The sequence below is a fragment of the Diplotaxodon limnothrissa genome, linkage group LG10, assembly GCF_057381915.1.
Source record: "Diplotaxodon limnothrissa isolate DT_005_m linkage group LG10, D_limnothrissa_male_GT1.1, whole genome shotgun sequence".
NCBI classification, from domain to species: Eukaryota; Metazoa; Chordata; class Actinopteri; order Cichliformes; family Cichlidae; genus Diplotaxodon; species Diplotaxodon limnothrissa.
In genome coordinates this window covers 21155731-21216776 of record NC_140605.1, presented here as the reverse complement: position 1 = coordinate 21216776, position 61046 = coordinate 21155731, and the positions used below count along the sequence as shown (strand labels likewise).

The following is a 61046-nucleotide window of genomic DNA, read 5'->3' as shown; positions in this document are numbered from 1 at the left end:
GAGAATGAATCAGCAGCAGGAGGATACATCCTGAGCACCAATGCTAGCTAAATGCTAAATGTTAAATGCTACCAGTGATTTTAGCTAAACACGAGTCGGTGTTACATGCGTTGTACCATTATTGTTTGATGGTTATCAGTGTTAAAGTGACGTCATCGCATTAGGAGAATTTAGCATGCATGGTCAGAGGTGGAACCAGTTGGAAACATTTGCAAAATGTAGCAGCTATCATGACAATCGCAGGCAAATTCACTCACTCGCCATAAGAACTGTGGAGACAGTGCACTAGATGAAAAGTTCCCTCATTAGTATTTGTTGCTGGTCATCATCACTGGGGTACTGAACAGGCTTCAGTTCACTAGGTAGCCCTCTATTTATTAGCCTGACATATTTCAGTCAAAGGTGTCCTTCACTTTCAGGAGCTTAAAGTGGAGAAAGTTTAACCCAACCACTTTGTGTCATGAGCAGTAATTTTGCCCGCATCTCTTGAATTAGGTTTCTAGCTGATTTTCTGTGGTCTCTGGTTGCCACGTTGCTGCAACTCACTTTGTGGAATTCCTTTAACAGAAAGCCTTAGGACCAGCGCTAGGTTGCGCTGTAACTTCAGCATATTATCTGAATTTGATCAATTGGGGTTAATAACATTTGGAAAGACTAGAAGGCATATATCTATTTTCTTTTATTCCATTTCTGTGTTTAGGAAACCCACAAGAAACGTGTGAGCTAGGCTGGCAGGAGTCCTGTGCACATGCTCTCCATCAGCTCAACTGATGATTTTAATGACATAAAAGCATAAAAGATGGGTGAATCTTCCAGGTCTAAAAATGTGAAGCCAACACGATAGTGTCTCAAACCTGCATTCTTTTAATGGCCGATAGAGGGCGACTTCTCTGGTTTCAAAAACACTTCTAGTTCAATTGAATTCTATGGGGAAAACAGCCGTCCACTTCTGAACTTTGCAACGCTTTCTTTTTGACTTTATGGGCTTAATCACTACTTTCACGTCACATTGAATGAAAAATGAAGTCCATTTTGTACTATGTGGTCTTAGAATGGCCAGTATAGTCATTCTAATCTAAGAGACAGGAAGTAGGATTATCCAGTTGTGTGGGAATTGGCCAATAACTCAGTCACAAATTATGCTAGTCAGTGAGTTTGGACCATAGGTGCAACTGAGCAACTTTCATTCTAGTCTGACTCCTCTTAATGTGTGCGGGGTCCATGGTCTTTCATAAGAGTAAAAACTAAAACCATTATGTTTAAAGGCACTCAGTGACAATGTAAATGTGCTGACGTTTAGCCAAAGTAATTTTCACCACCTTACTTTATCGTCTTAGCATGCACGCATCAAGTTTCATGCCAGCTGTTGTACTGCAGGCTTTGCGGAAGTGCGGGATCAACAGAATGACAGACTGACAAACTGACACTGGCATCTCTGGAAACAAGCCACTAGCAGTTAGGAAAAAAGTTTCTGAATGAAGTCAGTGAAGAGGACGTGCAGTACGAGTCCCCGGGCCACCCTCAGGAGTACTCGCAGTGTTAACTGTTCACTATGACTGCCACAGCGTCAAAATTGAAACTGAATTGCTTATTTGTTCCATCGCGTGCCACTCCCTCCACGAAAAGTGACTCTGTATTTATATGTTAACAAAGCCAGCCAGTGTTGAGTCTCCCGGCTCTTTTGCTGTGCCACTCTTTCCTATATCTCCACTTCTTCTTCTTTTTTTTGTCTTTCCTGACTCGTCTGTCCTCTCCACCCTCTCCCTTGGTCAGATCAGACTGTCCTGCATTCCTGACATTCCTGCTGCGTATGTTAGAAATTCCATCTGGCTGCTGTGGGCTCGCATAGTCTCCTCCACTCCTTTTTTTCCATCGCTCTGTTCCTTACCCATCGCCTGTCTCTCTACTCATCTACATCTGGACTGTCCAGGCTGAGGCTTCACTGTCAGGTTTGACCCTCCCCACCCCCTTCTCTTTATTTCTGGCTGCATCATCCAAGAAAGGGAGGCAGACAGAACCGGGGGGTTTTGTCGAAGGCCTTGAGACAGGCTTATATACAGATAACAAACAGCCTAATACAAAAAGGATTGAGTTTATCTGGGACCGTCGATGTGCATTCTCTGCCACAGCAAAATGGGATAAGAAAAAGGAAAAACACAGTGGAGTTGAATGGGCAGGACGTGAAATAGAAATGAGAAATAGAAATGATGGTTGTAAACAGGACGGTGTAAATGAACCATGTACAAACCGAGGAACTGCTGACATTTTAACTCTTTAGGAGGTTTTCTTATCAGACTTTAGCCCACAATTATGCTAAACAGAAAGAGAAGAGAAGAGAAGAGAAGAGAAGAGAAGAGAAGAGAAGAGAAGAGAAGAGAAGAGAAGTTACATGATATGTGGGTGGGACATTTTGCTGAAGGTGAGGAAGAGAAAACACAAAAACATACAGTCCAAAGTTGAGACTAGGTGAGACAGACAGAGACCTCTTACCATGCTTTGAGCCTACTTCTTTGACCTCTACGCTCAGGGTCGAGATAAGATTACTTCGATCATGACTGTGACTTTGCTGCAGTTATCTCCACGTTTGGAGAGACAGCGACGGGGGTTTGAATGCTGCTACACCTCAGTGACTGAAAACGGAGGATAATTAAACGTTATGCATCTGTTGCATATATCAATTCAGGTGCATTCCTTTGCTGTGGGTGTGGCCCTGCTTGAGAGTGTTTACTGTCCCAGATTGTAGTCTGTAATACAGAGTGAACATTTCAGACTGGGAATGGGGACAAAGACAGAGAAAGGGCGGTGGCTTTGGCAGCGCTCTTCATAGAGCAGAGGGCCCGTTCTTACACTCTGCTGATCTCCGTTTGCCGGACTTTAAAGGCTATCTGACTTTAACCCTGAGATCACCACGAATAAGGAGTGTAGGCTGTTTTATTTGCTAACAGGAGTGTCTGAATGCCACTCTGAATTCATGACACTGCCTGGAAATGGTAATGTGCAGCATGAGGCCTGTAAGCCTGTCCTCAGGCAGTCTGTGCCATTTTGTTTTAAAGCGCTGGATCTTTTCTTTCTTTTTTCTTTAGTGAACCTACATAACACATCCCTTCTTGCCCCATCCTCCCTTTACAAGGCACGCAGTAGGAATGAAGGGTGTAGCCCAAGTTGAGCAAGATGGCTTCACTTCTGCAAATGAAGGCAGCAACACAGCACAGGGGGAGGTTGCTTTTTTTCCTTTCTTTCTTTTCTTTTTTGCCTGGATGCAAAGGAAACAACACAGATGAGTTGCTTTTTAACGGACATCTTGTCATTGCCATGTGATTCTCACTGACAGGGCAGCTTATGTCACACTCTGGGTTGCAATGGCACAAATGCAGCTCGTGACAGTCTATTGCGCATTCCTACCGGCACACTGAACTCTGGCTGCACAATTATGTAAGACATGCTCCATCGATGTAACAGACACTACAGCAAGCTTTGCCCTCTAACCATTTATCCCATGCATATTTGCACTTTGCTTTTAAGATGTTTTATACAAATGAGGCAGGCTGAAGGGAAACCCTATACATATACATATATATATATATATATATGAGATGAGGAGACTGGAGGGCCTGGGCAGCAAGGCCTACATACGCTTTGTTGCGTCAGCAGCTTAAAGAATGTTATCCTGCTCCTTATAAACATCCAGAGTTACAAAGTCGTGTTTATAAACTCATCTTCCACTTGAAGAATCTTCCCATCTGTGCCAGATGACGGCGGGTGTCACTGCATTTCTGAGAAATGACTCGGCCTCAGTTATCCTGGTTTTCACCTATCCCCTACTTGAGCGCAGGCTTTTTCCTTGGCCTGCTATGAACTCAGCAGATTTTAAAAAGGCTTTGAGTGCTGACACTTTTTAATGTGAAGTTTTAACGCAGACATGTTGCTGTAGCCTCCAAATCCAGCTTTTGATTTGGATGGATGCGCTTTAGTTTTACACTCATGGCAGACGTGTTAAACATCAATATTAATTAAAAAAAAAAAAAAAAAACAGCTCTGAACATTTTCACTAAGGCTGTCTGTGTGCTTGTAGAGGCTTTTTTTGCTCTCTTCTGTATTAATGTAGGACTAAAGATGACTAATATAATATTTGCACATTTATGCAGTATTACAGCTGCTGGCTGTAAATAAATAAAATAAATGGAAAGCTCTTGCCCACCTATGGAAATTAAGTTCTTATGGTGGGATGGCCAAATGTCAGATTTCTAAGGTGCTCATAAATCCTATGAGCTCCCCTGTGTTAGAGGGCCTGCTCTCTCTCTCTCTCGCTCTCTCTCTCTCTCACACACACACACACACACACACACACACACACACACACACACACACACACACACACAGGCCTTCACAACCAGAACTCCTAAAACATCAAATCCATGCCCTCCTCAATCTGACGACGCCGATTCGCGGAAAACCCGCAGCAGGGGTGAATTACACTTGAATAAAGTATGAGAAGGACGCATCCCCATTTGCCATTTCCACGTAAACTGGGTCATCAAGCCGCCAAAGGCTAAACCAGGCTGACAAGAGCAAGCATTCAGCCAGCAGAAACACACACACTGAGTAATACGCCCCACCTTGACCACCAACAGCAGCCGGGTCGCTCCTGCCCGCTCCGGCACGTCTTGAACGGTCCGGCGGAGTTCAGGCTGCCTCGCCCACTGCTCGGCGGAGTCCGCCTGGGTGTGTCGCTGTCTGTGGAAAAAATTTGCGTCCGCGCTACGGAAACGTTTGACAGCGTTTAAGTGTGTGGAGCACACAGCAGCAGCAGCAGCGGAGAAGACAGCGCAGGACTTCAGCCCCTTTTACACAACTCCTGCCCCCCCCACCTTCTCTCTCTTTCTGTGTCTCTCTGCCTCTCTCTCTCTCTCTTTCACTCTCACACACACCCAGGCGAGACACACACCCGGCTTCCCACTCCGATCAGCTGGCAGCGTGATGACGTGGGCCTGCACGAGAAACGGACGTCAAAACCTGCACGGATCTGACGTGTACACGCAAGACAAGTGCATGCCGTGAGACAGCAGATTGACCTGTTTGTAGTAACTCACGTTAAAACGTCAGGTTTTATTTCCCTGCCTAAAGTAGAAAACACGCACATAAGTACTATATAGATGCTGTCACACATGCTGTATTACACGACACGCTTTCCATTAGATTATCATTACTTATGCATTTACTACTGTTTGTTGAGTGGGCGGATTCCATATGACAGTGCAGCTAATAGGTTATTGGAAATAGTGCAATGATGAATTAATTGTTTAATGTGTTTAATTACAAACAAAAAGACCCAATTAGGACAGTAAATGACGAAGTCCTCACATTTGATGCTCAAAATCATCACATTTCTTTTTGCACTCGACACGACAGTTATTGAAACTTCAGGCAGTTTTTTTCTGGTCTGTGACTAACGGTGTAATTCCCTTTTAGAAATAACAATATAATTACTAATTACCTATGAATACTTGGCAGCGGGTAATACGTCATAATGCAAAATTTACAGATGGAGAAACGTTGTTTGGGTTTTCCACCAAATTACCTAGAACTTGTGCACGACTTAAAATTACCTATAGTTTAACTATTTTTTTCTTTCCTGTAAAAACTTGAATTGCTACCCTTTTATTGTAATGTAAAATATACTGTTAAATATCATTGCTCTGTAATTTCAGAACAAAATACAGTGAAATTCCATTTAATTCCTAATGGGCTGTGTTATGAAATGCTATCACATTTTTATAAAAAGCATAATTTGATAAGCACTTACCATAAGTTTAAAGTTTTAAAGCTACAGTTTACCTAAAAACCTTTCTTCCCCCCTGACTGGCAGGACTGTTGATCCCAGATTTTGTTGGTTTGAGATTCCCAGTTTTTGTGTCTTCTCTTGGATATAGTGGAACCGGAGAGCACATGCCTTGTTCTGCTCAATGCAACAAAAATACATTTAAAAGCAGCGTCTCTTTCCAGAAGCCCGATTACCCCAATAAATCCACAAACCTTGTTGTGCAGGAACTATTCTCATATTGGAGAAAAAAAAGATTTAAAAGCTATGCTACACTTCTGCCTCAGTTTAACTCTCTGGAAGAACAGGAATCATGACCCGTCGAAATGTGAACAATTCAGTGTTAGTGCTGATTAAGCAGGATTCCACTTTTGACAGACAACTATTTGCACAAAAGTTGTGCTGTTGTTCTATTAATACGAGTCTGCAAGAGGCCTCCGGAGACATCAGCAGGTCGAGATGAATTAGTTACCCTCTCAGTGCTGACGCACACAGACGCTCACGCAGCAGTGACTGCTTCTCAGTCCTTGCTTCTTTCTGTCTCTCTCCCGTGAACCTGGGCTTGTCACTCTGCAGCTTTAAGGTTGGTGCAGTTTGAAAAGCTGCTTCCTCACTGTCACCTGACACACTGAGGACACGCAGCAAATCCTCACAAGGCCACTTTCAAATGTCTTCTTCCTTTTTCATGAATATTTTTAGAACAGCGTTTCCCACAGAATATGAGTAAGGTGTATTAAGATGATTTTGACCCCTGTAAATCCCCAAATTCTTCATGAGTTCCTACAAGACCATAGTGACCTACCACTCAGATATTTTTTGGGAAATGCTATCAGCATTGGAAACAAAGAAAAGCCAATCTACTGTGCCACTCCCAGTGTTGAGTATGCCATAAATAATTATTTTAGGTAGAAATCCAGCCCAGATATATATTTAACACAGAATAACCCTGTTCAGCATATAAAATGATCTAAGTGCTCTCTGAAAACTGCTATACATGTCTAGAGTGCCTGGGGGAATACCAGTAATGAACTCTCATCTGTAAAACACCTACTGTTACAGGATTGTGATTTATTTAATGCACCTTCAAAAAAAATCTAACTTGTCATGTTTGTAAAAGCACTTGAGCTGTTGTTGACAGTGGCCTCACAAGCAGATGCCAGTGCACTTACTGCATGTAAAAATCTGTTTGTGTAATTATGTCTGCACCAGATGGAGAAGCACGCGAGTCACATCTTCCTCCACCGCAGCCAGAGTGTAAGCACACCAGCGCAAGACGTGACAGAGGCATGGGTCATAACGCATGAAATGTAACACAGTCACATGACCTAGAAGTGGAAAATGTAATATTCTGGGTCAAAGGTGGTTCACGTGTTTCATGTGTTTAGCTGTGGAAACTTGATCTCTTTTGTTGTTTTGCCCATGATTTATCAGTTTTGCTTGCTCATTTATGCAATCCTGTTTTTTTAAAAGTGTTTTTATTTTTGACAGTTCCAACAGTGTCGTTTGGAAAAAGAGGACTTTAAAAACCTTTCTATCGCGTCTCACTCTGAACTTTGTCACCACTGCATGCATAAATGCTACGTGTCCTCTGTGACTCAGCAGATGGTTTGTCCCTTTTCCTCCTGTAGTTCTTGTTGGAAGATCACAGATATGTGGGGGAAATGCAGAACCAGGACAGACCCGCTTGAAATCCAGCACTGAGTCTATTTTTAGCACTGCTGCGTTTAGCGTTTAAGAGCAGACCAAGCATAGCGCCCGGGGGCCAAAATTAGCTACTTGGAAATTAATAGGAAGGTTAAAGTGCATGTAACACTTAATAATTACGGGAAAAGGCAGATGTGTGTGCAGTACAAGGAACCAGTGGTGATCACGACTCTGTGGAACAGGAAAAGGATGGAAACTCCCTAGAAAATACCACACAGCATGCAGTGGAAGTGCTTTGAAATCCCCATGCAGGAGTGTGAAGGACGAAAGTTTTACAGATGGCATTCAGTCCCTTAAACATGATTAAAACACTTTTTTTTTTTACTTTCCAGCTTTTTATAAACTTAAATAATCACAATGACAAAGTTTTTTTCTTTTGATTTTGAAAATAGAAACTATTTTTTAAAGATTATGTCACTGCCCAGAGGCTAGTAGCTCTTTCAGTGTTTTATTTTTTTTTAACCTGTTTGTTGCACAGTACAGACCTCGTGGCGCAACGGTAGCGCGTCTGACTCCAGATCAGAAGGTTGCGTGTTCAAATCACGTCGGGGTCAACTGCTTTAACCCTGGGCAACAATCACATTATTCATGATGTGTGTAACGTACCGATTTCAAATACAGAATACCTGTCTGTCACTGGTTTCCTATTCGCGCTTCATGCAAGTCACTGTATTCCCCAGAAGACAAAAATAAGACTTGTTTTCAATTTCAACTTTCTCATGATTTCCCGTGATTCCCATCAACTTTCTCGTGGTTCCCAAATCAACAGCAAACTTAATGCGTCAGATAAAAACAGCTAAACAAATAAAGTCTATGAGGTTCATCCTTCTGTTTCTAAAATGTCTTCATTGTCAAAGTGATTGATTCACTGGCAGCTGGCAGCACGGTCAGGATCACAGAGCAAAGACGAACAGTGCAGCTCGAATTCGGCTTACTTCGTTTGACGTGTCGACGAGACCCGAAGACATTCTTCTCTGGGAAGGTGTGTCCTGTTGCCATGGAGAGGCGTCACTTGGCAACTTGGCGGTGTAGCGTGATTGTGAGGCACAAAAGGTAGCTCTGCAGCTCGCAGTACTTAGCCCATCTCCCCCCGTTTGTAGAAAACGTATTTGTTTTAAATAAATAAGATTGAAGGGCAGCTGCTGACAGGCTACTTGTTTCCACCGAGGTTTCTTGCCTGCAGTGAGTAAGAAGAATAATCTAAGAAGAATTTTATCCTGTTCATCAGTTGGTTTGGCGTGAGCAGACCTACTCATCGGCACTGAGACACCAGTATGCAGACAAAGAAGAAAAGAAACAAAAGCATTGTTTCCAACTGTGAAAATGCAGGTATTTTATTCTCTTTTTTTTTATCAGTGGAACTCAAGTTCTGATTCATATATAATATTATGTGTTTTCCCTTAACTAGTAAAATCACTACACTGAAAGTTTATGAAAAGAATATGTGATGGATCTACCTGCCTATCTCTGAATCAAAGACAACCTCAAAATCTAGAAAAATGAAGTCCTCGTGCTGAAAAGCACTGAAAATTAGATTTGTGCCTCGAGGGCACGTTAGAGGAGAGGAAATTAAATTACAGTGCCACATTTTTTGTTATTGAAAGGATATTAGAAGCAGACCATGAAATGTATGTTTCTGATGGAGTCCATGCTACCAGCTAGTACAGAAACCATTCTGAAATGATAAACTGTGACCTAATAAAAAGCTCTTGAAACTCTCACAGCACAGCATTGATTTATTATTGGTCATGCTACAGAGAAAAAAAAAAAGAAAAGGCATGGAAAAACATCTGACCCTCATGTTTCATCCCTCAAATCACTTGAATAGGTCGTTAGAGAATCGACCCCGTGCCTCCTCATTAACCTATCATAGCTCTCTACTGTAACCCAAGCCAAAAGTCCTTAATCTCCATAGGAAGTCATTAGTAATAGGAAGCCTCAGTTTTGTTTGCTAGTTTCCCTACATGTTTATAATGCTTCCCTACAGAGAAACTTCTGGCTGTATCTTTGCCTCCTGACATCTTGCCGCTGGCCCTTGTGCCTCCTCAGAGTCGGGGTCAGTCCCAAGACCAGGTTCCCAAGATCAGAGCCTCCACTAAGAAGAAACGAGAACGAAAGAGGAAAAATCACCGCAAGGACTCTCCAGCCACGCTGACAGAGAACCATAAAAGCGATGGAAACGGAGATACTGCTCAGGGATACGTGACAGTGCTCAATGTCCCGCAGCACTCTCTCCCAGCTCAGACTCTCAGCCTGAGGTGGGAGGGAGTGCTGCAGGATCCCCAGGCTGAGGCAAAGAGACTGGAGCAGTACAGGGCCAACAGGCGGCAGCGGTACATTGCACACAGAGAGGCTCTGTTAAAAGAAACCCAGGACGCCTTAAGACAGACTTTTCCTAAAGAGAAAAAGGTTCCAGCTAAATGTGACCAGCAGGAGGCTGCGTCATTACTGCAGCTGAGCAGACACTGAATTAAAGAAGCAAAAGAGAGCCTTATGCTGTTAGTGGCCTCGGGATTTATTTGTTCACAGTTTAAAATAGATTTATGCAGTGTGAGACACAAAGTAAAGATCCTAGGGTGCTGTTAAGACACTGGACCAAAGAGAAACTGAGCAGCTGAACACCCTTTAAAACGCCCCAACAGAAATGCTTAGGTTCAAAGTACATAACCACAATGCCACAGCTTTCACGACAAGAACGCCTCCTGCTGAGCACACCTTAAGAAGTTGAGTTGATCTTTCAGGGCAAAAACCCGGTCGGGATCACATAACATGAACCCAACTCACATCTGTCAGTGAAGTGAAGGGGGGCTGATCCATTACAGCATGAGAACCACAAAGAAAGATGTCCAGCAGAGAGGGGGTGGCAATGTGACTGTAACAAAGCGCTGCTCTGCTGTCAGTCTAAGCACAATACAGTAAACACAGTAAAAAGCTTGTTGGTGACACGATGGAGCAACAATTTAATGTGCAAAGTCCTGAACTCATTATTTCTCTTTGTTGCTCCTCTAAACTGTTAACTGTGTAACACTAAATCCCTTACTGATAAATGGCAGTGGGTGTCTGTTTATCACATTTGAACTTTATAGCCACAATTATGCAGACAAGAAAATCACCACGCTACATGCAGCAGATAAAGATCATACAAATATACATACATATATGAGCTATGCGAATGCCAAACTACTGAAAAAAAATCAGAAAAGATGAGAAGGGAAAAAAATGTTAGTGGCTTCCACCTGTAAAATCATTCCTGTTTTGGGGCTTGTCTCATTGTTGTCCCACCTGCTGTTAATTTCGTCAAAGCAGCTAAAACATATTAACAACCCCTTCAATTACTTAATTGAACAGATCAATATTCTAGAAGTTTGACTTGATGCTGTAGTCTAAATATAAAGTGTTCATTAAATTTTTTCTTAACAGTATATGTGATTTTTGGAAAATGTTTGTATATGCATAATAGATGCTGGCACTCGCAGTTCCCTAAGCAATGTTTATGCAAAGTTTCATCAAGATGGCTCCACTCCCCCAGGAGGAAATAGGGAACATGCAAACATACATCCATACATATGCATAAACTAATTATAGTATGATGTCTCCCCGTCCACACAGGAAGCAGTTTGTCTGTAAAGCAGCACTTTGACACAGATGTTTGGCTACTAGTAGACGTTCCAGGTTGTGGTTGCCTAGGTAACCCTATAATGTATTTACCACCCTATCATATGTCAATCCTCTAATGAAAGGATGTCAAACTGATTTTGCATGTTGCATCACATACAAACCAATTTGGCCATAAGTGGGCCAGACACTCCCCTTTGTGTCAATGTGAAGACGTTTAGCATACAAAAAACATACATTTCTATAGTTCTATAGTTGTCTAGTGGGCCAAATTAGAGTCTTTGCTGGTCTAATCCTGGCCTGCGGGCCTTATGTTTGACACCCTTGATCTAATGTTCTTTACTACCCTGTCATATGTGTATCATAGGTACCCTGTGCTATCACCGTTGCTTGCATAGAAGTTTATCTCGGGACATGCCCACTTTGTGTCACTAGTGGGGGGGGGGGGGGGGGGGGGGGGGGGGGTTTCTTAAAACCTGCAATTGCTACCAAGTTTCATTGGCTTTCAAAGGTTTCTGGTCACCACATAACTCGAAATCACTTCATGTGTGGATGCAGCTTAAGGCTCTTTGTGCTATAGATCTTTTACTGTCTCTTTTTTTTTTTTTTTTTTTTTTTTTTTTCCCTTTTTTTTAAATGACATCAGAAACAGCAGTATGCGACATTACGTGATGGCAGAGCTTCAGTTCAGCCTTTGTCATTTTTTTTTTTTTTTTTTTTTTTTTTAATAAATAGGACAGGGGGAATGAATGAGAGAAAGAGGGGGAGAGAAAGAAAGAAAACCAAAGGGGAGAAGAGACGGTGAGAAGGGGGGGGAAGAGAGAGAGAGAAAAAAAAAAAAAAAGAACTCCTGGGTCACCTGTATGGAGAAAAAAAACAAACAAACAAAAAAAACAAACAGAGGAGACAGCAAACAACAAAGAGCAACATAATAATAGAGAAAACAAAGCACCATCACAATAAACTAGCTAGCCATAGATATCAATATTTACTAAATAATAAACGATATTGTGCAGCACGCAAGATAGACAGCGCACAGTGTGCTTTGAGGCAGCAGCCAAGAAAGCTTTAGTCCGCGTCTGTGAATACCCATGTGTGCATACCTGTGTGGATCAGCATGCTTGCATTCCAAAGGTTTCTCCATGTAATGATCTGCTAGGGAGTGTGGGGGGGCCACAGCCCCGTCCTCCAGGGTGTGAAGCGGGTATGGAGGAGATCAAAACTCCAGATATCCAGAGGCCCCCAGAACACAAGAGACCATGGAAGACCAACAGAGGGGCAGCCGCGCCACTATTCCAGTAAGAGCTGAGGAGAGTCCCAGATGAGGGCTCGCCCAGCAGCCGCGGAGCAGAAGTCAGGGGGAGTTTACTGTCTCTAAGATGTTTGATGAGCAAATGCAGTAACATACAACATCTTAAATGTCCTTCAAATCGCATAAAGAATTAAGTGTAATTATAGGTGTACATTTATGAAGTGGGACAGATTACTTCCTGTTTCTGTCCACTCTGTGTAGGAACACTACCACTGGTGGACAATAGATGTCAGAACAGTCCCTCTCTGAGTGAATCATATGTTCTCATGAGTCACTAAATACAACAGAGACCAAACTGATATGCCTGAGTTTTTTTTTAATTCAAAGTTGAAAACAAGACAAAAATGTTTAAATGACAAGTACTTCACTTTTATTCTTACTCTTGGCATCAAGAATCACTTTGAAATGATAACAACGCTGTTACTAACAAGAGGGCTGATGATGCTCATCAATGTGTCTTCTTCTTGTCACCTCAAGAAAACAAATCTAATAATGTTCTTATACCGAGGATATCATAGATTACTCGTTGTTACAGAGTGACTGGGTTCCTGTGAATTTACAGCATTATACTGTAAATGCATTGTACATACAGAAATGAGGTAACTTGAATATCACAGGAGTCAGTCATCTCCTGTGCAATGAAATACACCTGCTCTATCCATAATTCTCTGTAAAATTAGCCATTTTCCCCCTGCATCACCAGAGCTTGATTTTCATTGTATTTAGGTTTGCACAATTAGCCAATTTTTATTTCTCTTACATAAGATAAGAGCTTCAATTTTATTAAAATGGCAAGCAACAAGTTTCAATTCAAATGCTAATAAAAAAAACTGTTTAGCCTGCCCTTTGCAAAGAAAAAAAAAACTAAATCTTTGACAGGCAACATTAGTACAGAGAGAAAAAAAAGCCATTACCACCTACTACCACCTAAAATATCACTACTGGTACTACTAACTGGATCTGGCCCTGAAAGGTCCTGGGTGAACTGAGGCATCCTGCTGAGAGCGAACAGTAAAAGCTGAGGTGTGAATTAAAGATAGCAGCAGAGCGATTGAGGCGGGGGGAGAGAGAGAAACGCAGCATTTCTGTTGTGCAGTGCTTTTGTTCGTTGTTTGCTGCAGGCCTATTGTTTGCTGTTGGTGTATTTTGTTACCATTGCCTGTTTCAGCATCTCTGTTTCAAAGAGCTGAACACTGCTGCCTCTGTTTTCCTAATCCCCCCCCCCCCCCCCCCCCCCCCCCAACTCACTGACCAGACCACGAATGCGGATGTAGTGGGCATTAAGGTCACTTATGTTTTTCCAGCTGCCCCATCCAAGTAAAAGTGAGCTTTAAATACTAACAGCAGAGAACATACTGAGGCATCTTAAACAGCGATGTCTCTGGACTGTTACTGAAACACTCCTGGAGACATAAATCCATGAAATAAAATAAAAAATCTGTTAAATTAATGACAAAAAAATTAGATTTAAAAAAGAAGACCTATAAGCTGCATCTTTTTGAGGTATCTGTTGTTGACATTTGGACTCCCCCTCACATGAGCACTGAATGCATGGTATGCACTTCCACACAGCCCATATTAGATGCTGAGCTGTTACTGCAGCTTTCACTGTGTTTGGTGCTCCTTCCCTCCGCAAGTGAAGTTTGTCTCTTCCGACTGAAAAGTTTCAATCCACATTTCCAAACTCCCCCTGGTCCTTTTTGTGAGCCGTGCTGAAGAAGAGACATACGGAGGAACGAACATTGGACAGACGAGTGTAAGGAGCTGAATATCAGGACAGCTGCAGCCAGCTCAGGTCGTCTGATCTGTCAGAGAGAGAAAAAATATTTCAAAAAATGCTTTTATGTAGATTTCCACTTATCTTGTGTAATTCTGCCTCCATTCACCAGCACGGTGAATTTTAAATCAATCACCATGCGATGTGCTGACTTTCAGCTTTAATTCAAGATGTTTAACAAAAGTATTGCAATAGATACATCCATTTTTAAAACCTTTTTTATACAAAGCTCCCTTTTTTTCAGAAAGTTAATTGGACAGATGACTGTCAGGTGCTTATATGACCTTGAAGGTCTGTTCTCTTGCTATTCATTCAGAAATTAAGCAGAAACAACGTCTTCCTGGAAGTCCCAATATGAGGTCCAGAGAGATACCAAAGCAAGTGAGCGAGTGAGTCATCATTAGATTGAAAAACCAAAAAAAAATTAGGAGTGGCTGAATGACCATTCTAGCTCATTCTTAAAACTGTAAGTGCAGGATGATGGAGGCTATGTAAAGCAACTTCACAACATTCAGCATTTAAAAGTCAAGAATACTCTTCAGGAGGTATCATTGTTATGGTCAACAATCAAGAGATGCCTTCAAGAATGGAAACACAGCGCGTTTGCAACAAGCAGGTCAGATCAGACTTTACCAGAAAACATGCAAAGAGAAGATGCAGCTCTAATATAATGTTTGGACAGATGAAACCAAGATTAACTTGAAACATGGTGACAGCGTTAGGGCATGGGCATGTATGGCTGCCAGATCATCTGTTTATTGATGATGTAACTGCTGCTAGAAGTAGCAGGGTCTCAGGAAACATTTTTTCTGAGTGTTAAACAGGATATGCTGTATTTTGAAATTAAGATGCTCCTAGCTAACAAGTGTGTTCCATATTTCTTAGTCAGAAATGCACCTCATTCATCATGTTTGGTTTCAAAACAAGATGATATCATGGGCAAAAAAGACACTGACCTATGCAGGGACGTCTCTAATGATGCCATGAAAAACTGTTTTCAAATTTTAGTGATCTGAGATTTTTACAAAGCCTATGAAAAGTTTGATTGAGCCCATGTGAGAAGCATTCATGTTCTACCCAGATCCCAGGCATCACCAGAGACAAAAGTATTTGTTTAGTTAGAACTTGTCTGAATCTCTTTTGAATGCTACGTGTAATAAAGGCCAGCTTGAAACAAGGCAATGGCTTGATTATCCGAACAATGTCTGGACATCATGTCTCAAAACAGCTTTGAAGTCATGTTCCTGACCACCTGTGGTGTCTAACTTAAACAATGAAACTCTGTTAGATCTTTTTTTGGACTCCACCAACCTCTAGGTAAGAAACATGGCTCATTTTTCACAAAAATAAATCTCTCTACATTGTCTCTCTGGAGTCATATTGTTCAGATTCAGTTTGACTAAAATAATCAGAAGATGGGAATATAGAAACAAAGTGTAAAACAAACTGAACGATTTTACATACTGGGCCTCGTCTTTTGTGATGACTTTTCCTGTTGCGAGTCTCTCAGCTACTGCCGACACTGCTGGATCAAAGTTCAGGCCAGCTGCTGCTATGACCTCCTCATCCCTACAGGGAAAAAAACATTCCAAACATACACATCTGGGTATTTATTTAATGGTTACATTTTTTCTATCACAGTTGAATACAGTTTTAACAACAACTTACTTAATGTACAATGCGAGGAACTTCCTGTCCTCAAACTGTCCTTTTATCACGAGCTCAGTGTATCCCTCCCCATAGCCTGCACACAGCCAAAGCAAACATTCAACAATGGCATGCAGAAACATATGAAATCTATCACAGAGGGTTTATCTACAGTGTTTTCAGGCAGTAAAATAAACAGTTTGGATGGCAAAGACTGAAAAGAAAGATGTAATAACTTCACATGAATAATGATAATAAGACACCTGATTTTTTGTGTGCCAGTAAATATTTACGTGTGTGTGTATACCCACCTGTGTATCGGATGGTCTTACCCACAAGGACAGTCCAGTAGAAAGGGACTGAGTTCAGTTCAGTTGTTTTGTTTAGCATGTTCAGAGCTACTATTCTCCCTTAACACACACACAAAAAAGTTTAACATGTAAATGACATATATGGGATTTTACCCTGTAACACCCAGTGTATCATATTTTATACATGAGTTTTTGAGACCATGAATCAATAGCACCATAAATTTTTAAGCAATAGCAAAAATTATACAAATTAAAATGTATATATGCAAATTGATATTTAATTTGTTATTGTTTGTATTCATCAGAATGCTTAGTAAACACTCCAGCCTGAAGGAGAGAGCAAAGGTAAGGTTGACAGTGTTGATGTCAGTTTTGGAGCTTTAAGTAATATAAATTGACCCAGAATTCTCGTGAATTTAGTCCCGCTTCCCATAGATGACATTTTAACAGCTTTTGTGCTTCCCATGGTAAATGTCAAACATTGATTTTGTGCATCAAAGTCTCTTTGTGAAACTTTCCAGTTAAGTCTATATGTTTCCTGCTTCACCCTGTGCTTGTGCCATCTGCCAGTGTCCAATGTTAACCATCCTGTTTTTAGCAATGGCCAGTGGGAACATGGCCAGATCACCACCACAGAAGACATCGGGGACATTGGTGTGCATGTACTGCAGGAGGGATACATACAGAGAACTGATGATCAATGTTCCAAAGCACAAGTTTGGGGAAAAAGTACAAGTCAGGCTTATGTGCTGTAGATAATCGGGTGAACCGCTGACCTTGTCGACCTTTACAAAGTTTTTTGAGGTCATCTGTATTTTACTGTCCTTTAGGTACTCTGAGTTCGGCATGGTGCCTAATGGAGGAAAAATAGGAGCAGTTAATCAGGTCATTTCACTCAGTTATTTGTATACAATTTCAACAAGTCATTTAACATTAACATCAGACATATTTACAATATGCTGGCAACAGTAATTTAAGTGAATATATACATATATTCCTTCGGGATTAATAAAGTATTCTGATTCTGATTCTGATTCTGATTATAAAAGCTTTCAAGAATTCTGTGTTGCTTAATAAAAGACTCATAAAAGACTCTGATATGTTTCCACTTACCAATACCTACAATCAAAACTTCAGCTGGGATAACTTTTCCACTTTTCAGCACAACCTCCTTCACCTTGAGGAATAAAACAGAATGTGACAGGAAGAACTCAGTGTTAGTATTTTTTTTTTCATTACTGAAGATAAAACTGCTGATATTCTTATCTAAAACTAGGCGTCACAATCCTGGGCCATTTGACCCAGCCTTTTGAGTCTTAATATATTTTGATGTTTATGGTTTATGTTTAAGTTCATTAGCTTATCTAAGTTCATTTCTTTTTTGCCTATGATGCCCTGTTATAGTTCATTGTTTATTAGATTTCCCTTGTGTCTTCATGCCTCTGTTTAAGTTTCCGTCGCTCTTCATGCGTTTCATGTCTGCATCTCATTATGTTTCTCGTTTTATTTTGAAGAGGTTTGGTGTCCCGTGTTCGTTGTGTTTAGTTTCACTTCCCCTGTGGCATCAATATGTTTATTCTAATCAGCTGTCACCCATGTGTTTCCACTTCCCCTGATCACCTCCAGTGTGCATTTTGTGTGTTTTCATTGATTCCTTGTCAGGTCATCTGTTGAGTTCTCGTCATGCCTCCATGTTTCCAGGTTTTTGTCATGTTCAAGGTTTTGTTCTTTGTCTGTTGTGTTTAGCATTTAGTTTTTCCCAGTTTAGTTCTAGTTTCGCCTCAGTGTGCATCTGCCTTTTGTTTTGTACCTTTTCCCAACCTCAAATAAACGGCTCGCCTTTTGTTATATTATAGTTTTGTTCCAAGTGTCTGCATTTGGGTCCTCTTTCTCCATCCACATGTTCTGCCAGTGCAAATCGTGACACTGGAATGAAGTTTATCTCCTCACTTTACCTTGCCATTCACACCTCGGATCTCTGTCACGCTATCATTCATGTAGAATTTCACATTTCTCTCAATCAGCATCTACAGAAACAAGAGTGAACAACAAACAGGTAAGCTGGAGATGAACTACTGTCAGGGAATAACACGTACATCTCAATCTCTTCATCTTTCTTACCGTCATGGTGAGTTTGCCGATTTCAGGACCTAATGTATTTTGGTACGGCATTTCACTGCTGCCTATCACTGTGATACTGGAGGCTTTGTCTGTCAAGTAAGATGCCACCTCCATGCCTGAAAGCAACATGTAATTGTAGGTGCTGGAGCGAATATCAGTGTGAATAATATATTTTACTTAATATTTGACATATGATGCGAACAAAAAGACAAAGAAAAAAAGAGAAAAATAAAGCTAAAAGATGTTGATGCTGTAAACTAAATTTTTTATTTTCCTCTCTTTTGTAGGCTTTTGGGTCTATATAAAAATAGGGAAGAAAGGAAAAAAGGAAGTTTTCACAGTTAAAGCATATAATTCCACTAGCTTTGTTTTCTACACAAATCCAGGCAATACAAATGTGCACATAGTAACTATAGTAGAGCTGGGCGATATAAGAATTTTTCATATCACGATATGTTTTTTTCATTTCAGGCGATAACGATATATATCACGATATAAGCCAAATAACTATATTTGTAAGATTTAAATGTGCCGTTGCTCACAAGTAAAATGTGAAATAATCAGCAGCTTGTTTTGATTTAAATATTTATTTCCCATAGTAAGTTCAACAGGGTAGATGTACTTAAGGAACATGAGACTTTTTCAGATAAATAAAGGCAAATATTGCAAACTACACAAAAGGCAGCCGCTAAAGCGTTTAAGTTTCAAAATAGAACAAACGAAACAGACGACTAAATTGTCAATTCCACTTAGAAACAAAATATTAATTCTAAAAATAAATCTTAGTTTGTTTTACAGAAGAACAGACAAAACTGACTAACTTTTGTCAATATCAAATAAACTGAGAACTAAAAGGAAATTCTCAATCTCTCCTTGTTGTATAGCTGAGCTTTTCAAACAGTTTTAACAGTTACTTTAGTCTGACAAAAGCCGAATGACGAATTAGAGCTTCCAGTCAGAGATTGAGCATGCACCGGTTTATTGTATTTCCAGACTTGCTTTCGGCACAATTAACAGTGCGCGCTACTCTGTTTTTTGTCAGACTTGAAATAGCCGAAATACCGTCACACTACGGAACTTCTATGGCTCTTCCGTACAACAATCTCTCCGGTGTTCTGACAAAACGTCCTACTTTGGCAAAACGTCCTACCGTAAGTAGTTTATGCACATTTCTGCTGTCATAGTAATTCCAGCACAAATGTAAGTAGGTATGACAGTTTGCCACTTAACTTTGCCTATCAGAGTATGCTTGTAGCTCACATTCATAAAGCCAGGATGGTTTGCCACTTCATTTTACCCATTAAAGTATGCTTGTAGGTCACATTCAGAAAGGTAGCATGGTTTGACACGTATTTATACCCGTCAGAGTATGTTTCTAGCTCTTATTAACAAAGGTAAGATGATTTGCCACTGAATTCTAGCTGTAAAATTATGCTTCTAGCTTATATTCACAAAGGTAGGACGCCACTGAATTTCGTGTTGTGCGCATGCGTAGAAACAACAGGTAGGATGGTTTGTCAGGTAGGATGGATTCCCAGAACACCTGCATTGGAACCATCATCTGTTTTCTCTTCGGTAACCTTCGGTCACGCTCTCGGTTGATTTTTCTCTAGTCAGCACACTCATTTCCTCCATTACCCGGGCGGTACGGCAGCTGGCTGCTTTCCAAAACAAATACACATGTGCGGCTTGGCACTTGTGCTGTACGTAACAAGTCACGTGACGTGACGCTGCGGCTGTGATTGGTTCGGCTCTGCGCTAGTTAATTTGGATTGGCTGTTCCTCTTTTTTTTTTTAAGAGGACAAGAGAGATGAGGCCTATCACAATAGTTTAACTTTTCTATCGAGAAAAAGTTATTTCGCAATACATATAGTTATCGTTCTATCGCCCAGCTCTAAACCATAGTAATCAGTACCAACAAATGAGGTTCCCACGAGGACAACATCGGAGCCCGTACAGGCTGCGTGGATTTGCCGGGCGTCCTCTGGCGTCTCCAACATCTTGATATTCCCCAAGTTCATGCCAGGAACATCCAGACCCTTTGCTCTAAAGGACAGGGATCAGAAGCAACTCACTCTGTTGTAAAGTAAAGTGGATGCTCCATGATCCTTTCACAGATTTTTTGAAACGACTAATTATATCTCAAAGCGGTAAATTTTCTCGTTTTAAACTTTTGATGTGTTTTCTATCTTCTACTGTGGGTTTATGAGATTTGCCGACCTCTGCATGCTGTTTTAGGTACCTTTTATGCAGCAACCCAGCTTTTTCAGAAAAGGTGGTGTTACTCTGAGACTCAGCTTAATAAAGTCTCCTTAGTTTTATCGTAAAAGTGAATTATAATATTTTTCTTATTTAAACTTTTCCATCAAATGTGCAGACTTAAAAATATATAATAAAACTGAGAGGACACTAACAATAATATTTTAGTTGGGGAATAATTGATGCCTGCCTGAGGCCAGAGAAGGTGTTTGTGCTGGAGCCAAGTATGTGTTTGTACACATATTTGTGAGGTTGTCTGTACCTGCAGCCAGTTGAAATGAGGAGTTGGTCGTAGCTCTGGACTGAACCATCATCAAATGTGACCGTCTTCTTGTCTGTGTCCATGGAAAGCGCCTGCAAACACATCAGCAACCAGTTTCAAAGCATGACTCAATCACATAGATAGCAAGTCATTCCCACATGTGTTGCTGTCCGGATGAAGATTTACCTCAAGGTCACAATGTCTATGAGATAAAACACAGATGCAAGCACATGCAGGATGTTGTCATACAGGAAGTACTCACTTCTTTCCTGAGCCACACCTCTATGTCATACTGATGGAAAAACTCCATCCTCCTCATCAGGATGCTGTCGCTCTCCACGTTCATCACCTGTGAAATCAGCGAAACTCCAGTGAAGTGAAGAAAATTCATAGAGACTTTCATGTGTTTGTGTCGAGTTATTCGCTGTGCTGAACCTTGCTCAGACGTGTTTTGTCGTAAGGTAGGAGGTCTTCTCTGGTCACCATGATGATCCTGCCACCAAAGTTTTCCTGCCGCAGCGTCTCAGCACAACTGAGTGAAGCGGCTCCTACACTTACACAAAACAACACACACACACACGCAAAGGAAGCAAATCAGAGGCAACGCAGTCTAATACCTGCACGTATCCATGTACAGCATACATGTACTTTTTTTGCAGGATCAGAGAAGCGGCTCATTTTCCTGACACATTTACTCAAATCCCAAGGCAAAATTGTTACATTTACTTATTTGTTGAGAGGACATGGTGGAAGATGCCAGTTAAGTGCCCTATTGAAGCCACACAACCACACACACATATTGGTCCACACTCACCTCCTCCCAGCAGCAGAACAGTGTGAGTAACTCCTGGGACTGCAGTGCCCATACGCTTTATCCTTTTCTCCTGCCTGAGAGTCTGAATCATGGATCAAACACGTGGTCAGGTCATCAGTAGGTACCAACAGTGATATTTACAAACAGAAAATTATTTCAGTTGCCTAAAAATACACTCACGGTTGCTTTCTTAGGTTCAAATCAAATCAGCCAGTCACATGAGACAGCCCTTCAGTGCATTTGTTCACTGCAACTTTCAGCTACAAACCAGTTTACAAAAATGTGAATCAAAATAAAGCATAAGAGTTTGTGTCAGTGATGAACTAAAAAGATAAAACTTGATATTTTAATGATTTTTAAGGGGAAAATGTGCTCAGTATGAATTTATTGACACGTCACACTTAAGAAAAGCAGGGAAATTCCACTCTGTAGCATCCTATTTTTTTAAAAACAACAAAATGATAAGTGTTTGGGGCCCAACTGTTTTAGTTTTTAAAGCAATATGCTCCCCATTTTTGATTAATCTGTGTTTTCAACTGCAAAGGTCCTCTTTTGTTAAGTTTTGTAATGTGCTAACTGTTTCAGTGGGTCACAGATTTGGGTTGCAGAAGTACCAGGAGTCTGCTATGTTGAAGTCAGGTCATCAACTGGTGTTTATCGCCTCCACCATAAAAATCCAGGTTCTCCCTCCAACAGTTACTCCCTGGCAATAATTTCAGCCTCTCTTTCCTGTAGCTGGGTTTTAACTAGTGTTCATGAATGCAGCGGGGAGCTGTGTTCAGTGACAAAGGTTTTCAGAATTAGTTGTGTATGGCCTTCTTTCCTCGCTGAAGAGATCGATACCAGGAGATTAAAATGGCCTCATATTACTAAAACAGAAAAGGTAACCTACTTACCTTTTTATTTATGGACACATACACTTTGCTGTTTTGAATATGGACCTTCAAAAGCGAAAATAAAAACATTTAAACAACAGCAAATGTGCTCATAAGCTTTGTATCAATCTGTCTCTCCGGTTCATACTTTGTGGCAAGGTAGACAGTCGATGCCGGGGTATTCCTCGAGATCGCCTGTGTGGACATTGAAACAGGAGCCGTGCCACGGGCAGCGCACTCTGTTCCCCGAAATAAAACCTGAACACACAAAGATGCGCACAAGAAAAATACAAGATGAAGACAAATTATTAAAACATAAGAAACACATATGAAGCTCAGACCAGTCTGATACCTTACAGTGTGCACAGACAAGATAAATTTCCTTAAATGACACTTTTCTGCCCACACAAGCACCCAGACTTGACTCAAGACTGAAATACATCTATGTCACAGAAATTCCTCTTCAGACTTCCTGTCTTCATACCTTTGCTAAGTGGAGCGCCGTAGTGTGTACACTGGTTCCCAATGGCGCTGTATTTACCCCCACTGCGCGTCAGCAGCACACCGTGATGTCCGACTTCAACTTCCATCATCCTGAGATAACAGACACACACACACACACACACACACACACAGAGAGGTTTTTAATTTTTTAGAATAAGATAAATTTCATTGTTTGTACATCTAAGCTTGTTTAACACTTCAACTTGGTCTTTTCCTCCAGCCGTGGAAGCGTCGTGTCTGCAGGGATGGCTTTATCTGGACTGAAAAAAATATTTTTTTAAGTAAAATGCACCTGAAATGTATAAAATCAAAGGTTTATGTATTAAAATAATTCATCATTAATGGGTATAAACTGAATGCACACCTATCAAGTAAGTTAGTTGACCAGATTAGATTAAATGTAATGTTTTAGATTGAATTTATACAACAAAATTATGCACAAAAATTTACATGTAATCAAATTACATAAAGTTACCATTTTGGGCGTAAATATTTTTTGAATACTTTGGGCTTTTTTATTTTAAAAAAAAAGTGCCCGATGAAAACTGTAGTCTGTGGGCCATCAACCTTTTGCTGATTCTGAAGTGTGGTGTGCCAGAAAAAGTCTGAAAACCAGAGCTTCAGTTCAGCCAGAGACAAGGTGGTCGTGTTATCCTCCTTATAAACTGTACTCACTTTGTTGATGCCTTACCCCTCCCCTGTTCCCGCAGAGGCTGTATTTTTTGATAAAACTGCAACCTTGGGGAGTTTTTGACGGGGTACAATCAATGACAAGGCCTCCTGGTAGTATTTTCACTAAAACTGTCGTAGTATTGTTGGGTTTTAGACAGGTTCAATAGCCCCAGTGTCTCTGGCTCGTGTTTATGAGGCTGGTATTCACTGTCTGATCTACAGTTTTGACCAGATGGCACAGACATATATTCACTCCGGAGCTTTCATCTACTGGGACCCCCACTGTCATTTAGACCCCACAGAGTGTCTAAATAATCTAAATAAAGGGGGTTTTGTGGTCAAATGCGTTTTACACTGTGAGGTACATACAGCTCAGCCCCAAGGAAAATTCCCCTTTCTGTCAAAGAAAAGAAGGTTATGAGATGTCTTAATTTAAGAAAAAGAGAGGCCAAGAAATGTTGCTTTAGCAAAGAAAGAAATCTCTGAGCAAGACTCTTTGAGCTTAAATTGTAAGAAATAAATGTGGAAAATAACAAAAAAAAAGTCTAATTTCTCAGACTGACCAGTAATAATAGAAAAAAGGGTTTATTCACAGAAATTAACCATTTTTGTGAGGACAAAAAACAACAACAAAAACGAAATAGATTGGACTCTTTGCCGGGCCGTTTCTGGTCCCTGTCCCTTTTGTTTGACATCCCTGCTATAAATCATTCAAGTGTTTTAGATGTCACACTGAGACCAGTTTAAAATTTATAGCAATAACTGTTTATGTGGTTAAAACACAAAGGCATATGTTTGCAGGTTCCCCATCCCCTCCTTACTGTCCATCCTGCAGGTCTGACTCCAGACAAACCACCTCTGTCAGCTCCTCTGATGGGTTCTCTGAATCAGAGTCCGTGAGCTCTCCGCGGGCTGCCCAAACACATTATAAATAAATAAATGAGTCATCAAATGAATGATCATCAGTTTACTTTCAGACACCACTCTGCTGAGGCTACTCACACGGCTTGGTCGACATCTCTGTGATTCAGCTGTAAGAGCTCGCAGACACCAAGGCGAACCCCAGGGACATTAAAGGTTATTCAGACGCTCAGGTGGGAACAATTTGAGTCCTGCGTCACTTTGCTTTCCTCTCAGCAGATGAACAATGGGAGTCCATTTCCAAGGAAACCAGTCCATCCCCAACCTGCATCCCAGTTGGTCCAGTGAAAAGTAGATGATTTGGCTCTAATCACCCTGGAAAGTGTCTTCGGTGAGGCAGTGAGCGGAGAGTTTGGGCACTGTGGCGGCTCATGTTCAGCCGCCGTATTGTCGCAGAGAAAGGAGACCCTGCTCTTTTGTTTTTTTACAACGGCAGCACAGAGAAAGGCTGACGAGGCTGAACGCTGAATGGAGGGGCGACAAAGCAACACTTACTCAACCACAGGTGGTTATAATTCACTCTAAAGCAGAAACACTGAAGTCAGGCACTGTGGTCACATTCACACATGAGGCTGCACGTCTATGTGCCACAAGGAATTTCATTAAGAACATCCGGTGCAAACATCAAGTTTGCCATCAACTCGGCTTTCACAAAACGTTTCTTTTTTTAACATTGTTGAGATCACAGTTGTTGGAAAACTTGGCGTGTGTGTACATATGTGTGTGGGGCTAGTAGAGCTGCTGAACTGTTCAGCAGACCTAACAGTACTGCTGAAAAGATGTCATAAAGATGAAGCGAAAGTGAGTTATGAAAGCCAGGGTTGTTGTCCTTGAGAGGCAATCGTACCATTATGTGTCCACGGCCCTTTACTATCAGCTATGAGTTTATCACTTGGTGTGCGTGATGTGCGTTAGAGGGCAGAGACTAGAAACAATATATGATATATAACAGTGACCTCACAGTGACACAAGCGTCTCATGCTCTCTTTTCATGAAGCGTGTTTCCACTGAGGTATGCACTGGACATGCGTGAGGTGAACTCCGCTCAACTATTGTTATGGATTTGAAATCAACACTTCTTCTCACTGGAGGCTCTGCCGGCTCTTTCAAACTGCTCAATGCAGTCATCAGAGTCCTGCCAACACCGCAGCCGGCACAGAGGAAAGCCTGGAAATGGAGGAATGTCAGCACGTCGTTAGCTCACAGCTGCCTGACAGGAGCGGGGGCTGTTTTATGGTTCGTAGAGGCGCGCAGCAGTCAGGGTAGTGTGGACGTTTGTTTTCTACTCGTGTGATATTCACTCTTCCTGTGGGCTCTCTCGCCCTGCAGCTTTTACCGTCACCCTCAGATGATGGAGGACCTGATCTCCTTTTGCTCCCTGCACTCCCACAGTCTTTATCCACAGGTGATGCCCACACAAACACACGCACACACACACACATGCAAATGTGTATACATTGAATTTCAAAAAATAACTTGATAGCAGTTTAATACTTTAGCATTGTTTAAATACATTAGCCTGCACGCATATTTCTACCTCTCCTCCAGGGTATTTTATCCACGACTTCCTAGACATGGCCTTGAACCAGCCCTTCAAACAGTCCTGGGAGCTACTCCTCCACCACTCTTTGGTAATGACCTTTGTGGGTCTAATGCTTGGGTGTGTTTTTGCTAACACAGTGTGAAAACATGAACCAACATACACTTTTTGTAACGGGAACACATCAGTTTATTTTACACAAAAACAGGGAATAATAATCCATCTATCTCAGTTAATAAGATACTTAAGATACTTCTCTCTTGTCCTTACAAATGTAAGTGAAAATTATGACCTCATAAGAGATCATAATGAGCTGCTTTTTGTTTTGTTTTTTACATTTTTGAATATGGAGGTAGAGTGATGCAGCTATTCACAGGATAGGATTTGATAGGATTTTTTGGACAAGACCCTGCGGAGTTGAGATGCTGGTGGGGGTGAAGATGAAACCTGAGTTCAGTGAAGTGAAGATGAGAGATGAGTCTGAAAAGAGATCACAGATTTAAACAACGCAGAGTGGAGGCTGATCGCCTCAAAGAAGCCAGGCAAGAAGAAAGTAGTAATGAAGAATATAACGATGTCAGTATTGAGATTGACAGCAGGGGAAAGTGGCAGTAATGAAATGAACAGACTAGCAGCCGAAGAGCCAGGAAAGCAGGCAGATGAGTGATTACAGATCTTCCTTATTGAACTTTCACATAAGCTTAATTTCTGTCATCCATTTAAAATACGGGATCTGAGTACTGTTTCATCTCCTGAGTGTGTAATCTAAGAACACAAGCACAAAGTTGAGTCAGTCTGGTGATAGCACTCATCCCATATCTGGGTGATAACGACGAGGTCAGTGAGCGAAACCTCAGTCGTGCTGCTCTATGCTGTGATTTTACTGTCAGCGCATACAGCAGACCTGCTTTCAGGCAGCACATGTTGTGTCATGGTGCGTTTGCTCCTGACTGTGCTGCTAAGTATCTCTATGCAGGTTCTACTTTATCCAAAGACACAACGAGTTATTTATTTTTACGTGGCGAACAGTTAATCCTGCACAAGCCTTTCTGATCAAAGTTCAAGGTTCAAGTTTTATATGTTTGCGTCCAGTTTTCTCAGAGTGGGTCACCACATTCCTGAGGTTACCCAACAGTATATTCTCCTTCATCAAGTTTGGCTTGTTTTTAATTTATCCAGATACTTAATTCATTAAATTCATGCAAAAAAAAAAATCTCACAGAATGTTTAGTTACATAACTCTTTTACCAAACTTTATTTACAGCGATTTATTAACATTTTAAACTCTCTTCTGTTGTCATTCTGTTATTTCCTGCGGTATTATTTTCAATAGTGGGAGGGCAGCAGCGTCGCCTCTCAGCACGCATCAATAACAGCCAATATAAAACTGATAATTATGAGATCAATCAGCAGAGCCATCAGCTGGTGTGTGCTGGCACAGATCAGCTGATCTCAGGGGACGTGTGGAGCTTGACAACCTGAAATTCATCCTCCAAATACTAATGATGGTGTGTAAAAATTCATTCATAAAAATTCATAATTATTAAAGGCTATAAAGCCTTTAATAATCATGGTCCAGCAGGTTTCTATATATCACTTACTGACATTCATTTCTGGGTGGTCTGAAATTAGCTAATTCACATTTTCCATGATTAAAACTTGTGATTTTTGCATGATTAACGTGTAAATAAAGTGTTGTATTGCTGTCTCTTTGCATGTGCTGTTTTAACATTTCTCTCAGGTGATCTCATGCTTCGGTTTGGCTGTGACGTCCCGCCTCTATCTGGGTTTTGCAGCGGTGTCTCTGCTGGTAGAGATCAACTCTGTTTTCCTTCATCTCAGACAGCTCCTCATCCTCTCAGGACGGAGGAACAAGCCAGGCACTGAACTCACCGCCCCTCAGCCCTCTCTCGCCTACAGCATCACCAGCTGGCTCAACGTGGGAACGTAGGTGGTTCAGGAATTCTTTTTAGCAGGAAGAAATGATCTTTTTATGCGAGGTGGGAAAAGATCATAAAGCACCTTTTTAAAAGCATTTTGAAGCATTTTTGAATATGTTACATCAAATAAATGTTAATATTATGCAAACTTAGCCTGAGTAAAGCCTCGTTAATTTTTTTTAATGATGGCTTCATTTTATTAAGGAGAGGAAAAAGCTAATTCCCCCGAAACCTAATAATTGGTTGTGTAACCAGAATTGTTGAGCTTAAAGTTGTGAGGCCTCCAGGAAACCATCTGCGCTCTACTTTTACTTCTTTAATCTGTTTCCTGAAAGGCCTGTTTTGTGTTTATCTGCCTGAAACTGTTGTCCAATAATCACAGATGTGCCAGTTTTATCCCAGCTGCTCCCACATCAATATCTCAGATACTGTGCAAGATACTGAATCCCAAGCTTTCACTATCTGGGCCTTGCATGGTGACTTTAGTGTAGACTGGTATCTGTCAGCTTGTTTCTTCTGTTTCATCTGCAGGTTTCTGGTGTTTCGTGCCTGCACGCTGGGCTGGATGAGCCGCTGGCTGGCCCGTCACAGTGAACACATTCCTCGTTATGTCCTGATGATGGGGGCCGCCGGCCTGAGTCTCATCTCCACCATGAACGTGGCGATGTTTTATAAAATGTTTAAAGCGGATATCCTCAAAAACATGCGCAATGCCACTGAGAACCACTAGGGGGAAGCAGAGCTGTGTTACTCCTGCACAAGTGACTTGAATCCGTTTTCTACCTCATCACGTGGTTAACGCTGCACTTGCAATTCATTTTCTAAGCAAATATGTTTTGTTTACAGGCGTAACACAAAATAAAATAAAATGTGGATGCATAAGATAAAGTGTTTGGTGATACTATTTAGTCATGAAATCCCTCTCATTTCAGTTTATAACCATTTGCAAAGCATCTGTGAAAAAGAAACGTGTGAATAAAAACAGCAGATATCTGTAGCTTGATTTATTTATTTATAATTAAAATGAACTTCAGTGCTCTTCTGACATCATTTTTAAATATATGTAGTTTCTAAGATTCAGTTCAACATGTGACCCCAAAACTTATCTCTGTAAGCATTAATTTTATATTTATTGTGATTTTTCTCCTGTAATTTTAAAGTGAACTGCAGTGGCAGGAGATATAGGAATAGAAGGAGGGGGAAAAGAAGTTAACATGCAATAAAACCCCAAACCAGACCAGTTTACAGTGAACTACATCATGATTCTCTTCTGCTGGAACATGGTAACCAGAGTGGGAGGTTTGCAGCTTGTGTTGGGCTGGATTTCTTCTCGCATGCGTGGCAGGTAAATCTTCTCCGTCCTGGACTCCCTCTCATAATAACGACACACCTTTAGATGCTCTGAGATAGGCGGCACATCCTGAAAGCACCACGTATCCACCGGAGAGAACAAGGTACTGAACTGCCAGACCTGCAGTGATGAACAGCGATGGAGATGCAACTAAATATAAGGTCCTGACTGCAAAAGTGGGATATCTCACATTTTATTTCACATTAAATCTTTCAGTGCTTTGATTGTCCAGAATGGTCACTATTACAGTAGTTTAAAAAATGAGGTGATTTGCAGGCCTCTGCTTTTTCAAACTGGGAAACCATTCAATCTGTCATTTTTATTTATTCTGAAGTTGCTTCAATTATATTTAGATAAGGGTGCTCTTTAGGGTGAAGTCAATATTTCTAATATAATCTGCTCCAAGTGGTCACAGCATGAATTATGTGATTCATGAAGTCAGAAAAAAAGACTCATGATTACAAAGATGTTAAATTGCATTCATTTACTGACTTTTTGCTGTGAAATGTTGCATGCGATTACTTCTTTGGCCTTCAACAATTAAACAGCCTGGTAAGAAACGTCAGCGTTGTGTTTTCTAAACTAAATGTAGCATCACTTGATTACTATCAAGGCAACCCTGCTACATGATGACAACAAGATCAACAATCATCTGGTTTCTTGTGCCTCCAGCTCAAAGCCAAACTTGCACTCGTCCCTCATATCTTCCTTCTTTTATGCTGTATTCTTGCCTTTATTTCTAATATTTACTTTTAATCTTAATTGCCCCTTGGGGATAAATAAAGTCTTTCTGATTCTGATAAACATGAAATATCTCGCATTATGTCTACTGTGAGTCCTGTTAGCGTGGCTCCAATCTTACCCTCTGCTTCACCCTCCACTTGGCTCCTCCATGAGAGTAGGTCTTCCTCTCCCAGCGGAGGGTGACCATCCCTCTCTCCTGCAGCTGAGAGGAGCACACCTGCCTCATGAGGTGGGACACCATAGCCAGCTGGGACAGGGAAAAGCTGTCCAGGAAACTGGCCACGTGGCACAGCACTTCGTAGGGAAGAGAGGTCAGCGAGTCGTCCGCTCCTCCCGCTCGACTGCCTCTCTTCCTCCAAGCAAAGCTGGTGGAGGCATCCGTGCTCCTGGATGTCTGGGAAGTGTCACCCAGGCAAACAGAGGTGGTGGGAATCAGGCTGAAGCAGCCTAGATCATCGCTGAAAGTACAGACGAAACTGTGGTCTTTGAAAGAGTATTGGATTTTTATTTGCAGAGGATTAAAATGCTTTGACTCTGATCTGAGTTATAGATTGTTAAAATAAAAGTTATAGTAGCTTTAAGGTTAATTTATGCATCATATTTGTTATTTTCACAACAGTGTGATGTTAAAAGTGTGACTTGTGATGAAATAAAAGATTAACTGAAGTTCTGAAGCGTTGTTCAGTTTGATGCTTTCAATTTTACAGCCCAAAACCAAAATCAGGGACACCTTGCAAGCAATGAAATATAAGAGTGAAGCATTAAGAGCTAAACTTACAGATAGTGTATTTGTGTGCTTGTAGAAGCTACAAACATCCAAAAAGGAGAAAATATTACTCAAGGAGGCCAAAACATGACAGCTGTGTTCTGCATCTGCAGGATATGTGAACAGATAACTATGTGCAAAATGTTTAACTAGTCAGTTTGATAGTGTGTTTCTGCTGCCCTCAAGTGGTTACAAATAGTTGTTGCAGATTTACACGATTCACTTTGACATAAAGAGAAGTGTGGAAAAAAAAATCTACACGCGCCACGATTCAGCAGCTCAGATTCAGAAGCATCTTTAGCAGCAATAACGTGAAGTAATCATTTTCTGCAAGACTTTATGAGACTTTGATATCACTGTGCAGGAATCTTTGCCCACTCTTGTTTACAATGTTGTGTCATGGAGGTTTGTGGGCGCACGGTTATGCACGGCTCTCTTAAGTTCCCACCACAGCATTTGAATCAGTTTTTGGACGGGGTCATTGCAAAAGTACTTTCTTTCCCTGTACTTGAGATCATTGCCCTGTTGCATGACCCAGGCTCACATTTGACTCTTGAATACTTTGATATGGTTTTGTTTGTTCAAGTCAGTGGCTGCAGTGCACTCAGGTCATTTGGCTACAAAATAAGCGCAAACCATCACTCCTCCACCACCGTGCTTTAAAGTTAGTTTGAGGTGTTTGTGCTCACATGTTGCTTAGTTTCTGCCAAACTTCCACTGTGGTCTCATCTGTACAAAGGACGTAATTAGTAAATGTACTTCACTGTTGCTCGCAAATGTTTTTCAGATTATTGCAGTTACTCTCTGCCCAGCACTAAAGTTTACACAGGAGTCTATGCACTCCTGTGTAAACTTTCTTTATCACATGACTGTATAAAGAGCTTTTTTATTTTCTACACAACTCTGAATTGATTTTTTTTTTATTGTTTATAAAGCTCAGAAAGTGAATTAGAAATGTAACTGGGACACAGTGCAGTTAGAATGTGTACCCTGTACCCCTCTAACACGCTTCAGCTCACAGTTAAATTTGTTTACATTTCGATGAACTCTGTGATTTCTCTCACTTGTAGCTGATGGTGGCTTCGTGTGTGGAGGGCTGAAATCTCCTCTGGCTGTAGCTGCATCCCAAGTAAGCGAGCGGGCATCTCTGCTCGAACCATCCGTTTACACACATCTGGATATCACTGTGGACGTTCCTGCACACGACAGAACATTTTTTATTAGAAATAGATCACTTTGCTCTCACAGTATCAGATGGGGTTTAGAGCATCATTCTGAGTCAGTGACTGCTTTGTGTATTTCTTGTTCAGGTCTTAATCTCTTTAAACGATGCAAAACCTAAATATTTAAGAAAAAACAACTCACTTGTAATGTTTGCCATATTCTCTGCGCTGGAAGGTGTGTCCACAGAGGAAGGTGAAGGCAGAGCTGGCCTTGTGATGTCGGCTGGTGACGCTCTCCACCTGCAGCTGAAGGTGCAGCTCAAGCGGTTTGACAGCCGTCAGGTCGGCCAGCGAAGTGTTTCTCCGGAAAGGAGCCGACAGAAAGCTGTAGGTCTGCGTGCCTTCGTCTGTTAACAGAGCGTCTGTGCACACGCTTTCTGCAATGAGGTGACCCCTCAGCTCCTTCTCCAGGGAGCACAGCAGAGAGGCCTGAGCAGCCAATCAAACAACAGAGCAATATTTCATCGGGGAGCTTCGTAGCTGGTGAGCATTAAACAACAACGAAAGCAAAAACGACTCTCATTTATTAAACATATGACAAATATGACAGAAAACGTCATCAGTAAACAGTAACACTTGTTTGTTTACTCCGTACTTTGAGAAAACATGAATATTTGTTCTCTGCACATTTTGTTCCATTGGCTTGTGATGCTCCAGGATTTAAAATACAGTCTAAGAAGGTACAAGAAAGATATATTCCTGCTCAAGAACATGAAAGAAGTTTTTTCACTCACACTGTCGGCTTATAAAATGTAAAAAGAAATTAAAAGCCCTAAAAAACAACAACAACAACAACAAAAAAAACCAACAGTTCTTTCTGATATTGTCCTGCAGCAAAGCCACACTCTCCTCTTAGATAACCAACTTAAGTGGTTTATTTTATAATTTTTGCATGTGTCCCAGCACTAAAACCTACCGAAGAAAGTAAAAATGAAAATAGACATACATTTTTGTAAATGACCTGAAAGAACTTCAGTAACTTTGTCTTCTCGCTTCAAACTTATTACCATTCACCTTCATCAGCTAGACTCTGTTTTCATCAGGGTGTCAGCTATAACCATCATGCTTTATATGTTTTACAATCATATTATTCCTGGCTTTTAAATCTCTTTTAATATTATTATTGTTGCATTTTGTTGTAAGGTGACCTTACAATTCAGGACAATGATTCAGCTCTATGAGGTTGCTGAATCATTTATAATGTTTAATTACTTTGACATACACGTCTTAGGACTGTGGATGGGAGCGCAGGAAGAACTAATGCACATGGAAAGTCTTAAAATCATTATGAGTAATGCAAAAGGAGGTATTGAGTCTGTGGAAATCCTTTACTGGACTTGTCTACAGAGCTTTTCAGCCATTCTGAATTCATGGGTCACCTCTCTAACAAAACTACAAAATGCACAGCATTAGCAACTATCTCGTGAAACAGAATGCAACATATATTCCTCTGGGGTCAATAGAGACTGAAAACTATAAAGCTAAAAGCAAGTAAGCAATCAAGCAAAACATTAAGACACACCTTTAAAACAATAAGCAGCTGTCTGCTGATAGGTCTGAATGCATGAATGAATCTGAATGAATCAGTGCTGTGTTCACTGCTTGTTTCTGCTGTACCTTAGTGACTTTTTTAAAGCCTTTGCAGGTCTAAAAGGACAATTTTACAAAAAGTCTACAAGGAGGTTCAATTTCTTTGCCTCACCTGAACTTCCTCCCACACTGGCATTGCCTCTAGTGCCACCCCCAGGTCACTGGTATCCACAGCTTTGCTCTCTCTTTTGTAAAAACCTGGGTTGCGGATGCGGCTCTGCTTGGCAGAAAAGCTGGTCGGGACTTTGAAAGTGCGCACAATGATGATCTTCATTGGCTCCAGGCGCTCATATGTAAACTTCTTCTTGTTCAGAGTGCTGGTCAGCAGTTTGCAGGTGTTTGATGATGTTGCACCTCCACAGGTATCTGCTTTATCTTCTTCCGTAACGGTGCTCAAGCCTTTCCCCCTCCCTTTAGCCAGTCCCCGTCCCCGTCCCCTTCCTGCCACAGCTGTCCCCTCAGTTTCCCTGCATCCACCCATCTCCATGCTGAACATTCGCTCCCAGGCGCTGTAATTTTCAAGGTGATCAGCCTCTATTCCTGATGCCCTTGCAAGAGCCTCTCTTTCTTCCTGTGTAAGCCCCTGCTCATATTCGACCCGAACCTCTTCCTCCTCATCTTCTTCTTCTTCTTCTTCTTTGTCATCAGGGGTATTATCATTCAAATTGTACGTGTTAAAAGAGGCCCAGGCGAGCTCACTGGCTTGTTTTGCAGCTGCCCTTTCTGCTGCCTCCTTCTCCAACATGGCCTTTTTCTTCCTCTCCTTTTCCTTCCTTCTCTCCTCCTCCATCCTCCTTTCCTTCCTCTCCTCCTCCTCCACACACTGGATCAGCTCTGGGAACAGTTTCTTCATCTTCATGGAGTGAAAGAGGCGGTCCTGGTCTTTCAGAGCCAAGGCCAGGTCCAGACACCTTCCCTGCGCTCTTTCTCTGAGCAGGTTTTCATGCAGCTCCATGTTTGGGAAGGAGTGGGCGTCATTGGCTGGCCAGCGGTTCCACTCCATGGAGCAGTACACCACGCTGGCCGGGCACACCTGGAGGTGAGCTGCCCGTGAAGAGCGAGGCAATTGGATCGGGCAGCCGTACTCAGCGTTGATGCAGGGCACCCTCACATTAGGGCAGAGCAGCAGGTGATCCTCTTCTTTGCACAGGTGGAAGAGAGCGCCACAGAGCAGACGGCAGGGGATGACTGCGCAGCACACAGAGGCCTCTACCCGAGCCCTGCAGCGGCGGCTGTAGCAGGAATCACAGTGGATGTGGTGGCGCACCTTGGAGGCCCGAGAACGGTGACTCTGATTTGAATGAGAAAATAAACAGGAGGAGCCAGCCGTGTAAGAATGATGACTTACTCAAAAAGCAACACAAGACATTAAAACACAACTCATTAAAGCTGAAATATGTAGAAGAATTAGGTGAAGAAGGAGTCAATGTCGCACGTTCTGTTTCTAACCTGACTTTCTTTCTGCACATCGTGTTGGCTGCTACATTGACTGACTATCCCGTCTTGAGCTACGAAGTGATATCATAGAAAAATCTGTGCTGTTGCACAATCATACTGGACATGCTTTTGCATGTTGGATGCCCAAGAACGATCACTCTGATTTGGAAAAACTAAGAGAGACCAGACTGATTTTTCAGGAGGTCTTACTAAGCCAGCTTCTTTTGTCAATTTTTAAAAGTAGAAACAATAGATGTATAACAAGACAGGTTTAAAAAGGATTTCGGCAAACAACATATGTGTTCAATGGAGAGATGACAAACATAACACACCTCATGTGACAAATGTAAAGCTGCTGAAGGAAAAACAACCAACAGCGTTTTGAAATTTTTGGGGGGATCTGACGACTGCAAAAATGAAATCATACCATTTTTTCAGATCCTCTGGTGCCAGGTCTCTGAAGCTGCAGGTCTGCCCTGCGAACAGAAAGGAAACTGTTAATCAGACTGAGCCCAGTGCATGTAAATGGACAATCAGAGGATATCAGCAGAATCCTGTGGCGTAAGATTCAAAGAGGGTTTGAGGTTTGAAAGGAGAGAAAGTCCTCGCACTCCTTCTGGTACTTTTAAAGACCAAGTGTTTCCATGTGTGTCTGTTATGTGTGTTTGTGTGTTATAAATAGAGCTCAGCACTGACTGAGAAATCTTATACGGGTGGTCAGAGACATGGTTTGGGTTACTGGTCGTCTCAGACACTTGCATCAGAAATCTGCCTACTTTCATTCTGCGCGCAGCAAAACGAGGCAGATTCTTGCTTAATATCCAAACGGAGTCCTCTAGTGGATATTTAAGTGTTGTCAAAACACTGTCAATGTGAATTTATTTTGCAGTTGTTGCAGCAGAGGCTGAGCTACTTGTTCTAATGTACTTGTACTAACAAACTTGTGCTCGGACACATAAACTCAGGCTGTGAATACGGAGATAGGAAGTCTTGTATAAAGTTTGGCACCTGTGGCTCCCCGCTGCAGCAATGTTGAGAAGCTGAGCGCGGAGTTATTTCTACTTGTGAACCTGCTTGTGCTGCTTGGCTAATTATAACCTACCAGTTCAAAGAGCATGGGGACAGAAAGCAACGTTATAAAACCAAAGAGAAAAAACAACTCGTCCGTGCTGTCCAACCGGTAAGGTATTCGTCGAGAAGGTTTGACTCCATTGTGAATGTGCTGAAATTCTCTGAGATTACCTGGTTTCATCTCTAATTTGAAAGGATTCCAGTGAAACTGCTCGAACAAGTGATAAAAGTGGAGAAGTGAAATATTTCAGCTGATCTAAGTGCTCGTCTGACTTGTACGTGTCGAGATTTACAGCCACACAGGCCACAGCTCGTTCTGGGTGTCTTTAAAACTGCACTAGAGCCAAGTGACATTTGTTTTACGCTTAGTGCAAAAGCTGCTGCATCAGTGTAGAAATGCTGCCCAGAACTTATTTGCCTGCTTGTTTTGCCTGTTTTAGGTCATTATTGTCAGAGTCTACTTGTTACTGAACAGGAAAGCAAAACAGTGGGAAACTGTTTTGACTTTCACAATATTTTTTTTGCAGATGTTCCTTCAGTTTTTAAAACCATGTCCGGTCAGGATGGCGTGCAGTGGTTAGGACTGTTGCTTCACAGACTGTCGTTCTAGGTTTGAATCGAGAGGTTGCTCTGCTTTCTCTGTCTGTACCGATTTCTTGATAGATTCCAGTTACAACTTCCCCTCTGCAGCTCGGGATCGGACAAGAGGTTTAGAAAACATTTAGATTCTCAAGTCGTGCAAAAGGGTAGTAATATGTTTTGTTTGAACACCTCTGACACATCCTGGCAGCAACCAGACTGAGAAGCATGAACTCTCCAAAGGATTCTGTTGTGTGACTTTGGAGTTTTTCACCCTTTTATGCAGACAAATGTACAGAAACATATTTGTGGGTTTGAATGAGTGCGAGATGAACTAAGTAAAAAATTTTAATGGTTTATGGCAACATATGAGCTTCGGTTTTGTTCATTTTTCTTTGTTTACTTGTCTTTAACAATCTGATATACTGTACGTGACCAGTGATGATGGATTGCATGTGGATTAAATGTGGCCTATATTATTCAGTGTTGGGATGATGTCACAGAAAGGTCATATCATGTCATATCATGCTTGACAGAAATGTCAATCATATACATTTGCTTTGTATTTTCTTCTTACAGAGTTAGAAAACCAGCTGAAGTCCCGTTAATATGGTGAGTCAGACTTTTTCTGCTGTTGAATTAAAGATTGAAGCTCATAGAGCTTTAAAGGTGGAGTATGTAAGATTATTGGTTTTAAAGATTATTTAAACCAATGGACAAACCTGCTTCCATCTCATATATACATATGTCTATTCAGATACAGAATAATGTAGATAATTCACTGCTAATGCTATTTTCTGATATCCCACTGTCCTCCACTCATTATTATAATGACTTATGTGTGGTATTAAGGACAGTGTTATTACTATTGTACTATCAAGACTAGACAACCCCATTGCCTAGCTCTAATAGATCTATGTATTATTATGATATTATCATTGTTGTATCTTAAAGATAATGGAAATAATCATGCATGCATGTAACTTGAACTCCCCACCTTTCCAAGCTACCCCCTTTTGAATATAGTAACTATATAGTCTAACTGAGATAACCCCCATCACTCTTTTCATCGTTAAATTCTCTGATCCTCTGAGTTTAATATGATCAACAAACCACTTATACTGTAAGGAGGCTGTCCCCCGACTCCGATCAGGTCTGGGGGTGAACCAGAGCTCTGAAACTGGACTTGTAACAGTTGTAATTCCTGCATTATGCGCACCATAGAAAAGATTTCCACTTACAAACCATCGCTCTTGACCTCAGTGACCTTTTGTGCCAGAGCTGTCCTCTGAGTATAGTCTCTGACTGACTGTCTCTGTAGTAGTTTTACAATCATTATTACTGTTATATTCCCTTTTTTCACCCATCCTAAGTGCATTTATTTTGGACTGAAGAGAAATGAGGACCCTCACACTCAACACACACTCTCACATTCACACCACACCTATTCTCTTTACCTGCTCTGTCTTGTCTTGTTGGTTGTCATATATCTTTCTCTAAGTATCCTAATCCATGTGATGTCCTACTCCTTTTGTGGTACTCTTCAAAATAAGGTTCATTTAAAAAAAGATTCAAATATTATTAAATTAACAACAGATTATGAAACAACAGATCATGTGTATTGTGTTGTAGAGATATCCACCAAAGTTTGCATGCTAATAGCACATGCTATCAGTTTGTATCTAAAGACTAAATTGAGAGCTAAAATGAGAGCAAGAAGCAGTGCAAACAGGTTACGCCTATGATGCCAGACCAACATAGAGTTCTGAAGCATCCCTTTATTCCAGGGAATTTCACATATTGCACCTTTAATGAGCCATATTTTCATATATTGTAAACATCTTGTCATCACTGAATCATTCTGGGTTTTTTCCTGATCCAAATCAGAGTCGGCGTTCTCGGGCCTCCAGGATGCAGCAGCACATCCACTGTGATTCCTGCTACAGCCGCCGCTGCAGGGCTCGGGTGGAGGCCTCTGTGTGCTGTGCGGTCACCCCCTGCCGTCTGCACTGTGGCGCCCTCTTCCACCTGTGCAAAGCAGAGGATCACCTGCTGCTCTGCCCTAATGTGAGGGTGCCCTGCATCAATGCTGCGTACGGATGCCCTGTTCAGCTGCCTCGCTCCTCACGGGCATCCCACCTCCAGGTGTGCCCGGCCAGCGTGGTGTGCTGCACCATGGAGTGGCTCCGTTGGCCGACCGATGACACAAACCCACACAGCCACAAAGCCCTGCAGGACAACTTGGTGAAAGAAAGTGAGGGACAGGAGGAGGCTCTGGACCTTGCCATGGCCATAATCGATCAAAAAGACCTTTACAGCCGCCTAAAAATGAAGCCGCTCTATCCGGAGCTGACAGAGGAGGAAGAGGAGGAAATAAATGATGAGATGAAAGAGGAAGCAGCAGCTGGTGGAGTAGTCAATGGTGTCGTAATCGAAGATACCAGTGATGGTGGGTAATAGTGGTGCTTTTCAAAAGATGCTTTCCCTAACAAAATCTGCCTAAGAGTTACTGAAAACCTAAAACCCATGAGAGATTAAAAATAAATTGAATTTTTTGTGAGATTAAAATCATGTTTTAGGTACTCTAAAAATAGATTTGTGATAAATAAATCCTTAACACTTCTATCAGCACAGAATATTTCTGGATTAAACTAAAACATCTTCAACTGTTTTTGAATGTTTTTGAAACTCAGTAAAGTTCAGTTTCTCTCTTTGAAAAGTGTATTTCATTTATTTTTTCTCTCCAGGTCTTCCTAAAAACACCTCCTGTGAGCATAGTGGTGCTGAACAGACTGTACCAAACAGTGCTGTGCAAGGTTCAGGCATCAACAAAGATAAATATGACCTGTTCGAGATGATGTTCAGCATGGATAGAGGCGGCTGTGAGGCCGCTCAGGAAAATCTGAACAACCCCAAACAAAACCCAAACGTTGGTGACAAGGGAAAAACTCAGAGTGGCAGAAATCCAAAAGGGACTGAGAGGCAGGACCAGACAGACGCAGAGAATGACAGCTCTGCTGCCAAAAACTGTCCCCCAGCGGACACCAGTAAGACCGGGATGGCCCCGTGGCAGGAGGGAGTGCTGGACCGTTTGGGGCAGGAACTCACACCACAGGAGTACAACATGTACGTGGTGCATCATGGTCGCATGCTGCTAGCCTTTGGACAAATCGAGGCCTGTACTCCAAGGGAGAAAGACTTTGTGTACGGCAGCTTGGAGCCTATTCCAGTCCAGACACTGCGCTCATTCAAGGTGATGAAACTACATTTATTTTTTTATTGTAAAACAGAAATAGGACAGAACAGGATGTTTAAGTGCCACTGTTGCCTTACTTAAAAAAAAAAGAAAAGAAATGCTACTACGTCTCTCATTTTTCATTTGAGGATAGATGGATAGACGCCACTAGGACGTCATTTCCATCCGTGTATGACCATTCAGACCAGTTCTAAACAGTCCAAAATCTAAACTGGACTTTAAGAGCTCCTTTTACATCTGATTTTGGGTTTTAACTAAGAGCAGGAAGTGGAAAATGAAAACGTTAAGAGTGAAGCACAAATAACAGCTGCTAAAAGCTCCAACCAAAGACAAATTGCACTCAACAATGTTAAAATCCCAAACAGACTTATTACCAAGTATCCAACACTCAAAGCTGAGGTTTACAGGAAAAAAGAAATATATAGTATTTACTGAGGTTTCTTATTGCTATGGAAGCTTCTTTGTCCCACAAAAAACTGCATTCAAAATTTCTAAAACTTCTAAATTTCAACTTACTCGCTTAAACTTCTGAGAAAAGAGGTCAAAATCAACAAAAGAACTTTAAATTACAGTCTCCATTTCTGATTTGTGTCATACTTTTTAAAGTGAGTAGCTGGACGGTGTTTGAAGACAACTCCATCACTTCAATTCAAACTAATACCATAATAATACATTAGCGACCAAAGGAATTACAAATCTTTGCCAACTGGCTGGTAATTCACCAGTGGTTGCCAGATGGTTGCAGACCAGTCTTCATTTTGACTGGAACAATTGTCACATGTTCAAATATTAATGGTATATAATATATAATATAGTTAGTGGTTACATGTGTCCAAAACCCCACTAACAAAGTGAATCTTTCAAAACTTGGCTAATTGATTTTATATAATATTTGTGGGTGTGGCTTCAAAGCTAAGCATAGACTGGGGAGATAAATAAAACCCTTCTCTTGGGCTGCAGCAACATAAGTTACTGTTTAACAAACTGATAATTGTTAACTGAGTCCAGAGTCTGTTTGATTTGAGACTCACTATTAATTGATCGATAAGTAGCTGTAGCTAAAAGGTCCCATAAAACTACTGTTAAAATCAACAGTGTGTTCACACCAAACGCAATAGACGCGAGCGAAAACGCCCCAAACGCCTCTAATTTGACTCGTGCACATTCGCACCTCAACACGTGTCCAAGAAAAATCCATCGCGCCTCAAAATTGCATATTTTGACGCGCGTGAACCGGAAATGTGGGAGGAAGTTGTGCCAGACGGTATCTTTGCAAGATGGCAGCTGTCGAGCTAGAGCTTGAAGAGAGAGTCTCCCTTCTCTATGTACTGTGGAGAGCAGTGCAGCGGCGTAAAAGACGTCCTCGCCGTACCTGGGTCCATCAGGTCCTCCAGAGGCGTGAGCAGTTTGGGGAGTTTCACCATTTGCTCCAGGAGCTGCGCCTGGATGACGGCCGATTCCAGCGATACCACGTCTTTCACTCGCCAGTTTGAGGACCTGCTGTCCCGCGTCGGTCCCAGAATCTCCGCCTAGACACCGACTACAGGCGCTCAATCCTACCTGCAGAGCGCCTGTCCATCTGCTTGAGGTTAGTAAAAGTGTTTAATACTTAGTCCTTTATTGATACCTGTGCTAATATATGCTAAACCATCCGTTTATACACTGCTAACATGGATGTGCTATGCTAACAGTGAATGCATCGGTGTTTACTGAAAGCAAACTGTGGTACAGAGACGACTGTGTATAATATTTCTAGTGATACTCGAAAGGTCTCATCAAGTCCCGATTTAATTCGATTTATGCTGTTATCAGTGTTTACAATGATAGCACGGCTGTGGTGTCATATCAATATATGCTCTCGGTGTTTGCTGATAGCAAACTGGTATGAGGACCACTGTGAGTTAACCTTTGTAGTGATACTCACTCCTTTTTTTTATTTAGACCAGGTTTAATTCTGGGATAGTTGAATATTTCTATATAATCCCCGCAGACTGTTTTAGATTATATCTAATATACATTATGTAATTATCATTAAAATTACAAAATGTTTTATGTAAGATTTATGTTTTGTAATTTAAATCTGACATCACAAAAGTGTTTTGGAATTTCAATAATGTATTTGTAACTGCAGTACACATAACACTAATTTTAAACAATTTTGTCCAGGTTCCTTGCCACCGGGGACTCCTTCAGGACCATCGCGTTCAGTTTTCGAGTTGGTGTCTCCACGGTGAGCCAGATCATCCCCCAGGTAGCGACGGCCATCTGGGACTGTCTAGTGGATGATTTCATGGCTGTGCCTTCACCTGGAGACTGGCGGTCCACAGCAGAGAGGGATCCCAGCAGCGCTGGAACTTCCCTCTCTGCTGTGGAGCTCCGGATGGTTCTCCTTGCTGTTGTGGATGCAAGGTATCGCTTCCGCGTTATTGATGTTGGGGGGTACGGGAGGACCCGGTGGTATTCTGGCCAACTCCACCTTTGGTCAGGCTCTTCGGGCTGGGACTCTGCCTCCTGACCAGCCTCTACCTGGTGGAGAACACCGTGGAGCCCAGCCCCATGTCTTTGTGGCTGATGAAGCGTTCCCGCTGTGGCGTGAGCTCATGAGGCCTTTCCCTGGACGCCTCCTCCCTCTAGAGAAGAACCTCCACTCCAGGGCCAGGATGAGAGTGGAGGGTGCCTTCAGTGTCCTCTCCTCACAGTAGAGGTTGTATCGGCGCTCAATGGAGCTCCGTCCTGAAATTGCGGAGAAGTGTGTGAAAGCAACGTGTGTTCTCCACAATTTTCTGCACTGTTTGGACGAGAGTGGGGCACCTGCTGTGAGGGGTGTGGCACCTGCTGTGGTGGAGCCGTTGCAAGGCCTGGGTCGTGTAGCAGCAAACAACTCCTCCAGAGGCTGTCCTGGTGAGGGAGAAATTCATGGCCCACTTCTCGGCGTAGGGAGCTGTGTCTTGGCAACCAAAGGAGTAGCCTGTTTGAAGTCCGAGTGACTTCCCCACAACGGCTCTTTTAAGAGCCACCCACAAACCTCTAAAGAGTGTTCCTGTCTTTTTCAATTTTTCTTAATAAATGGAGCTCTACTCCAAAACAAACTAGCCTCTTTTTACTCTCTTAAGTAACTTGTCTTCACTGTGTTCCCATAACCAGTGTGATGCAAAAGTTTGGGCAACCTTGTTAATAGTCATTATTTTCTTGTATGAATCACTGTTACAATGAAAAATGTCACTTGCATATATCATATAGGAGACACACACACATTGATATACACTAAATATTTATTTCATTTCTCTTTTTTTGTGTTGCCAATTTATGCACCTGCTTGATTTAGTTTAAACAGTTATTGCACACTTTCTGTAAACCCAGTGAACTTCATTTCACTTCTCAAATATCACTGTGTGTGTCTCCTATATGATATATTTAACTAACAATTTTTATTGTGACAACCAACAATTTGTACAGGAAAATAATTACTTTTAACAAGGTTGCCCAAACTTTTGCATCACACTGTATTGGTATATTTTGTCATTAGTATAATATGAAATAAATTCTACTTGTGTCAAGTCGTGTGTCAACATTTGCTGTGTAGTAGAACTCAGACATTAGTCATTACAAATGTTTATTGGAAAAAATATATAAATTCACTAACAAAAACATTAAACATAAATATAAAATTTAACTATTTACAGAGACAGGAATAAAAAGGACCCAGCTTGGAGTGGAAGAGCCTCAGGGAGAAGGAGGAGAAAAATAACAACATTGTTTCTGCCCTGGAGAGCTGCTGCCTCATCAGAAAACTACTGATCATTAGGGTCCAATGTTTCCAAATTTAACACAGCTGTGCTGTTTTCAAAAACTAATTTATATATTTGAAATTTCACGAATTCTCGTGTCTGAGGCGGCATGCTCTCCAGAGCAGGAACAAGGCCGAGGAGGAAATACTCTGTTGCAGACGGGCGTGGCCTCTTTAGGCACTCCAGGATGGCCAGCTCCACCGCCGATGGACCGTCCTGGGACCTGTCCCTCAACCGCCTTCGAGCTGTCCTCCTCTGTGGGCCTGTAAAACACAGCACAAAAAGACAAAGTAATGAGAAGGCTGCTACTAGATTTTCATTTTCAAAATTGAAGAAAAAAAAAACAAACAAACAAAAAAAAAAAACAGGATATAAACAGATTGGTTATAGATATTTAGTACATGCCTGTGGGTGCAGCAGCAGGAGTGGAGGGACCAGGGACTGGGGAGCCAGGAGAAGCAACAGGGGATGACTCTGCTGTAGAATCAGTTGACTCTATCAAGACAATATTAAATGTTAACAGGTTGAAGACAATAGTCAGAAATTATATAGAGTGGTCTCTCATTTATTGCAGCACATGAACAGTAGTCGCAGTTCTCACAAGTTGATTCTCAAAGTGCAAACCTTTGTCGATTTTAAAACGTAAAAGTATTATGCCGCGCTTTTTCCAAGGCGCCACTTTTGTGCGCCTTTTTCCCTCGCGGTGCAGGTGTGTATTTCCGAATGAAGGTCATAGTTATGAGTGTTTTTGTGCTGTTTTTTCTATTGGACGTGATGGTTATAGAAACCAAACATGATACGTTTGGCAAGCGCAGGAGACACGACACGGAGGAGATTTGTCAATCAGGCTGCAGAATGCGAAAAAAATCAGCGAAAAGGCGAGGCAGTGACGGATGAACAGCGGGACCACTGTATACTGTTTATTAATAAACAAAATATATTCCTATATGACAACACGCATAAATTAACTGCCTACATTAACTCATTGTAAACATACCTTCTGACTGACACTCCCCTGCTGCCTCTCCGGGCTGTCCCTGGTCCTCGGGGGGGAAGTTCTCCACGGTCCGCACCAAATTCCCACTTGTCTCCCGCGGGGTGAGGAAGGGGTCCAGAAACCCCATGACCGCGAAGAACTTCCATCTCCTCCCCGATCCTGCTGCAGACCCACTCCTCTTCTCCTTATTATACGTGTCCCTGAGGCTATTCCACTTTCTCCTGCAGATGTCCTCTGAATAAACACATTATCTTGTTAGCGGAAAGGTATTTGTATATCAGTGGGAAAATAGCGGGACAGTAGGCGGGCTTGCTAGCTTTTGCGCGGCTTCATCGGGTCAGTCTGAAAATTAAAAAGAAGAATGAATGAACTTACCAGGTTGCCCGATCTCCTCACTTATGTGCCTCCAAGCTAGGTCCTTTTTATTCCTGTCTCGGTAGAAGTAGTAGCTAGCATCATATAGCTCTGGATAATTAGCCACGGCTCTGATGAGCTTTTCCTCCATACTGAATGAAGAATGAAGGGCTTTGGCTGGATCTGCCCCTTTGACCCAGGTCAGAGCCACGTCACCAGGCTCCTGATTGGTTGTCGCGGCACGATTTGACGCTGGAGTTCAGATTTTTCCATCTCGAGCGGTTGACGCGATATGCGCGTATGCACAAAATGCAACACAAAAACTGACACGCTTGGTGTGTTTTTTTCGCGAGTCAAACGCGCCAGACGCGGTACGCTGTCATCGCGCTTTTCCATTGACTTTACATGTAAACCTGACGCTCTGGCCGCCTCTATCGCGTTCGGTGTGAAGACAAACTGCTTTATAAATACATGTAGACCAGTGATATGACTTAATTTGCTTAAAAAAAAAGTTTCGATCTCCTGGTTTATTATACTTACAATAATCATATTTATGCTAGTATTAACTTCGATAATCGTTTGAGGGATACTTTTTACGTTTTTTGCTTTAAATTACTTTTATGGACAAAATCACATTATCCCCACTACTGCTGGGGTGGAAGCTAATGGGACAACACATAAGTAAGAAAAAAAATATCATGTCAGTGTCCTGTAAAATGACTTAATAGCATTACCTGCCCTCTGTGATGTATTGTATCCTGTGCCAGCCCTCCAGGGTTGAGCAGCATGACAGGGTTTTCTCTGTACAGCAGTGAAAGATCCTGGTGTACAGAAGAAACAGATGTTACAGATGTTGTTCAGTTATAGCACAAACTTCATACTTCTAAAGTGCTTTATTTTAACTTACAGAAGCACAAAATGAATATTGGATATTTGACATGTCTCTGTGTGTTCCATCTTTTAGTTTCCCAAAGTTTCCCTCTTCTTCGTACTGAGGCGTCACACGTTTTGTCTCACTGTATATACGCTGAGCAGCTTATAAATGCACCATTATGGTCCTTTAACCTGCTGGAAGCTTTAACTTTTAGATAAAACGGACTGTAGAGGCATTGTCACATAATATATAGTAAGCAGAGATACAGCCATGAGTTGTAGTGTGAGTAAAATAACTGAACTTTTCATCACCAAACTAAAGTGGCTTACTGCATTTGATTCAAGTGCTCATAATTGGTGTTCAGTAGAAATGAGTTCCACCCACTTCAAACTAGTGAGACTCTCACAGCTGAAGCAGTGATCTGTGTCTATATGTGCAATCCTACCAATGAGATTAAAGCTGACATTTGAACTTTTAGTAGCCTTTTAAACAGAAAGAAAACAGTTATTCAGCCTCTGCTGTTGACCATTCTGGCTTTAAAATATCCACCAGGATCAGAAAGCACAAAAGGTTCTCTGTTCACTGTACTCGCTTGATGTTTGTCTTCCTCACAGGTACCTGACAGCTATCACTACAGGCGACGTGTTCATCTATACGACACGGCCGCACGGGTTCAAAGTGAACCTCGCGGTGTGGACACATCGGACCTCGGAGTCAAAGAAGATGAGTGGCTCACTGATGAAGCAGCAGCCACGCTGCTGGGCTATGCAGAGGAAGAGGTCATGGGTCACAAGGTATAACATGCTCAAGCACACAAGCAGTTCAGGAAAAAAAGTGGAAAGTCTGAAAACCTTTATATGGTTTATAGTTGATCGGGTATTGCAACTGACTGGTTTCCCTCCCTGCAGATCAGCGAGTCGAAAGCATACGACGGGCTCTACATTGACGTGGGAACGCAGACATATTCGTTTCGCTCAGCTCCTTTCAAAGGGAAGACCACCCTGGCTGAGGTGATGGTGGACAGACCGCTGAAGCTTCACCTGCAGCTGCAAGCGGAGAGTGTGAACAGCAGACACAACAGAGCCAGCTGTGTCTTCACCTTCCTCTGCGGTCACACCTTCCACCGACGAGAGTTCGCCACACATGTCAGGTGTCTGTGCAAAATCTGCCCTCAGCATTAAAGTAATAAGTGTTAAGCTCTCACTGGAAGCAACTGTGGATGAGCGCATTTTTGTCTTTTTATTTTTAGACACAACCTGCAAAAAACAAAAAAAATGTGTATGAATGGCCCTGGTTGTGTGCTATGAATGTATAAACTGCCATGTTCTTTTTCCAGGAATGTGCACTGTGACATCCACACATGTCTGAGCGGTTGGTTCGAGCAGCGGTGTCCACTCGCGTATCTGGGGTGCACCTATAGTCAGAGGAGGTTTCATCCTTCCACACATAAAGCTACCGTCACATACAAGTGAGCACAACTCATATGAATCCACAAGGATTCATTTGTTAATGAAAATAGTCTCTTAATGTCTTAAACATTGAGTACAGTGAGTGCACCAAAGGGAAGATTTTATTGCATATGCTCCTCCTTTATTTTAGTTTTAACTCCACCCACTCTCCTTTTTCCCTCCCGTACAGTAAGGAGCTGAGGAGTTTTAACTTGCGTCCAACATTCGAAGGATTAGTAGGTGACAATTCACCCACGAGCTCAGAAGGAAGAGGGGGCTCTTTGGGCTCTCTTCCCTACGAGGTGCTGTGCCACATGGCCAGTTTCCTGGACAGCCTGTCCCTCTTCCAGCTGGCTCTGGTGTCCCGCCTCATGAGGCAGGTGTGCTCCACTCTGCTGAAGGAGAGAGGGATGGTCACCTTCCGCTGGGAGAAGAAAACCTACTCACACGGGAGAACCAAGTGGAGAGCCAAGCTTGTGAGATATAGAAACAAAGCCAGCTAGTTCATCACATACTATGGCAATTATTCCTCCTTTGGTCTTCTCCTGACTCTGTTTTGGTTTCTCTTCAGGTGTGGGAGTTCAGTCATCTCTTCTCCTCAGTGGATTCGTGGCATATGGCTGACATCCCTCCTATATCTGCTCACCTGAAAGTCTGTCCCTACTACGAGGTCTCCCTGCACAGTAAGCCGGTTTCCCTCCCCAGCATGGACGAGAAATGCAGCCAGAAGAGTTCGAGCCTTGTCAACCATTTCACAGGAAACAGATGACAACAATTCCCCTGCTGCACCTGCCCCAAAAAATGTATTTATGGCCAGGTTATTCTGCACAGATATCAAGAGTGTCTTCTATAACCATTATGTTGCAAAACTCTACAGAAAAAAAGTTACCTAAACTTAACAGAGGCTTTTGGCTTACTGGAAAATAACGTGTTCTAAGTATTATCATTAATCAGACTTTTAGCTGATGATATTTGTATTGTGTGGGATTAAGATGATTATAACAGAATAAAAACTGTTAATGTTAAATAGAAAATAAGTTCATACTTTCATTTATAAATATACTATATGTTTATTAGAAGTGTTGATCAATCATATTTTAGTCATTTTAAACAAAACAGCTGAACTGGTTCAAGGCTTTTTTGTTTTTATTTGTCAGAAAAGATATTAAAATTAACACCTTTGTGGTTTTTACAAAGATTATATGCAGAACCGTAGGACCTAAAGCTGGATAAACATGATGAGGTATACCATTGAGATATAAGAAAGAGTTGTTGAAGCTTGGTTAAGAGGAGAGACTGAGCAGCCAAAAGAAGAAGATCATTGTGGTTCATCTTGGTCTGTGAAAATGACAACGCACATAATAAATGCTTTCTTTGGACAACTTCTTTAAATGTGTGACTGATTGTGGACTTAAATTTTATTTCAGTTTTTGTATATGTAATATTCATATAACTGCTACCTCCTTTTAATTTCAGAGGCAAACATTGACTTAGCTAAAGCAACAATTACTGGTTACTTCTCTTTGTCAGACAAAACATCACCTGCCAAAGCAAATGCTGTTTTTTGTTTTGTATTTTAGATCATTTTTGAAAGATTCAGAGTTACACAAAAGGAAAGTATTCTGAATCTGCACGAATGAGAAACTTTACAGTAATTTTAAACAGAATATATATTTTCCATCTTTTTTTGGTCCAAGCTTTTAAAAGAGATATAATTATTTTCATTCTGTTCGGGATGTTGTCCACATCAAAGGAACAGATCAGAAAATAGGGACTTTTTAGGTTCTTTAGTTTCTTTCTTTACCAACACTTCACAAAACATATTACAAATTTTAATTTTAATTTCCTTGTCACTGAAAATAAGGTCTTACAAAAAACAAAAGTACACCAGCCCATTCAGTCTCTTGTAGAAGCTCCATACCAGCAATAACTTGAAGTAATCTTTTCCTGTATGACTTCATCCGTCTCTCACATCATTTTTGGAGGAATGTTGACATCTGCTTTTACAGACGTCCTCCCACCTGCCGATGATCAGTTAATCAGCACCTTTTTTGCTGTTCATATGATGGTGTATTTACCTAATGTATCTAATTTTAAGGTAAATACTAAGAACCATATTTATTTCTAACAAAGAATAAAAAGGGCATACTTTCTTTTTACCATAACTGTAAATTAAATAAGGTAAATTGATTAAATGAGTAAAATAAATAAATTTTACTGGATATGTAAGACAATAAAAACAGAACATAGAAGAAATAATCTAATACAGAAAATGCTGCTGATTGGAATTTTTTGTGAAACTGTTTTTTCTATCCTTGTATGAAGCACGGGTTGCTGTCATATAAGCAAAATACACTTTGACTCTGTTCACGTTGGAGTAAAGATGAACTGTTGTGGGCTTATTGGTGAATTTTGAGGCATTTAGAGCGGGTTACATTTCAGGAAGCTCCTCCTCCTCCTGGTGCTGCTCCGTGGCACCGACAACCTCACACTCCGTGGTGCTTTTGTTGTGAATACATCACCGCGCTGCACATAGCCAATAACCAGAAGGTTACGAGGAGGTTGTTTCGACTCAGCCTGCAGTAGGATTCATTCATTCGTGTCGTCCCGGAGAAGAAAACAAGCGAGCGCTTTTGCAGACTGATCGCTTTGCACGGGCCTTTTGTTTTCTGCGTTTCTGCTCCATCAAGGACGGGAAATAAAGAGCCAAATCTATACGGAGATCCATGACAGACGCTTTGGAGAGGATATCGCTTCAGTATCACGGTAGGCCACAGCCAGTGATGGAGATAAATGAGAGACTGAGTAAACGTGCAGAAATGAGAAAGCTCATAAAACTGATAATATTAAATAAGAGCAGGCTACTGTCAAATCACCCAAGAAGCAGATGCATAGAAATGCATTAAAAACCCTTAAATGATGTAGAAAAGCATTGTAATATAACACCAGTTATGCTATATTGCATGAAGAAAAATGCATAATTACTAATGGATATCATTGAGTGATATAATCTTATTTTAAGTGTTCGCTTGCAAGTATTACTCAATGCCAGCATTGAAACTGCGACACTAATATAAACAGCTGTGGTAATAAATCTTGCAGCCAATCCAAAGACAAACCAGCCATCAACATCTGTGCACAGGTTCTGCAGGGGTTCGGCCATGGATGCCGGGAGGCTCGAGCAGCAGGTGGCCAGTGTGGAGAGAGGCATCACCTTCCTGAAGCAGGAGCACCTGGCCATGCTGACTGGCCTGCAGCTGGAGATCACACACCTGAAGAGGCGCTGTCACGGTCAGTGTACAGGTGAACTGCTCTTGCCATCTCATTATGTACTTACTTGTCTTATATTTGTCTGTCTGCCAGCCTGTTGTACTACTTCCTTTCTTGCCTGCAGAGCTGAGCTGTGAGCTGGACTCCAGGTTTCCCGACAGAAACACAGCAGGTGAGAAATTACAAACCCTTGCTGAGCAAGGGAAAAATGATATATGAGAGACGCTGAAACTTTATATCATAGCTGTAGAGATCTAAAAAAGAAAAGATGGGCAGAGGACAACTGAGAATTAACAGGGTTACACTGACAGGGCAAGCTTGCTAATATTTATAAAATCTATATTTATTGTAAATTGTCACAAAGCAGAGCTACAAGTCGATAATAGATTTTAAATACCGTGATTTAAAATCTTGTTTTTCAGTTATCAGCTGGATTAGCTGCTGTCATAGTTAAAAATGAGCCTAGGGAAATAAAAAGTTATGTCTGTAGATCCCAGTGTTGACTTATTTGTAGCAGTACATGATGATATTGGTTTGTTGTTAGCATTTTGAGTTGCATATTTAAAATATATCAAATAAAGTTATCAAAATGACGTGAGATTATAAAGTTTTGCGACTCTTCTAAAAAATAATTAAAGATCCTAGCTCACTGAAATTTAGCCCTTACTTTGTAGATATACCTCTTAGGTAGCACTCTGCTTCCAGTGTGTCTGCCACTATATAGTACTGTAGTATAATACTGACAAATTAGACTCATGTCTCTCTTGATTTGATTCTTGATGTGGTCAAAACAGCTACCCTTAATCTTTAATTTCATTTGGGAGAGGGAGACAAAGTAGAAAGTTTTCAAACTTGGTGAGTGGGGTGGGCGATAAGTGGTAGTTCTGCTGATGTAGCATGTTTTTAATAATGCATGGTGTTCCCCAGTCATGATTCTGACCTGATGTGTCGCCTTTGACAATGTAGACATTCCCACTAACAACCCCAGTTTGGTTTTCAAATCATAGTCAAGACATTCAGCCTCATAATTCTGGCTGCATGTTTGACCACGCTTCTTGGCAGAATTGGTTTCCTGGCACAGACCCACAAATTTTCAATAGTGTTGAGGCTGGGACTTCAGAAGCTTAATGTTAGCTTGCTTTTCCAGATATCCAAATTCAGATTTGATGTGTTTGTAATAGAGATGGCACGATACCACTTTTTTATGTCCGATACCGATACCGATATCATAAATTTGGATATCTGCCGATACCGATATGAATCCGATATAGTGTTTTTTAATAAACAAAACTGTTTTTTAAATATCTTGCTGCATTTTGTATAAGTTCATACTCAAGTTTAAAACAACAACTACACTAAAGCTATTCTGTTATACCTGTATGCAAAAAAAAAATTTCATAGTTCAGCAATACTGATCAATCTAATAAACTTAAACCTACACCATCCTCCCTATTCTGGTATTTTAAAGAGTACTTAGCATAAATATTAAGCAACCTAACTAATAGGGTTCCAACTCCCAGCAACAACAAAAATAAATAAATAAAAAATAGGGAACCACCCCTCACGCTCCACCTCATGATGCTTAATCAACGTAATCAACCTTAATTTGATGCAGTGTGAAAAAAAAGGCACAGAAATCAATTATTTTTCAAGAAATATTAAATAGATTCAACATCTTTCTTCAACAAAATTGCAGACTGCACAGATGGTACCTTCCCAAAGGAAAAAGTACTATAGCTTACTAGGGTATATATATTAGACTTAATAGTTACTATATACAGTAATGGACTTCTATTCATTTTACATCAAATTAAAACTTTGGGTGTAAGATAATTATTTATTAAAAGCTAGACATTTTAAATGAGAATAAGAAAGAAAAGTATGTCTTTGTGCCCCCTTTTCCCTGTTAATGCCCTATCGGCCCCCCTGGCTAAACTTTGCTAGATCCGCCCCTGCACAGTTACCAGCGTCAGCTACGTAGAAAAAGATCCTGGAGTAGAAAGTAATATTAAATAAATTCTAACAACAGCTGATCAAGCTTAAACGTGCTGCTGTTGTTTATCCGCTGGTTTCCTCTTTCTGGTGCAAAGTGGGCCAAAAGCAAACTAGAGACACGGACTCGTGACAGAAAAGCCGATCAGCTGATCGTTAAGCAGTTTCATGATTGAAGTAGCAGCAAGAAGAGGCAGTCGCTCCATATATCGCTTGTTAAGCTTAACGCAGGAATGCTTTACAAACATTCAGAGATGGACTTACACACTTGCTTTACTTCTCTTGGGATAACTTTGTCGGAGATGAAATGCCGGGTTGCTAGCGAAGCTCCAAATGCTATCCAGACCACTGACAGGTCGGCATGCCACAGCCGCTCTATCACGTGATGCATACTGCTCCGACGTGCTAACGTTCTGAGGTGAGTTACGGTGTGTTGCAAGTTTTGTGAGGTGCTTTCGTGATATTTAATGGATCGGATTACATTTTTTATTTTTCTCCGATATCCGATCCAGTAATTTAGGTCAGTATCGGACCGATACCGATACATAATATCGGATCGGTCCCTCTCTAGTTTGTAATCATCATCCTGTGGGAACACTCAATCACTCATTATTCCATTCTAATGTACCGGTATCACAGCAAACAGCCCCAGAGCATGATGCTACCACCACCATGCTTCACATTTGCTACACTGTTCTTAGGTTTGAAAGCCTCACCTTTACTCCTGCGAACACACCTCTATTCATTGTGGCGAAACAGCTCAATCTTTGTCTCGTCTGACCATCACATTTTCCCCAGAAGGCGTTTGGCTCGTCTCTGTGGGCCTCGACCTTGAAGGTGTGCTTCTTTCTTGGTTGAAATCCTCCCAGTCCTTGGTGATATAAAACTCACTTCACTGTGGACAGTGATGCTGGTATTCCAGCAGTTTCCAGTTCATGGGAGGCTTGAGCCTTGCTGGTTCCTGATTATTCTTCGGTGGTGGTTCGATCCCAGGCTGCCTCCTGACTGCATGCCAAATATCCTTGGGCAAGATACTAACCCCATGTTTGCCTACTGGTGGTGGTCAGAGGGCCCGGTGGCGCCAGTGTCCGGCAGCCTTGCCTCTGTCAGTGCGCCCCAGGGCAGCTGTGGTTACAATGTAGCTTGCCATCGCCAGTGTGTGAATGTGTGTGAATGGGTGAATGACTGAATGTAGTGGCCTCAGAATCTCATCTCTGATTTTTGCAGATGATGTGGTTCTGTTGGCTTCATCGGGTGAGGGCCTCCAGCTCGCACTGGAGCGGTTCGCAGCCGAGTGTGAAGCAGCGGGAATGAGGATCAGCACCTTCAAATCTGAGGCCATGGTTCTCAGCCGGAAAAGGGTGGAGTGCCCACTCCGGGTCGGGGATGAGTTCCTGCCCCAAGTGGAGGAGTTCAAGTATCTCGGGGTCTTGTTCGCGAGTGATGGGAGAAGGGAGCTGGAGATCGACAGACGGATTGGGGCTGCAGCTGCAGTAATGCGGACGCTGCCGTCGTGGTGAAGAGGGAGCTGAGTGTAAAAGCGAAGCTCTCAATTTACCGGTCGATCTACGTCCCTACCCTCACCTATGGCCACGAGCTGTGGGTAGTGACCGAAAGAACGAGATCGCGGATACAAGCGGCAGAAATGAGCTTCCTCCGAAGGGTGGCTGGCCTCTCCCTTAGAGATAGGGTGAGAAGTTCGGCCATCCGGGAGGGGCTCAGAGTAGAGCAGCTGCTGCTCCACATCGAAAGGAGCCAGCTGAGGTGGTTCGGGCATCTGACAAGGATGCCCCCTGGGCGCCTCCTGGGTGAGGTGTTCCAGGCATGTCCCACCGGGAGGAGGCCCCGGGGCAGACCCAGGACACGCTGGAGAGATTATATCTCTCGGCTGGCCTGGGAACGCCTTGGTATTCCCCCGGATAAGCTGGAGGAGGTGGCTGGGGAGAGGGAGGTCTGGGCCTCTTTGCTTAGGCTGCTGCCCCCGCGACCCGGCCCCGGACAAAGCGGATGAAAATGGATGGATGGATGGATGGATGGATGGATGGACTGAATGTAGTATGAAGCGCTTTGGGGTCCTTAGGGACTAGAAAAGCGCTATACAAATGCAGGCCATTTACCATTCTTGAACAACCTAACCAGTTTCCACTAATCTGAGGGTGACAGTGTGGGTTCTCTGAAAAAGCTGTACTTACAGTTGGTTGAACTGATGTTGGAATGTGCAGATGTTTAGAACTGGCTCCAAGAGGCATTCCTGACATGTGTAAACCTGTAATTCACCTTCTTAGATCGATCTTAATCGAGTCCTTGGACTCAACTGAGGTGCTGAGTGCTGTCAAACAAATCCTTTTTATGTTGGCAAAGAGAAACTAAGAGTTACAGTTACTACACAGTGCTGGAAATGGTCCCTAATGCACAATAATGCATGCAGGTGGAGATCTGCCAAACTGAAGGTTTTGGAACTTTGTGATTGTACCCTGTACCGTAAGCTCTGATGCAAAATGTGATCTAAATAATAGATCACAGTTTCACTGACTGATAAGCAAAAGTAGACAGAAAGCACAGTGAAAAGTGAAATTCATGCAGAATAAGATAAGAATGAATGGTTAAGTAGATGAATCAACAGATATTAATCACAGAAAAACAGACCAAAGTCTGGCACTAGAAGGTAAACAGTGAACCCCTCATAATTTGTAGTGTATCTCATAGATTTAGTATCCACTGAACCTGCATTTCTGTGTGTTTGTGTTTTCATATATGCTTCACAGAGGAGGAGGCAGAGCTGGCGGCACGTTGTGATGCTGCAGAGCGACTTCTACAGGACCAGCACTGCATGATGGTCGCTGCACGGGGGGAACTGCGGGCCAGCCGGGCACGGGCATCGGCACTCGGGAGGAGCCTCAGAGAAGAAGAGCGACGTTTCTTAGAGGAGCTGAAACGTCGAAGCCACAAGATCACACTGCTGAGTCGTGAGCTTCAGCGGCAAAATGTCACGACCACGACCCTCTGTCACGAGCTGCACACTGCGCGGTTAAAACTGTTCCAGCAGCAGCAGAGCAGTGGGTCTGCTCCTGAGGGAGAGGAGGAGGCCAGAGGAAAGGAGCAGGAGGAGGAGGAAGAGGAAGAAGAGGAGGATGAAGATGATGAAGATGGTGAAGGGGAGAGCTCAGACTGGCTACTGTCTCCACCTCCTCCTGTCTCTCCCAGCCAATCAGAGGCAAGGCAGAGGATGCGCATCAGCGTAAGAGAGGAGAGGGTCAGGGCTTGCGTCCCACAGGAGAGAGTGACATCACCACAGCAGCCACACCCCATGCCTGACCCCGCCCTCTTCCTGGTGCCACTTAGGTACCGCCTCCTCCGCATGCACCAGCCAGTCAGATCACAGGATGGAGAAGGGCTGGAGGACGAATGGGAGGATATTGATGACAGCAGGGTGCCCAGGAGGGTGGACATGGGAGCAGGGGAGGGAGAAACTGCTCTGTGATGAAGACAGGGAGGTGGCGTTGTCTTCCAACAGGTCTCAGCTAACGTCTGATGCAGTTATACTAGAAAAAGATCCAGATGAGAGCGATGTAACCTTGTGATTGTGTGTAGATTTTGGGAGGTTAGAGTTAAGTTGTGCAGGAGTGCGTGATCCAACCTACACGTAGACGTTATTAGGTGAATTTGTTAAATTGATGGTGCAGCTTATAGTCTGAAAGTGTGAAGAAACAGGGCAAAAAAAGCAAAGAAGATTAATGGCTTCATATGGATGCCTTTTGATTTAAACACTGTTGATCACAGCTTTTTTCCTATAATTAGTAGCCTTGCCTCTGGGTTCATGAACACTGACATCGTGCCGATAAAGTGGCTGTCTGCTTTCTCACTGCACAAGCTGTACTGCAGGTTTGGAGAGTCACTCTGAAAGGCTTAGGGACATTTTGTAATCATTCGCACTTTATTAAATCCATGCAATGTGCCTGTTAATGGCCGAAAATTATGTGGTCATGTTTTTTGTTCTATAGTTGACTTCTTAGGCTGCCTCTAATAACATTAGCGAGTTCTCTGCCCTAGTTAAGTCTCCCACTAAGCTGTAATAATTTATTTTATATTCATTACATGTTTCCTTAGAAGATTCTTTAAGGACACAAAGGTAGGGGGAAAGTGCATCATCCAAATCTTTATTCCAGGCTTAGGTCATACATACAGTGGGGCAAAAAAGTATTTAGTCAGCCACCGATTGTGCAAGTTCCCCCACTTAAAATGATGACAGAGGTCAGTAATTTGCACCAGAGGTACACATCAACTGTGAGAGACAGAATGTGAAAAAAAAATCCATGAATTCACATGGTAGGATTTGTAAAGAATTTATTCGTAAATTAGGGTGGAAAATAAGTATTTGGTCACCTCAAACAAGGAAAATCTCTGGCTCTCACAGACCTGTAACGTCTTCTGTAAGAAGCTTTTCTGTCCCCCACTCGTTCCCTGTATGAATGGCACCTGTTTGAACTCATCATCTGTATAAAAGACACCTGTCCACAGCTGCAAACAGTCAGACTCCAAACTCCGCCATGGCCAAGACCAAAGAGCTTTCGAAGGACACCAGGAAAAGTATTGTAGACCTGCACCAGACTGGGAAGAGTGAATCTACAATAGGCAAGCAGCTTGGTGTGAAAAAATCAACTGTGGGAGCAATCATCAGAAAATGGAAGACATACAAGACCACTGATAATCTCCCTCGATCTGGGGCTCCACGCAAGATCTCATCCCGTGGGGTCAAAATGATCATGAGAACGGTGAGCAAAGATCCCAGAACCACACGGGGGGACCTGGTGAATGACCTGCAGAGAGCTGGGACCAAAGTAACAAAGGTCACCATCAGTAACACACTACAACGGCAGGGAATCAAATCCCGCAGTGCCGGACGTGTTCCGCTGCTGAAGCCAGTGCATGTCCAGGCCCGTCTGAAGTTTGCCAGAGAGCACATGGATGATACAGCAGAGGATTGGGAGAATGTCATGTGGTCAGATGAAACCAAAGTAGAACTTTTTGGTATAAACTCAACTCGTCGTGTTTGGAAGAAGAAGAATACTGAGTTGCATCCCAAGAACACCATACCTACTGTGAAGCATGGGGGTGGAAACATCATGCTATGGGGCTGTTTTTCTGCCAAGGGGACAGGACGACTGATCCGTGTTAAGGACAGAATGAATGGGGCCATGTATCGTGAGATTTTGAGCCAAAACCTCCTTCCATCAGTGAGAACTTTGAAGATGAAAGGTGGCTGGGTCTTCCAACATGACAATGATCCAAAACACACCGCCCGGGCAACAAAGGAGTGGCTCCGTAAGAAGCATTTGAAAGTCCTGGAGTGGCCTAGCCAGTCTCCAGACCTCAACCCCATAGAAAATCTGTGGCGGGAGTTGAAAGTCCGTGTTGCTCGGCGACAGCCCCAAAACATCACTGCTCTCGAGAAGATCTGCATGGAGGAATGGGCCAAAATACCAGCTACTGTGTGTGCAAACCTGGTAAAGACCTATAGTAAACGTTTGACCTCTGTTATTGCCAACAAAGATTATGTTACAAAGTATTGAGTTGTATTTTTGTTATTGACCAAATACTTATTTTCCACCCTGATTTACGAATAAATTCTTTACAAATCCTACCATGTGGATTCATGGATTTTTTTTTCACATTCTGTCTCTCACAGTTGAAGTGTACCTCTGGTGCAAATTACTGACCTCTGTCATCATTTTAAGTGTGGGAACTTGCACAATCGGTGGCTGACTAAATACTTTTTTGCCCCACTGTAAGTAGGCAAAAGAAATGCTGATAAAATAGATAGAAAGGTCAAATGCAAACACAGAAAACACAAGGATCTTAAAATTGAGGTGAATAGCTCAATCTATTCCAATGATGACCTGGCATTAATCACTCTAGTGAAAGTGATTAAGTTATTGGATGTAGAAACAGCAAAAGATTGGCAAATGGGTTGGTGTTCAAATAGCACCCTTCTTCTCAGTTGAACATTCAAAACACTTCCTAGTACTACGTCTCATTCACCCAATCACACACACATTCATACAGTGTATGGTGCATTCATATTATGTATGCATAGGTACTTTGTGACATTCCAGTAGATGCATCAGAAGCAACTTGTAGGTCTAGTATCTTCCCTAAGGATTCTTTGGCATGGAGGAGTCAAGAATCGATCCAACAACCTTTTGAGTAGTAGATGACTCACTCCATATCCTCACAGATGCCCAAAATGGAAGCAAAACTAACCCGGGTGTAAAAATAAATTATAAAACAGTAACCCGACTCCACCCCCATATTTCATATTCATATTTGGGGCATATTTGGGCAACACGGTCGTTAGCATTGTTGTCGCACAGCAAGAAGGTCCTGAGTTCAATTCCACCATCAAGCTGGAGTCTCTCTGTGTGGAGTTTGCATGTTCTACTCGTGTTTACGTGAGTTCTCTCTGGGTACTCTCCAGCTTTCTCTCACAGTGGGGATAGGTTAATTGGTCAATCTAAATTGCCCATAGGCGTGAATGCGGGAGTGAGTGTGAGTGCGAATGGCCTTCTGTCTCTGTGTGTTAGCCCTGCAACCTGTCCAGGGTGTACCCCGCCTCTCGCTCTATGACAGCTGGGATAGGCTCCAGCGCCCTCCACAACCCTGAAAAGGATAAACGGAAGCGAATGGATGGATGGGAGAAATATTCAAACAGTTAATAGTTAATACACTATAATTTAGCAGGTATAAGGGTATTTTACGTTTTTATTAGTCAACAGTTAACTTCTCCTGCTGCACTGCTGTAATTGTGTTCTTTATAATTTGATTATAAGTTAAATTATAAATAGTGGAATTTAAACTGAAGTAAGCTTTTATTTCAAATTACAGCACTGGGTGGCAGTATAGCCCAGTCTTCAGAGGGATTATTATAAGGATAAGTCTTTGAGCCCTGCTATAGGTGTCATAGGGATATAATCTTACACATGAAGAGTCGCTTCCGCATGTCCGCTGTAAAGGCATTATCGTATTAGCTACCTTATTAGGTAAGAAAAACATAGGAAATGGTATTGTAGCTAGTAGCATTTTTTTTACAAATGTGCTCTATCATACACACAAACACCTACATAGTTGGCTTTTCTGGGCTTGAAAAATTAAAGCAGAGAGAGCATTCAGGGTCCAGACAAGTCTGAGGAGGAAAACTGTGAAGACTCATAGTCCAGTTTTCAGAAATTAGTCCTTCATCTGATTCTGGAAAACTGGGACTCTACACCTTCATATATGCACATTTTAACCTGGTAAAACAAGGTGAAGGACACATAAGAGACCAAGACTGCTGAACCATGAACCATTACTTTCTAGTGAAGCTGGCAGTTTAAATAAAATTAAATTTTGACATGAGTAATATACGCACAAATATACACACATATATGTATATACATATATATATAATGTATTAAAAAGAAAACAAAATATAAATAAGCTATAGCGAGAAATTAGGTTTACAAAAATCACTCATTAAAACCCAAACATGGTTCTGTCAGTTTGTCAGTCGACACTTGTCTCCTAGCAAACGTCCCATTCTAGAACGTTCCCACAGTTGTCTTGGTGACTGTGCTCAGAATGCAAATGTACCGCTGCAGCGCTTCCATGGCAACCAGAGAGCTGCTTTCAGACTGATGCCTGAGTTTTCAGCGCACCTACTGGAGCCTCATTTCCAGCACTGAGTGTCTGAGGAGGTGTTTGCTGTGTCATGTTTACATCTCACACAATGTGAAAAGGGGCCAGCCCTCGTCCCAGTCCTCCTCCTCTTCCTCCTCCTTCTCCTGCTGATGCTATTTATATACATTGCACGTGCTCACACGTTCAAGATTGATAGAGAAAGCATGGGCCGATCTGAATACAGGAAGTTGCATCATGAGTGGCAGAAAGGTTGCCCTCTTCTGGACTTGGACGGGTACTGTGTGTTTGAGCAGAGGGCCTGCCACAGCTCCTCTCCTCCCCTTGAAGGGCAGACACACACATAGTTTGTGTAATGTGGTTTCGCTGTAAGGACTGGGGAGCCTCCTGCTCTGGAGGAAAGCCTGAGGAAACTTACGTTTCTGATTCCATGAGGAGCAGGAGAATCTGGAGAAGATGAAACAGACTGACAGACTCAGTCTTTCTACAAGGGATGGTAGGGTTGTAGATTTGCTACATTAATCTGTAATGAACTGATGTGA

The 61046-nt window shown here is 42.0% G+C and overlaps 7 protein-coding genes and 1 non-coding gene across 9 annotated transcripts; 5 read left to right on the top strand and 3 right to left on the bottom strand.

Moving 5' to 3' along the window:
* Nucleotides 1-8004: 8004 nt before the first annotated feature.
* On the top strand, nt 8005-8076 carry trnaw-cca (transfer RNA tryptophan (anticodon CCA)). Its single transcript has one exon. It is a non-coding gene; the product is annotated as a tRNA-Trp (tRNA).
* Nucleotides 8077-8796: 720 nt separating this feature from the next.
* Nucleotides 8797-9991, top strand: LOC146624395 (uncharacterized). The gene is made up of 2 exons (XM_085363886.1): nt 8797-8851; nt 9510-9991. Exons 1-2 carry the CDS (start codon nt 8797-8799, stop codon nt 9989-9991), a joined length of 537 nt encoding a protein of 178 aa, XP_085220012.1.
* A 4229-nt stretch (nt 9992-14220) lies between these two features.
* On the bottom strand, nt 14221-24710 carry aifm5 (apoptosis inducing factor mitochondria associated 5). Its single transcript, XM_085363885.1, has 19 exons — nt 24695-24710; nt 24514-24604; nt 23001-23110; nt 22665-22774; nt 22538-22582; nt 21642-21723; nt 21263-21375; nt 21090-21176; nt 20828-20919; nt 20222-20352; nt 18306-18421; nt 18140-18211; nt 17298-17361; nt 16961-17037; nt 16732-16849; nt 16185-16283; nt 15895-15970; nt 15691-15795; nt 14221-14254 (listed from the first exon to the last, which is right to left on the bottom strand). The coding sequence occupies exons 1-19, from the start codon at nt 24708-24710 to the stop codon at nt 14221-14223; spliced, it is 1638 nt and encodes a 545-aa protein (XP_085220011.1).
* A 1076-nt stretch (nt 24711-25786) lies between these two features.
* On the top strand, nt 25787-28823 carry LOC146624393 (TLC domain-containing protein 2-like). The gene is made up of 5 exons (XM_085363884.1): nt 25787-25849; nt 25943-26018; nt 26162-26244; nt 27895-28100; nt 28625-28823. Exons 1-5 carry the CDS (start codon nt 25787-25789, stop codon nt 28821-28823), a joined length of 627 nt encoding a protein of 208 aa, XP_085220010.1.
* A 269-nt stretch (nt 28824-29092) lies between these two features.
* LOC146624392 (F-box only protein 40-like) lies at nt 29093-35855 on the bottom strand. The gene is made up of 6 exons (XM_085364584.1): nt 35632-35855; nt 33880-35058; nt 32320-32606; nt 32019-32150; nt 30307-30646; nt 29093-29564 (listed from the first exon to the last, which is right to left on the bottom strand). Exons 1-6 carry the CDS (start codon nt 35632-35634, stop codon nt 29346-29348), a joined length of 2160 nt encoding a protein of 719 aa, XP_085220710.1. The 5' UTR covers nt 35635-35855; the 3' UTR covers nt 29093-29345.
* Nucleotides 35856-36259: 404 nt separating this feature from the next.
* Nucleotides 36260-48945, top strand: LOC146624390 (F-box only protein 40-like). Its single transcript, XM_085364582.1, has 9 exons — nt 36260-36384; nt 37434-37466; nt 38742-39303; nt 39602-40107; nt 46738-46917; nt 47032-47273; nt 47460-47591; nt 47762-48047; nt 48143-48945. Exons 2-9 carry the CDS (start codon nt 37464-37466, stop codon nt 48338-48340), a joined length of 2109 nt encoding a protein of 702 aa, XP_085220708.1. The 5' UTR covers nt 36260-36384; nt 37434-37463; the 3' UTR covers nt 48341-48945.
* On the bottom strand, nt 43902-45400 carry LOC146624391 (uncharacterized). The gene is made up of 4 exons (XM_085364583.1): nt 45271-45400; nt 44896-45129; nt 44304-44393; nt 43902-44161 (listed from the first exon to the last, which is right to left on the bottom strand). Exons 1-4 carry the CDS (start codon nt 45398-45400, stop codon nt 43902-43904), a joined length of 714 nt encoding a protein of 237 aa, XP_085220709.1.
* A 1352-nt stretch (nt 48946-50297) lies between the features above and the next one.
* On the top strand, nt 50298-56314 carry ccdc92bb (coiled-coil domain containing 92Bb). Of its 2 annotated transcripts, XM_085363882.1 has the most exons (4): nt 50298-50337; nt 50674-50874; nt 50966-51013; nt 55599-56314. In XM_085363882.1, the coding sequence occupies exons 1-4, from the start codon at nt 50298-50300 to the stop codon at nt 56312-56314; spliced, it is 1005 nt and encodes a 334-aa protein (XP_085220008.1). The 2 variants fall into 2 exon arrangements, with proteins under 2 accessions (XP_085220008.1, XP_085220009.1); XM_085363883.1 differs by lacking the exon at nt 50298-50337 and having other exon boundaries at nt 50721-50862.
* The last annotated feature ends 4732 nt before the right edge of the window (nt 56315-61046 follow it).

Excerpts from the sequence above, each read along its gene's own strand:
- LOC146624395 (XM_085363886.1), top strand. The coding sequence starts at position 8,797 with ATGCAGACAAAGAAGAAAAGAAACAAAAGCATTGTTTCCAACTGTGAA. Across the intron at positions 8,852-9,509 it reads TTCCAACTGTGAAAATGCAG|AGAAACTTCTGGCTGTATCT; the intron begins GTATTTTATTCT and ends GCTTCCCTACAG.
- aifm5 (XM_085363885.1), bottom strand. Across the intron at positions 18,422-20,221 it reads CGTGGGAACCTCATTTGTTG|GCATGGAGGTGGCATCTTAC; the intron begins GTACTGATTACT and ends TGTTGCTTTCAG. Across the intron at positions 18,212-18,305 it reads TCGGCAAACTCACCATGACG|ATGCTGATTGAGAGAAATGT; the intron begins GTAAGAAAGATG and ends TTGTTTCTGTAG.
- LOC146624393 (XM_085363884.1), top strand. The coding sequence starts at position 25,787 with ATGGAGGAATGTCAGCACGTCGTTAGCTCACAGCTGCCTGACAGGAGC. Across the intron at positions 26,019-26,161 it reads CCCACAGTCTTTATCCACAG|GGTATTTTATCCACGACTTC; the intron begins GTGATGCCCACA and ends CCTCTCCTCCAG. Across the intron at positions 28,101-28,624 it reads AGCTGGCTCAACGTGGGAAC|GTTTCTGGTGTTTCGTGCCT; the intron begins GTAGGTGGTTCA and ends TTTCATCTGCAG.
- LOC146624392 (XM_085364584.1), bottom strand. Across the intron at positions 32,607-33,879 it reads CAGTGTGGGAGGAAGTTCAG|GCCTCTCTGCTGTGCTCCCT; the intron begins GTGAGGCAAAGA and ends TTGGCTGCTCAG. Across the intron at positions 30,647-32,018 it reads GAAGCCACCATCAGCTACAA|CGATGATCTAGGCTGCTTCA; the intron begins GTGAGAGAAATC and ends CTGTACTTTCAG.
- LOC146624390 (XM_085364582.1), top strand. Across the intron at positions 46,918-47,031 it reads AAGAGGTCATGGGTCACAAG|ATCAGCGAGTCGAAAGCATA; the intron begins GTATAACATGCT and ends CCCTCCCTGCAG. Across the intron at positions 47,274-47,459 it reads GAGTTCGCCACACATGTCAG|GAATGTGCACTGTGACATCC; the intron begins GTGTCTGTGCAA and ends TTCTTTTTCCAG.
- LOC146624391 (XM_085364583.1), bottom strand. The coding sequence starts at position 45,400 with ATGGAGGAAAAGCTCATCAGAGCCGTGGCTAATTATCCAGAGCTATAT. Across the intron at positions 44,394-44,895 it reads AGGGGAGTGTCAGTCAGAAG|AGTCAACTGATTCTACAGCA; the intron begins GTATGTTTACAA and ends TTGTCTTGATAG. Across the intron at positions 44,162-44,303 it reads TCCTGCTGCTGCACCCACAG|GCCCACAGAGGAGGACAGCT; the intron begins GCATGTACTAAA and ends TGTGTTTTACAG.
- ccdc92bb (XM_085363882.1), top strand. The coding sequence starts at position 50,298 with ATGACAGACGCTTTGGAGAGGATATCGCTTCAGTATCACG. Across the intron at positions 50,875-50,965 it reads CTGTCACGGTCAGTGTACAG|AGCTGAGCTGTGAGCTGGAC; the intron begins GTGAACTGCTCT and ends TCTTGCCTGCAG. Across the intron at positions 51,014-55,598 it reads TCCCGACAGAAACACAGCAG|AGGAGGAGGCAGAGCTGGCG; the intron begins GTGAGAAATTAC and ends TATGCTTCACAG.